General features: G+C 41.1%; 1 protein-coding gene and 1 pseudogene across 1 annotated transcript; both read left to right on the top strand.

The window, feature by feature from the left end:
- Window positions 1-15,150: 15,150 nt before the first annotated feature.
- LOC130888432 (voltage-dependent anion-selective channel protein 2-like) lies at window positions 15,151-15,988 on the top strand (annotated as a pseudogene).
- A 9,089-nt stretch (window positions 15,989-25,077) lies between these two features.
- Window positions 25,078-71,662, top strand: LOC130875244 (alpha-2-macroglobulin-like). The gene is made up of 36 exons (XM_057771000.1): window positions 25,078-25,427; window positions 27,317-27,500; window positions 28,542-28,698; window positions 28,848-28,900; window positions 30,680-30,700; window positions 30,942-31,110; window positions 31,950-32,034; window positions 33,727-33,847; window positions 34,531-34,645; window positions 34,792-34,901; window positions 38,564-38,725; window positions 39,860-40,087; window positions 40,507-40,570; window positions 41,752-41,894; window positions 42,469-42,618; window positions 45,247-45,414; window positions 45,812-45,890; window positions 47,487-47,613; window positions 50,827-51,055; window positions 51,975-52,101; window positions 52,581-52,702; window positions 53,148-53,199; window positions 58,105-58,188; window positions 58,972-59,148; window positions 59,442-59,529; window positions 60,646-60,802; window positions 61,079-61,153; window positions 62,054-62,234; window positions 63,996-64,219; window positions 66,700-66,918; window positions 67,075-67,202; window positions 68,015-68,105; window positions 68,918-68,986; window positions 70,416-70,518; window positions 70,948-70,989; window positions 71,315-71,662. Exons 1-36 carry the CDS (start codon window positions 25,330-25,332, stop codon window positions 71,329-71,331), a joined length of 4,419 nt encoding a protein of 1,472 aa, XP_057626983.1. The 5' UTR covers window positions 25,078-25,329; the 3' UTR covers window positions 71,332-71,662.
- Window positions 71,663-72,089: the final 427 nt, after the last annotated feature.

Here is a 72,089-nt window from a genome sequence, read left to right as displayed (position 1 = left end):
CCCTGAAGCACAAATGTTGAGCTGCTTCTGCAGTCTGCATTCTGTTTGCTTTGGAGCTAAGGTGCAGACTAAACATCTGACTGTTTTAAACTTTGGGACACAGAACTCATTTTAATTAAAATACTAACCCCTCTTTACTTAAGAAGGGGGAAGATCGGGGTTCTGACTGTTGCTCAGAGACTGGAACTGGTGGTATTGGATAACAACAATGTCTGTCAATGTGTGTACTCTTACTGGAATTGACTTAATGATATTTGTAACTGCTTATAGATGTTGGGAAAAGTTTCACACACCCTGTAAAATGTTTGGGTTTAATGCATATGTTAAGAATTTTAGATTTTGATCCTTTTACACTGCCCTAATTTTTGGCAGGCAGCACTCGTAATCTTATTGTGGAGTAGGCATTTAGGAAGGAGGATATACCTTAGGCCAGACTAAAGGTGAATACTGGGTTTGGAAAATGCCCTTTCTTCTTGTCTGGAAGATAGAGCTATTGGTGCCAAAATTATATCATTATATCTTTTATTTGAGGAGCTCCTCACAGTCTTTTAATTAATGATAGATGCAGGGGCCCAATGATGGGAGTTAGTGTGGACCCTCACCTGAACAGCACACCATACAGAGGTTGTAGAAACCGGCTCAACATGGCATGGTGCCAGGCACGAGGATCTCCCTCCACATGGCCTAAGACAGGGTGTCCTGTGGTCAAAGATCTGTTTACTTTAGGTCTTGCTAGATACCTTTTATTTGAGGACCTCCAAGGAACTAATGCTACTTATAAGGCACCCCTCTGTTCCCAGGAGAGAAAAATTGCTCCACCATTCGAGAGGAGGGTCCCTCCATGTCCCAGTCCCTTCTTGTTTAGATCTGACACCAGGGTTAGACTCTGACCTGGTGCCCTCCACTTGATAGATGCCTGCCTATATATAAGGAAGGGGGATATGTCAGGAGCCGTGTCCCCCCAAAATTATTATAAGAATCACCGCCGTGAGGATTTTTGCAGAGGGCCCCACTTCCCAATTGTATTGAGAATAGTCTTATTGACAAAGCCCATCCCACACCCAAATTAACTGTTAATAGAGAGCTATCTGTTAGCGGAACCCACCTCACACTCTAACTATCTAGAGAACTAGGTGTGTCAACTTGTGAACTCCTGGCAGAGGAATCGTGACCTGACCGATCGTAACCTCTTGGCCTACGTGACGGGCGTGGACCACGTGGCAAGATCCCATGCCCCAGCCCCCCAAGCTCCTCATCCAGGGGCTATATAAGCTGTAACCATGACTCTAATAAACGGAGGCTTTGACAAGAATTATGCTTGGCCGTCTTCCTCTTATCGGCCCATGTCTTTCAGGTGGTACCTCTCTGTGACCCTGGAATAACTGACCAGCCAGGCGGGTTACAGACCCTAGACAGAGTAACCCGTCAAGGCGGTCGACATTTGGATTCTGCATTGACAGGCTGAGAGTTAACGTGTGATATGGTTAGTAAATATAACAGCATCACTTTTTGGGTTGGTCATACAGTGCCTCCGTTTCCCCTAAGACTCAGCTTCCCCAAGTCATCAGTTCACTACTTTTCTTGGGACATCTCCTTTTGATGCATTTGTCATCTGCCCTCAGATGTTTTGTTTATCTAGTGATCTCTGAGTGTCCTGGTTGGATGCTTCAGATCAGGAGCCATCTGAGACTCTGTTCATTTAAAGACATATGCAGAGCCTGGCCTCCATGTTAACAGAATACGGGGTTCTTTCTTTTCATTTAGCATTTACTTTAGGTTCTGACTCCTTATGACAAAAATGCTTTTGGGCAGCATGTAGTGACAGAAGTGAATATAGCCTCTTATCCCCTATTTAATTCTTTAAAATTTGTTAATTAAGTATTAGATGGTGTTTTATAAAGGTTTTACCCTGCATACAGTAAGGGACTTTAGTAGCATGGTTGATATTAAAATTCCTTAAGTTATTTTGCTAACTTAAGCATAAGAACCCTTATTAACATTCAGTTGTAATGAGAGACCTAGGAAGAACATGCACAGAGTTAGTTGACAAAGTCAAATTTCAGGTGAGCTATAATGCTGTTCCCTGAAGCTCCCATGGCCTCATGCCATTCATGGGCATGTATTCTGTAGCTGACTAGTTAAGGAGAGGCATTGTGCATGCCTGTAGTGAGTTTTAGCACAGATTTCTACATACCTGATAGCATATAGTGTCCAAGGACACAGATGGCCATGGTTTCAGGAATCAAAGTCCATTCATTACTAATTCCACACTAGAAGCTTAGAATAAAATAATATCTTTATACTAATGAAAAATACCTTTAATAGGGATAGCCTTCTGTGAGCTTTCTTCAATTACCTCCCTGGCCAGTGTCTGATCATTTATCAGAACAAAGGCAAGTGTAAAATAAAAAACCCAAACAGAATATATTTAATTAACAATGGTATTAAATTTTTTAAAGATTTAAACTTAAGGCTATAAGATTTGAGATCTTTAAAATTCAGGGCAGTTTTAATTTTGGATTAAGACTCTCTCATTAGCTAACAGAATATTTAGAAGTACCTGGAAAATAATCACAGAAAGTCATGAAGGAGAAAATAATTAAATTGTTTTATGTGAGCATGAAAGTTTAAAACCAGTTGAAATTGTAAATGCAAATAAAAAACGTGAATAATATCCAAGCCTAGCAATTCCCTGGAGGAAGCACTCATCAGAGGACTTCAGTTTTTACTACATTTTATAAGCAGTATGATGTAACAGATTCTCTGGCTGTACCAAATTAATTTTAGGTTAAAAACAAACTTCAAAATAATCTGATTCTTACTATGTTTTTTATTGAATGCCCATTGGCCTCCAAGAGAATTTGAGGAACATGTAATTATATCTCTTCTTTGGTCATCATAATATTGAGAACAATCATGTTTAAAGAGTTCTTGATTTCAATTTACTCCTCGTTTGGTTTTTGAATCCATCCAAGTCTGTTTGCATTGTCGTTTTAAAATTTTTATTATGTTGTACAAAAATGTAAATTTAAAAATGAAGTTTAGTAATAAAAGACAAAATAAAATTTCTTATTTTGCTAAGGCTGCTAGCATATTATTGGATGGATGCATAATCTTACCAGGCAATCATCTACTAATTATACCTGATTTCAAACTTTGCTTTTATTCACCTGCCTTAGGCTTAACCTTGAAAATCTATATAGAAGGCCAAAGCTTGACTTTTTAAATTAATTATATTTGTATTTAGTATGACTACAAATTTAGTTTTGAGCACATTAAAAATTCTGATCACTTATAAGGTGACTAAACATTAATTTGCATTTTAAAATTATCTTTAACATCTTACAACAAGTTAGTAGTTTTTATAAATGTGGATTTTATTGTTTTAGACATGCATCTCTAAGTAAGATTTTGTTAACCTGAGTATACTTTTATAACCTTAGGAATTTACCACCACATACAAAAAAATTATAATCCAGAATTTCTTGAAGACTTAGCATTGTCTCCTTAGTCTAATAAACGTAAGATTCAATTGTTTGGTTGAAAGCATCACCTCAGCTCCCTGACACCCTTTATACAAAGAGTCTGGAATGTCTGACTGGGGCTTTACCCCAGCCCCCCCAAATCTATTTTAGAATGCTGGGTGGAAAGTTCCATTCCAAAGCTCCCTCCCCTGGGAGCTGCCTCAGTCCAAACTCTACCTCTGAGAAAGTCCACCAAATGGTGACCCCTCCCCAGGGAGGGTCAAAACAACTTCTACAGGATATTTAAACTGCCCCCTCCAAGAGAATGATCATGTGGTCTCCTGGTTTTCTGTGGTTGTTTGGTCCTCCTTTCCCCATCTCCATGTTTTCCTGGGGGTCACCTGGGAATTCTGACATTAGACCTGGGCCTTTTCTAATTTGGTCTGATTTGGTCTAATTTGGATTATCGTGTCAGTGGAGAGGCTTGTTGGTCAGAAAATACTTAAAAACAATAATAAACAGAAGCCTTAGTAAGACTAAGTTTTGAGAGTGTTGCCTTAGTTGGTTTAAACCATATGGAAATCTTAAGATGGTGGTGAATTACACAGCATTTGATTTGAGTAAAGATGACTCCAAGTCATATGGTCTTTTTTATCCTGATGATGACTAAGATGAAGATAAGCTGTGTGGTTATTTATCATTATCATTTTATATGTTATGATATAGCAGACCTAATTTTTAAAAACAAGAGTTGAATCTCTCTTACACACATGTATATAAAATGCTAATTAAAATTACTTATGTGTAGATCTAACAATTATCATTTTGTTGATGGTTTTTAGTTAAATTTCTGCTTCAGGTTTTATAGATTTTGTAAACTATATACAATGAATTTGTAAATCCTGAGATAAAGAGTTTATATAGAACAAAGATACCTCTGTCCTTTTTGTGCTAATTTATACATGAAGTCAGTTAATACTGAGCCTTAATCTTCCTTCAGGATACCCATTTTGGGTGAAGATGTGAAAACTGGGGATCCAAAGCTATTTATTATGACTATAAGATTGATTCTTCTTAGTTCAAAAAATGAACTATCACCTGAATTTAAATAAGTATCAGAGTCAGTTAAAATGTTCAATGGCTGAGAAACATCTGAGAAAAGATGAGTAATTACAGCAGGCTTAGACTTGAGCTATATCACCTGGGATGGGTACAATCTCCGAGGAACTTGTAGAATTTGTATATAAAATATATGCTCCTTGTTCTTTTAAACAGTCATCTACAAAAAAGCATTAAAAGCAATCTTTGTTAGATTTCAAAATCTATAAGATTTTTGGATAAACCTTTTGACAATACTCAAGGGATATTTTTAAAATTCTTAAGAGGAAAAATTTTGGATATATATCTGTAGATCCCTAGTAACATGCTAATGCAGCCTGCCAATTATTATCAGTGTGAAAAAATAATCATCCTGCATTTTACCTAGTGACACAATAATTTCTATAGGTTCTTTATCAGTGAGGGATTATTTCTGAGTTACCACTTTAGCAACCACATTACTTCATATATTTATAACCTACTCTGCTTTAGATGTTACATTTGTTGTAGAATTTAACCAAGAGTTTCCAAATCCCTAGAAGTGATAAACAGATAGTAGAGTATTCAATGATATGATACATTTGTTTAAGCATTAATTAGACGAACAGGAAAAAAGAACATCCTCTATAGAATGAATGACTAATACCTCTGGAAATTTAAACAGCATTGGCTTAGTGCTTTATGCCCCAATGGTAATCGTTTCTGTACTAGAAGTTGGGCTTGCTTTAGTTTTTTTCTCCCAAGAAGAGACCATTGATAATTGAGTTATTTTTACTATGAGGGAAAACAAAACAAAAAACTCATTTTCCACAAAGGAACCTTTAATAATGAATGATTCCCGCTTTGAGGAAAAAGCAAAAACATTTAAACAAATACCAAGCAACAAATAAAAGACTAAATTCTGAGGCAGCCCAGCCAGCTCATGTTGGAGCCATGGGGCTCCATGGGTTATTCCTTGGAACTCACTGTGTTCCACCAGGCCCTGGTGACCAAAAAAATCTGCAGGGTGGAGGGCTAGAGTTTCAGCCAGATCTCTCATGATGGTGAGAGCCTCATTATGGCTCTGTGACTGGGAAGCCTGAACCTCATTTGACCCACCCTGCCAAGACCTGCCAAGAATTCTCTCTCTCTCTCTCTCTCTCTCTCTCTCTCTCTCTCTCTCTCTCTCTCTCTCTCTCTCTCTCTCTCTCTCTGTTTTTCTCTTCCAAACAATACATTACTGTACTCTAGCTTGTAAAATAATTAACAGGGAGTTTATCTCCCTTTTCATGGGACATACTTACGAAGCTGCAGAACTGTAGCTCTGAACATTTCGCTCTTTTAGATCTTAACAAAGATCTCAATAATTGTACAGAATGCTTTGTCTCAAAGGACCAAGAAGAACCTGTGTTGATTTTCACTCCCTCACAGTTGCGAACCCTTGGGTGAGAAGTCTGAGTTTCCTAAACCCCTAATTTCTCTTTAAAGAAAATGTTTCTTACCTTTATCGAAGGTCATATGTCCCAGGTTGTGGCAACAGCTGTGGTGATTCCCTTGCAGGTGTAACAACAGGCAAGGAAAAGACAATCCATGAAGAGACAAGAATGAAACGGCTCAGCCCAGTTTTATTGTAACCTGCACTGGACCAAGGCTTTGAGTCCTGCCCAGATCATTTTACTTTAGCCATATTTAAGCATAGCACAATTTTGGGAAAAAGGTTTTAAGATAACAATTAACTCAGTTCCAAATGCACAACAATTTAAGACATGTTTGCATGGATATTCTTTACAAAGTTCATCTGGCTTCTTTCACAAGAATGGGTCTGTTGATAGTGCCCATGATTTAGGGTCTAGGGAGCTTGACTGAGGTAAACATAATGCCTGAGGGAGTCAGGGTTGGCCTGGTCCTAAGACAGCATAGAAGTTACTTAGGATGCTGTAAAACACAAGTGACATCCCTTCTAAGAATGGGTTTTATGGCCCAAAAGCTAGGCTCAAGATTTAGGAGGAAAGGATCTGAGATAAGGAAATTCTGTGAGATGAGGGCAGAGTCTGTTTCATCAGATGAAGAAGGAGGCTTAAAGGAAATCCCACACTAGCTCAGAATTGAGAAATAGATGATTATTTATTTAGGGGAAGACTCATAAATCAGAATCCTCTGCTGGAACGGAGATCAGAAACCAAATCCCACAGCTGGAAAAGAGACTGGTTGCATGCTCGACATTGGCATTAATAGTATAAGAGGCCATGCCTCACTGGGTGGGTGACTACTGGTTGTAGGCTTTCCTGTAGCACCTCCCCCTTTTGTTTAAATAAGAGAGTTCTAAGCCTATTACAAAATTATATACAATAAAGAACAAATATATTCAATAATTACCTTATCCTAACTAGTTTAAGTCTTGTACAATAAATAACTTGGCCAAGTCATGAGAGGAAAGTAACTACAACTGTCTAATCTTCAACCCCATCAAAGATTTGAGAATGGAAATAATATTACTTGAGTAAGCAGGAAGTGCAATCAAGCAACTTCCAAAATGTGCAACAAATGACAGAGACTCTGGCTACCTGGGCAATCACCCAAAGTCTCATTTGCAACAATTTTTAGCAACCAACTTTGGCTAAGGCCTAGAATAACTGACAGACCATTTTCAGAGGTGGGAAAATTTTCAAAACCATCTTACCCTGTCTTGACAAAATTTGACAGTCCTGCTTATCCATTTCCAGATACCATGTATCTTGTCAGTGGTTGAGGCATGGGCAGTTCCTTGCCCAAAGGCCAGTTTTGCCAAGATGAAAAAAAGCTCCAAGTGAAGTGTCTTCGGTGCTCAACATTCTCCTGGGAATAGATAGGAGCAATTGTATCTCACTTCAACAGAACCCTAAGTTATTTAAATGCCATATTCTACAGCTTTTTGAAGTAGTTGAAGATTACCTATCAACGCAGAATACAATCTCTATGTATCTAAAGAACCTTATTAGTCTAACTTAACTATGACAAACATAGATGACTATTGATCTATAATTCTTAATACCTATATAAATTTAAGACTCATATTAGAATATTATACAATAAATAACTGTGCAACAAGTGAAAACAATGATCTCAAAATGTAAACAATGCATAAATATCTTGATTAGAGGTAGAAATGTACATTGCAATATGATAAATATATATCAATATATAAAAATGTTTTAAGCAGAGATAGAAGCATGTATGCATACAATATTCAATATAATTTAACTTTGTATCAATATACAAGAATCTATACCAATGTAATTGCCTATAAATAATAACTCACAAGTATTCACTCTATTACTCACTATTATTATTAGTGTGAGTAAGCTCACACTAATCTCTTATCCCGTCCAATCTCCCTCCCTTTTTAAAAGAGATCCCTGAGCCTATAAAATTTCTCTACCAACCCCAACCCTATACCAATTATAATCAACTCATAAATGATGTCCCTAACCCTGAGGACAAACTTTGTTTGTCTTCTAGAATTACTTCCAGCTGTCATGGGGGTGATGTTCTTTCTATGGGATCCTGTGAAAGTAAAATGATGGCTAAGTTCCAAGATTACTGTCTGGTATAATTGAAAATAGTCTCTGAGTATTCGGTAGGGTTTTTCTGAGGTTTCTATTTTGAGGTCTGTCCAGAATGTTGTAAAATTGTGCACCATTTCAGCTAACCAAGTTTGAACCATCTTGAGCAGCTGGTACCCAAAACAGGCCTTATAGCAGCACTATCAACATTATGATGTCATATCAACCAATTGGAGTTGCCATTGTGGGGCCCCATCTTCTTCCTGGAAACTTCAAAGGTTACTGCAGGAAAAGTCATTGTTCATTGTGGAAAACTTAAACATTGTTTATACAGATATATATTCAATGACAGGTATAATAGAGACAAAAATAGGTATTATAAAAAGTAAATTTTTTTCTAAATTCTTTCTTCTTTCTGTCACATAACAGATAGCTCCTGATATGAGACAGAAACTCTAAATTTTTCTTTTAACATCATGCTGGATTTAGAGGACAGAGCTGTTGTCCAACTCCAAAGCCAGCTTTGATTTTGAAGTGAGTCATGACTATTATTATAGATGGAAGCATAAATATATATTTATGTTCAATGATTCTTACCCTCAGATGACCTGTCCTCATCAGTCATAATTCTCTTTGCTTGGTGATCCCATCAGAATAATTTATCTTTTCCTCTTTAGGCATCTAGATGTCCAGGGTCTCTTGACTTTTTGAAGATGAGTATTTTCCTGCAAAGACAAGAGCAGAACCCTGTCCCAACCCTTATGAGGTTTCCTTACCACCTGAATGGCTGTCACCTCTATAGATGAGCCGTCATTTCTCTTTCTCAAGAAGTTTCTCTTTTTCAAACCAAATCTTTATTAATTTTTCTTTTCCTGTGGAAACGAGAGTGAAACCCCTTCCCCAACATAGCACATCTCCTGGTTTCCATTGTGATGTAAACACATCCCTAAAATATACTGGCTTATTAATTCAGAAGATTTTTTCATTATCCAATGTCTCTCTGCTGCTGTTGTTCCTTTCTTATGAGCATTAAGAAAATTTAAGGTTATTAAAGCATTATGTAATCTATTTCTGGGGGTATTTCCATCCCTCTCTGTTTAACATATCCTTTATAATTTGATTTGATCTTTCTTTAACTGCCTGACCTGTAGGATTGTTTGATATACCTGTAATATGCTTTATATTATAAATAAGGGCCATTGGTGCCTTTAAAGGTTTGCTAGTTGCTTTGTGTTCTTGTACAGCCTGAATGACTGGTGATCTTTGTGTAGAGTACCTTATAATATCCTTCTCAGAAATATGAGCTTCTGGGATTGCAGGATTGTTACTCCTATTTGTATAGCCTTAGTTATTCTTTGTAAAAAGTCACTAAAGTGCTCTCTCTGACCCTGTGTAACCCTAATATATGATTATGCTTGTTTCTGTAGTCTCTGCTCGTTGACCTAGATTTTCCGTATCCAGCCGGTCCTCAGTTTGTGTTTTCTTCCTTGCTCCCATTTCAGTTTTCAATTCTTGAACTGTTTCCATTACCTGTTTGATTGATTTTTCTTGGGTATTTACTCATTTCTTCAAACTTTTTGTTATACTTCTCATCCATTTCTATAAGGGCATTTTTTACATGTTGTTTGAGGGACTCTATTGCTTTCATAAAGTCAATATTTTCCACTTCTTCTGTGCTAGGGTGTTCAAGTCCTTCTGTTGTAAGATCATTGGGTTCTGGTGTTTTCATGTTGTTTTTCAGATTGTTGGGTGAATTCTTGCCTTGGCGCCTGCCCATCTCCTCCTACCAATGCTATCTAGTGGGTCTTCTAAAACAGGATCAGGTTTCCCTGCTGGCCAGGGGCCCCGCATACAAAATGCCCCCGCTCCGTTTCCTGGGTCCGGCCTCAGACCAAGATCCCTCACACCACTCAGGAGGGTCTACAGGAACCTCGTCAACAAAAGGTCTACCACTCTGTAGGCCAGCCACCAAAACAAAGACACTCCCGCTGCCCTCTGCCCCGAAAACCCAACCCAGCGCCCAAACAGGCTGAACTGGGTGATCCCGTGGCCCTGCGGAATGGAGGGAGAAGGAAGGAGGCCTCTGGGGGCAAGCTGGGATGGACCAGGGAGAGAGAGGTCGCAGCAGAGGAGGAACTGCCCTAGCAGGCTGGCTGGGGAGTCAGGGTGGTAGGGGAATGCCCCCACTCCATTTCCTGGGTCCCACCGTGGGTCAAGAACACTCCCACCACTTAGGAGGGTCTTCTGGGGCAGGTCCAGGCTTCCTGTTCGTCTGGGACCTTGCCAAGAAAGGACCTCCTACTTTGCAGGCCAGCCACCAACACACCTACTTGAGTTAGTTGTAGTGGGATGATCTGCTCTCAGTGTGGGCTTCACTGATTCAAGCTTGGACCATCAGAAAATATAAGTTCCTGTCTGCCGCGCTGCCCGCGTCTGCGCCAGTCTGCCTTGAAATTACCTTATTTTTTTTTTTGTTTTTTTTTTTTTGTTTTTTTTTTTTTGTTTTTCGAGACAGGGTTTCTCTGTGGTTTTTGGAGCCTGTCCTGGAGCTAGCTCTGTAGACCAGGCTGGTCTCGAACTCACAGAGATCCGCCTGCCTCTGCCTCCCAAGTGCTGGGATTAAAGGCGTGCGCCACCACCGCCCGGCTGAAATTACCTTATTTTTGTCTACGTGGCTTGGCTTGTATTTTTCCACAGGTATGTAAGCGTCCCAGTAGCAGAGACTGGCATAGCTTTTGTGAAGTACAGAACAGAACTGGGTACACGGTGTGCATGAAGATGTTTGTGCACTAGCAGGGCAGCATCGTCGTCGGCTTTGATGGCAACAAACCTTCCAGGACCCGCAGAGCCTCATTTTTGTAGATTCTTGAAAGCTGACTGGGTGCGTGATCTACTTCAGCATCTTGAAATTCTGAATGGATACTCCTTACTGGGTATCTTCAAGGGGTATCCCCCAAATAATCCCAGATTCTGTACATTTGAGGGTCTTCCTCCTCAAATTGGCCATTAACAAGACCATGTATTCATTTCAGTTAGAACCCGGGCACATCTCTAAAACAGGAAAGAAAAATGCACATATATCTTATGAAGCTTTGAATTCATGAAGTAAAATGAGCCAGACAAAGTGCTAATCACAAATGTTTGTTATTTGGGTCAAATGACAGTGTCCACAAATATTAACTACCCCAGTTTTAACTTATTCTAAAACCAAAAAGAAAAGGAAAAAAAAGATCTCGTCTTTGAAGTCAGGATATGTTTTGTCACCAATATATGCTCATATATTTAGATGAGACTTTTCTTCTTTCAATAGAACATTAGATAATTGTGTCTTTTATGTTGATTTTATCTTAGGTGTTCCAGAATCATAATTTCTTCTCAAATATATTATTAATGCTGAAATGTTAGTAAGTCTTGTCAACTATATTAAAAGTTTGTATTTTTAGCCCCTTCATAATGGAGCTGTAGGTTTGAAGCACATTTTCTCACACCTGAACATACCTCGCTCCTCCATGGCCCTTCACTAACACATGTGCCATAGTCTTGCCAGAACAACCACGCTTTCCCCATGCACTGGTTACATAATTGCCTGCAAAATTATATCTGAATTCTGTCTTATGCAGTTCAGGCTCTGCTTCTCTCTTGCATTTTCTCCAGGCCCCAGTCAAGCTGAATCTCCTTTATTTGCATTTTATCTAACACCTCGTGTTATTTCATAATCCCATTCCTTTGCTCACATTGCCTTATCGCCAGAATATTTTACGTGTGTCTGAGAGTTAACCAGGAATTCCTCAGGCAGCAGACAACAGGAAAGCCACTGCTAGCTGCCTAAACAGACAGAGGTCCATAGGTTGATGCTTCAAGGCTGACAGGTTGAGGCAGTTGCTCAAGGGTGCTAAGAAGTCAGGCTGATGCTGTCTTTTGCCCGTGCTTAGCAAACAGAACTTTGTTCTCATGCTGCTGCTTGAAGTTTTCAAGACAGTTGCTGAATTACAGATAGACATTCGCTTGCCGTGGAGGAAGCATAAAGAAGGCCGACGTGCACACTGGGATTTATGTGTGTGTGTGTGTGTGTGTGTGTGTGTGTGTGTTTAGAAAGAATAAAGTCCCTGTCCATAAGCCCCACCTAGCAGTTTTCTGGTCCTTGTATTGGTCCTTGTGTTGAATAGTTTTATGTCAACATGACACAAGCTAGAGACATTTGGGAAGAGCAACTCTCAGTTGAGAAAATGTCCTCTGAAAACTGGCCTGAAGGCAGCTTGTGTAGTACATTTTATTATTTGATGATTGATGTGGAGGCACTCAGTTCATGGTGGGTGATGCTACTCCTGGGGTAGTAATTCTGGTTCTATAAGAGAGCAGGCTGAGAAAGCCATGGGTAAGCAAACCAGTAAGCAGCATCCTTCCATGACCTCTGCTTCACTTCCTGCCCCCCAGGCCCCTGCCTTGAGTTCCTGACCTGATGTTTCTGCATGATGGACTACAAGCAGCAAAATAAAATAAACGTTTTTCTTCCCAAGCTGTCTTTGGCCATAGTGTTTTATCACAGCAATAGACACCCTAAGACAAACCTCATTGGCTAGACTATATCAAATAGTCATAACTAGTTGGAAGGAGGCCAGAGAAAAGATTACTCTCTGAGCAGGATTATGGGGCATTGGGAAACAACTGAGAAAATGATTTGATGTAGGTGGGTCTTCTTTCTATGTGTTTCTTTCATTGGTTAATTAATAAAAAAACTGCTTGGCCTGATAGGTCAGAACATAGGTGGGTGGAGTAGACAGAACAGAATGCTGGGAGGAAGAAGGCAATGAGGCAGACACCATAGCTCTCCTCTCCGAGATGAACACAGGTTAGAATCTTCCTGGTAAGCCATCACCTCATGGTGCTACACACATTAATAGAAATGGGTTAATCAAGATGTGAGAGTTAGCCAATAAGAGGCTAGAGTTAATGGGCCAGTCAGTGTTTAAATAAATACAGTTTGTGTGTTATTATTTCCAGGGCTAAGCTAGCCGTGCGGGAGCAAGCGGGATGAAAAGCAGGCCTGCTCGCCTCACCACTACAATGGTTTTTTCATTTTTTGATATTCATATCAGAAGTTATATCTTAGAAATACATACTATATTTATAAACTATATATTTCCCTTTCATCATCACATGCATATTTAACAGGCACCTCATACACAATACATACCACTGAAGGATTTTCACTGAAGTCATAAGGAGAAGAACAAGAAGCGATTGTCTATACATGACTTATTAATTATAATGAAACTATTCACAATAATATATTCTTTTGAAGTAGATATTTTTATTACACGAGAACTTATCTTCAAAGCACATTTAAATAAAAACAGAGCAAACTGTACAATAAAATATTACTTTGAAGATAAAAATAAATTTAAAGTTTCATGTGGCATCTCAAGGGACCCTACACAGCCAATTTTGTTCTTTGGAAACAGCTCATACTTCTAACTTTGCATTATTACAGATGCAGTCATGTAAACAGAGCTATACTGGAATAAAGATGACTAAATAACTCAGTGGGTACAATATAGTCCAAAAATTCCACGATTGCCAAAGATGCTTTAAAAAGTTCCAAGACTACTAAATAGGGGCAGACTTTTCCACAAAAGGAATTTGAAAAAAATTTAAATATTTGAATTCGAAGAAATAGAGCTAGGCTGCTATACCAATTTAAAAATGGAATTAAAAAGTTAAATTTTTAAACAAGACCTAAATTTATGGAACTTGTAGATGATTTGTAGGGTAGAAATCAAAAGTCCAGGTGACAAGGTGACATCAAATGCAAAACGTTTACACTCTATTAAATACCTTTCTGCTGCTGTGGCAAAACACCAGGACCAAAGATAACTTCAGAAGTTTCAGAGAGAGGCTACAGTTTCAGAGAGAGGATCCACAATGGCAGAGAGGCATGGTGATTGGGGCCAGGGCAGAGCTGAGAGATTACATCAACAACCACAAGTATGAAGCAGAGAGAATGAACCATTAGCTGGGTGAGGTTGTAAACTCTAAAACCCGCCTGGCGGCACACTTCCTTCAGCAAGGCCGCACCTTTTAAAGATTTTATAACAACCCACAAACAGCACCCTCAACAAGATGCTAATTGCTCATATGCCTGAGCCTATTTGGTAACATTTCTCCTCCCAAACACCATACATTAAATTCAAAAGCAATCTGGAATATGAAAAAAAAAATACTTGCAATATCTAACAAGAGACTAGTATACACACTATATAAAGAATGCCTATAAATGTACAACAACAAAAAAACAGCCTGAGTTAATTAGTTGACAAGTGTCTCGGATGACACTTCCTCGAAAGATGAGGTCCATATAACTAGGAAGCCTGTGGACAGACCTTAACATTGCTACTCAACAGAGAAATGCAAACCATAACCACAGTGGGAAAACACACCGTATCTGGTGATGGTCAGAGTTTTAAAATGACACAGGAATTAAGAAAAGGGGATGAAAATGTAGAGAAATGACTCTTGTGCACTGTTTGTTGGGATTATAGAACTCAGTTCTTGAAAAGAAAATGAAATTTTCTAAAAGAAAAATAAAAATAATGCTGTGTTTCATCATTTCCACTTGTAGGTAGAACATTTTTCCTTAGTATCTGTGAGAGCATGATTTTAGGGCATCTTCACCTTCAGACACTACAGCCCACAGATGGTCAAGTCCTTTATGTAAAATGTAATAGTGTTTGTATATGATCTATGTACACTGTCCTGTACACTAAAATTCACTGTAAGATTACTTATATATAAAACCTAATAACAGAAGTTACTGAAGCAGAAGGCAGGTGGAGCTACTAGAAGTTATGGGGAGGGGAAGTAAAAGAATCATTGATTAATGAATATAATAATTTCAAATCTGAGTGTTAAGAATTAAGTTTGGACTCCCAGCTGTGGTGGCTGCAGCACTTACAACCTCCAGACAGTGAGTGGCTTCAGCTGAGAGGCGACCCACAGCGGCAGCACCTGGAGGGACACAAGCAGATTACCCCCGACACACACACACCACACGTGCGTGTAACTTCACCATGGTGGACTGTTGTGTATGCACTGCCCACAGCCAATGCATTTGCCTCCATCGTATGCTGACCTTGGCAAAGCTGCCAGAGATATTCTCAACAAGGGACTTGAATTTGGGTTTGGGTTGGTGAAGCCGGCTTTGACAACAATGTCATGCAGTTGTGTGGAACTGTCAACAACCACCAGTTCATCCAGTACAGATCTGGGAAAGTTCCTGAGACCTTGGAGACCAAATACAAATGATGTAAGTGTTGTCTGACTTTTATAGAAAAATGGAATGTTGGTAACACTCTGGGGACAGAGAGTGCGGCTGGAGACCAGGTTTGAGACTGACATGCGTTGTGATCTTTGCACCTAGCACACGTGCAAACCTTGGCTGTGATGTCGACTTTCATTTTGCTGGACCTGCAATCCCTGGTTCAGCTGTCTCTGGTTAGAGGGCCAGCATGGTGGGTACTAGCTGACCCATGACAGTACCGAGTCAAAGCTAACAAGGGGTGACTCTGCAGTAGGCTACAGGACCCGGAACTTCCAATTACACACTAATCAACAATGGTACAGAATTTGGAGAATGAGCTTATCAGACAGTATGTGAAGGTTTTCACACCAGTAAACTTTGCTTGGACATCAGGTGCTAACACAACTCGTTTTGGCATTGCTGCTAAAATCCCTTTGGCTCCTCCTGCTTCCATTGCTGTGAAGGTCAATAACTCCAGTCTAGTCAGAGTGAGCTATGCTCTGACTCCGAGGCTTGCTGTGAAACTTACATTGTCTGCTCTGGTAGACCGGAAGAGCTTTAATGCTGGAGGCCACAAATTTGGACTTGCCTTGGAATTGGAGGCTTAATCTAGCTGAAAGAACCTCTGGGAATGGATATCGGAAGGTAAGACCTCAGTATGTCCCATGTGTTCAGCAGGCTTCCCGGGCTACACCCTCCTAGAAGGTGATCAAACCAAAGGTTGTTTAAACAAGAGCTGTATTTAAAATATTTAGACAGGTCCCTATTGGCTGGTTATCTAGTTATCAATGCTGCGATCATGCAGCCACCACTACATTATTTAAATGTATTCAACTGTTAAATGTGCTACTTGGCAATAACAAAATAGACATTTATAAAAACTACGCAGAAAAATTAAACATTTCACAACAATGTTAAATATATGTCACACCACTGAACTCTGTACTTAAAATCATTATGAGTAGAGGAAAAAAAGAAAAATCCATATGTTCAACATATGTGTGATATTTATAGTTGGAAAATACTTGCGGTAAGTCATATCTTATGTTCTTTATATCATTTTCTGTACACTAGCATACATGACTTACTGTTATAACCTAATACATATTTGCAAAAGCTGAAAATATTTGAGTTCTTTTCTTCTCTCCTCAAATCTTAGCAGAATTAGGCATACATTTTCAGAAGATTTTTGAAAGGTGGCAGAAATACAAAAGAGCAACATATTCTATAAAGACAAAGAAAGATGAGAAGAAGGGCTAAGGGCAGGAGCTTATTGCGGCCGGAGTGGCCTCTGGCAGTGCCCCAGAACTGCCAGTCATGGTATTAGTTATTCTGACCTTTCAAAAGTCTAATGCCTTTTTCCAGCATTACATGTTGCTGATGAGAATGGCTGGACAAATAGGCACAGTAAATTAGGAAGCAGAAGTCCGAAGGACCGTATTAACAGGTTGCAAGGATCCACCAGCTGATAGACAAAGCATGGGGCTGTGTCTCATCCTGTGTTGCAGACATGAAGATGGAGCAGGCTGGTACTGATGGGGAATTCCCACATTAGAAGCACTGGGCAGTTTAACAGTCCAACATCCCGTTGAGTCAGGCTTTTTATGAAACTGACACAGCACTTCCCCAGGGGATCTGAATCACCAAGTGGGATTAACTCCATGCTTGGAAGTTAGATGGCCACTGGTAAGTTCCTTGTTCTTCGCAAAAATTAAGAAGCCTATACTTGGACTCCCATTTGGTTAAGAAAGGAGGAGCAAAAGAGGAACCAGTAGCAAGACTTGAATATCCTTCTCAGAATGTCCTGTCCCATGGGACTGCTCCACAGATTAGATTGTGTCTCAAATGTCAGCTCTAAAGCTATTAATGCTCTGAAATAGAGTCTCAGGAGAACATCATATTCTTACATAACATTTGAATGAAGTTTAGCGAACACTTACCAAGCCTGAACCTAAAGTGCTCACAAAATAAGATAGCAGTTCCCATTCTTGAAAATGGAACGAGTGAAATACTAGGAATGAGTGATTGTGTCCGACAGAATTCCAATCCTTTGAGACTTACACTAGAAGCCCAGCCTTTCTCTAAATTACTGTGCGGCTTTCACAACTCGTACACCAATTGTCTCATTGTAACTCTCATCTGTGTTAGTAATAAATGAACTGACTGAATAGAAACACAAACAAGGATCTCTGTCTTTATATAAAACCGAAGTCCAAAGTCTTAGGAAGGCTCAACAGAAAAAAGTCCTCTGAAAATGTTACTGGGGCAAGGGCCAGTGAAATGGCTCAGTGAGTAAAGGTACTTCCACCACACCTAATCCCAGGACCAACATGGTAGAAGGCAAGAACTGGCTCCTGCCTGCAACTTATCCTCTGACCTCCACACGAGCACTGGTATTATGTGCATACATGCACACACACACGTGCACGTGCACACACACATACACACACAGTGAAAATGTCATTAAAAATTTGTTGAAGTTATTCTATCATGTATGCACATTTTAAGTAATGTGCTTTAGACTATATATGTAACAGGAAGGCCACTTGTTTGTCCCAGCTACCCAGAACCGAAATAATCACACAGAAACCATATTCATCAAAACACTGCTTAGCCCATTAGCTCTAGCTTCTTATTGGCTAACTCTTATATTAATTCAACCCATTTCTATTAATCTGTATATCGCCATGTGGCAGTGGTTTACTGGGTAAAATTCCCAGCATCTGTCTCCTGTGGTTCCATAGCGTCTCCCTCCAATTCTGCCCTTCCTTCTCCCAGCATTCAGTTCTGTCTTCCCTGCCTACCTAAGTTCTGCTCTATCAACAGGCCAAGGCAGTTTCTTTATTCATTAACCAAGACAGAAGGACCTCCCACATCACATATATACAAATATATTATATACTGTACATATTAATTTATATTGTCAATTAATACTAAATTAGAGGGATCTGGAGACATGGCTCAGTAGTTAAGAGCACTTGCTGCTCTTGCAAAAGTCTCCATTCCCAGTACTCACATGATTTACAGGCATCTAACTCCAGTTCCAGGGCATCAGACACCCTCTTCTGGCCTCTGTGGAACCAAGCATACATGCAGCGTGCATATGTACAAGCAGGAAAAACACACATAAAATAAAATAAAATAAATGTCTTTAAAAATATTAAAGTTGGGCAGGGAGGCACATGCCCATAATTCAACCACATGGGAAGATGAGACAGGAAACTTAGTTTAAGACTAGCCTGGGCTATACAGTTAGACATTACCTAAAAATTATCCAACTTAGATGAATAAATGAATGAATAAAGTTGCCAAGTAGAGTCTTTAATAGTATATCAGGAATTGATGAATTTAAACATACTGAATGCATTTAAATGCATTGCACTTCTTCTCGTGGTTATGCTTTCAGTGTCTCATCTTTGCATGGTGTAAACCTCCAAAGCTGTCAGTGCAGTCATATTGGCACAATCCTAGTAATCATAGAAGCATCCTCTAGCATCATCCTTTGGCATACCCTTTAGCAGCATCCTTTAGGAGCATCTTCTCACACCATGCTCTAACATCATCCTTTGGCATACCCTTTAGCAGCATCCTTTAGGAGCATCTTCTCACACAATCCTCTAGCATCATCCTTTGGCATACCCTTTAGCAGCATCCTTTAGGAGCATCTTCTCACACAATCCTCTAGCATCATCCTTTGGCATACCCTTTAGCAGCATCCTTTAGGAGCATCTTCTCACACCATGCTCTAACATCATCCTTTGGCATACCCTTTAGCAGCATCCTTTAGGAGCATCTTCTCACACAATGCTCTAACATCATCCTTTGGCATACCCTTTAGCAGCATCCTTTAGGAGCATCTTCTCACACCATGCTCTAACATCATCCTTTGGCATACCCTTTAGCAGCATCCTTTAGGAGCATCTTCTCACACCATCCTCTAGCATCATCCTTTGGCATGCCCTTTAGCAGTGTTCTTTAACAGCATCCTGTTTATTTGGTAGAATATGGGGTTCATTTTTGCATTTCCTACAAAAAAATGCCCTTGAATTAGGCCTAGAATAAATAGCTACCCATTTTAAGACAAGGTGTAAAATATCTATGAAAAGTCTTTATTCCAGTTCCTGCACAGCAAGAAAAACTAAAGTTCTAGAAAATGTCACTGTATTGAGCGAGCATATGTTTCATATAAGAAAACACCATACCAGGCTAAATGATAGATAGAGCTTAAAAGCTATTATAAAGTTACAGGTTATGCCAACAAGAAACATTTAAATTATTTCCCCTAATAAAAATAAACATTTTCTCTTTAACACAAAAATTAAAATGCATTAACTTAAAAAAGACATTATAATGTTTAAGCAATTAATGGAATTATTTCTTATTATAGCCTCAGAGGATGATACATGGCATATGCCTCATGTTCTTCTGCTTTATAAATAACTTGTAATTTCCTTTCAAATGGCACCATGCTATTTCAAGTTTTATGAGCATACTTAATTATAATTTGCTATAAAAATACATGAAGTATGTGAATTATGCTATTTATTATTGACAGCTTCATCTTAACATACCCTTCGCCTCTGATTAGGAAGAAGGACTTTCTAATAAGAAAATAAAACCTAAGCCAAGCTAAGCCATAAGTGGGAGACAGGGCTCCTGGCAGTGGCAAAGATGCCAAGCAGCTCAGAGACCAGACTTCAAAGGGAAGAGTATGTGCCCTGTCCCCTCCATAAACTGGCTACATTTTAAAAGATTACTTGTCTTTTATATGGCTGACAGGAGATTATATTCTGAATAGATGACATGAAGTGTGTGTAAGATATTTTATAAGACTCTACTTTTAGCAAACATTATACAAACACATCAACTAAAATCTGTCCACTGGGACTGGAGAGATGACACAGTGGTTAAGATATCTGACTGCCCTTCCAAAGGTCCTAAGTTGATTTCCAGCTCCCACATGGCAGCTTAGAGCCATCTGAAATCCAATGCCAAGGGATCTGTTACCTTCCCTTAACCTCTGCAGGTACCAGGTGTGCAAATAGTGCACAGAAATACATGTGGGCCAAACATGCATACTCATAAAAGTAATAAAACAAATATAAAATCAGAGCAAAAACACATCCGCAAGACTTCCAAAATGTGTGTGTGTAGACTGGAGTGGAATTTATTGCTTGTATTAAATTGGTTTAGTCTGATCACTAATTCCTCCATATCTCAGTAGTGGTGTCTGGTTGTGGGTGCCGGTTGTCTTCAAAAACCTAAGGGAGCAAATAGAATTTAAGTGAGAAGGCAAAATGTATTAAACTTTTACTAACTTGGGGGCACCCGCAGCAAGGACTTTGTTATAAAAATGTCTGGGAACTGCTCTGCTTTTATCTCACTGAAGTTTGGGGAGGCCATGAGATCACACAAACAAAATGTGCTTAGTCCTGAGAGCCTCACCATGGACACACGCTGCCCTACCTCCTGGCTCCAGGCCTGCACAATTTCTAAACTGGCGAGTGTAGCTTGACACCTACTTAACGCCCTCATTTTGAAGGTGATTAATGTATAAACGGCTGAAATGTCCTCACCATCGCAGGGACAGAAGACATGCCTGTTTCCCACGTTCTCCTGTCTTGGGCATTGTTAGCTAGTGCACACCGAGCCCAATCACAAAACTTTCTAGTCCCTATTAAGTACTTTTGCAATGTGAGGGAAACTTTTTTCCTTACTAATTTTTATTAAGGCCTGTCTCTTAATCTTGCCTTTTTCCCTCTAACTATCAAATATACCCTTTGTGTTCTACACCCTTTCTTTCTGTTCCATGAACTGCCTTTCTTATTTTCTCTCTTTCTATCTGTAAACACTCACTACGTTCTTCCAAGATGTGTAAAACCCATCCAGGCTGTGTGCTCCCTTTTCCCATGAGGCAGTGTCTATTTAGGTAAATTTGTATTTTTTTTTTTCCTGGAAGTAGTGTTGGACACTGTTCCCATGGTGAAACCCACAAAAGATATAAACAATCTCTTTTCAAACATGAAGATTTAAAGTATAGAGATTAATTTTCACTAGTGTGATAAGGTTTGCAGTTTGAAGATGACAGAATCTGATCTACGATAGTCCCATGAGTCTGACAGCACAGATGGTGGGACTTCCAACTCACTGGCAAGACAGCTGAGGTGCAGAGCAGATACCCAGCTGGCCATGACCGACCACACGGTTCACTCAGAACCGAGGCTCCGGTGACCAGGAGACTAACTGCTCCACCCACTTGTCAGCTTTTTCTTCTCAAGTTCTTCACCCCAAGTGAAATGGGTTTGGAAAACGTTTCCTCTTTGTAAATGAACATGTGGCAATGGGATATGGGGAGAATGTCCTTCCACCAGGAGGTGACGAATCTCTCTATATAGCCTTCACTTTTTTAGTCAGTATTTCCACTCATGCACACAGTGTGCACAGATCAGTTCCAACTTCCTCTTGTCCTTCCCAGCTCTAGTATTCAGATTTCTACTTCCATTTGACTTCTGTTGTCTGCTTGTGTCTGGCTTGTTTCCCTTAGCGTAGTATTCTGGAGTTCCATCATCGACTGCAAATGGCAGCATTTCATTATAGTTTACAACTGAATGCTGTTCCATTGGGATGCATATTTACAGCACATTGGCTTGTCGTGTCCTCAGAGTATCCCTGTGAGATGATTCCTTCTCCACACAAGTGGAAGATTCTTAGCCTTGGCCATGGCAAAAGCAACTTAAAGGAGAACATTCATTCCGGCTCAAGGTTTAGGTGTACAACATGGTGGGAAATTCAAAGCAGTTGGATACATGATATCTACAGTCAAAGTCGACCATGAGTGTGAACTAAGCATGCAGACCAGTGTTCCGTTGGCTTCCTGCATTTCCACCCTGTCCAAGGAATTGTACTGCCCACAAGAGGTGGGTCTTCCAACCTCAGCCAAGGTGACCAAGATAATGGGGGATGTCCAGAGGCCCATGCCTTAGGTCATTCTAGATCCTGACAAGTTAACATTCACTGTAGCCATCAGACAGATGTTCCAGACCTCTGCTCTTCCTTTCCTTCTGCATCTCTAGCAGACATTCACTGTAGCCATCAGACAGATGTTCCAGACTCCTACCCCCCCCACACACTTCCTTTCCTTCTGCATCTCTAGCAGGCATTCACTGTAGCCATCAGACAGATGTTCCAGACTCCTACCCCCACACACTTCCTTTCCTTCTGCATCTCTAGCAGACATTCACTGTAGCCATCAGACAGATGTTCCAGCCTCCCCCCTTCCTTTCCTTCTGCACCTCTAGCAGACATACACTGTAGCCATCAGACAGATGTTCCAGATCCCTGCTCTTCCTTTCCTTCTGCATCTCTAGCAGATATTCACTGGCATTTTCTCCTTCTTAGATCAACTACAAATGTCTCTCCTGTTTAGCATGTTCCCTCCATGTCTGTGTGAAGTTTCTGCCCCACGCAAACATGGAGACAGATGGTTCTCAAGGCTGTCATCCCTAATCTAGATGAATAGTTGTCATTCTATAATTTAATGTCACAGTGACATAACTTGTCAGTAGTGACCTTCACTGTTTATCTTCAGAATTTACAGTGAGAGAGCAAGTAAATGTTATTAACTTTTGACCATCCTATCTTAAGAAATCATCCTTGAAAATGTTTGTTTCTAGCATCTAAAAAAAAAAGTTTCAAATTCTGTTACAGATTGAATCAAGGTATTATAAAGTAAGTCCTTTGCATTTTTAATTTTGAATGCTATTGTTACAGATGCCTTGGCATGAATTCACAATCACACTGATTTAGTAAATTACTTTTTTGGTAGAAGGGTCCTTTTCTTGAGACTCAGAGACTCTCTCACTCTCCTGAGATTCCTGACTTTTGCTCTGCCTCTCACTTAGACAAGTGTTTCTTGGGCCCTTGTCTTGGGCTCTTGACTTTTTCATCAGCATCTTCTCAGCATTGATATTTGTTTCTGTAGCCTGCACAAACAGATGAATCTAGGGACCTCGGGTATCCAGGCAGTTTAACTTTAGCGTAAGTGAGAAATAGTGTATATTTTCATGATGCTGCCCACAATGAAACAATATAATTCCAGTTTCGTATTATGACCCAGGACATGGACAGACAGGGATAGAGGTGATTGACATGTAAGTAATGGCACATAAGGATAGGGTACAGTCTCTAGAACAAAGAGACCAGGAACAGAAAGAATACTTGGATGCCACACCCGAACTGCCTAAAACTATGTGTTCTTTCAGCTCAACCCTCTGTCCTTGCCTCTGCTCCTGCCTGTCTGTTCTCTGTCTTACTCAGTCAAAGGCGGCTTAATTCACTCAGTGACTAGCTGGGAAATTAAAACAAACAAGGCTTTTTATTCCCTGTCATCTTATTTATCAAACATGCTGTCACTCGGCAACCTCTTTCCGGTTCCATCGTGAGTGTCCTGGTGTAGAACCCACTCCGCTCACTCCGCTCAGCCTGCCATCTTCTGGATTATTTCCTTGTCCGCTCCATATTTCCATAAGATTGAGCTTCTCAAGGAATAGATCTGAACTTCAGTGTTGCCAAGGTTCTTCTCTGATTTAAAGCCAACTCTTCGCCACCCTTCTAATCGGTCAGTCATTTCTTTCAGGACAAATACATTTATTTTGTTTTATCAAGAGCATCATTACTGTCTCTCCTCCTGAGCTCCTGTATATGTATGTCATTCTAAAGCTTAGGATGCTCCCTCCCCCACCCTTTCCTCGAGCTAACCACCACTCACTCTGCACAGCTTATTTTCAGACAAGTTTGCTTCCTCCCAAATTGTTTCCAGGAGCCCCAGCTGGACTTTGTGCCCTCGGGGAGTCTTCAGCTTCTCTAAAGATAATGATTGGCTACTCCATTTGTCTCGCTGGTAAAATCTATCCTATCCCCTGCCCCATGAGAACGTTAGAATTTTTGTTCATTCTTGCTTCTACTTGTCTGACATTCTATCGCTAGGTTCTGGCCAGGGAGGGCCAATAAATGGTTAGGAATAACCAAGGAGCTGCAAGAACGAGTGGATGGACATGCCAATTAATAAAATTGTCTCTAGGACATAGAGACTAGAGAAGCGAGTATCATACGCAAATGTTGGATGGCAAAGGCGATTAGGATCTTTGTTGGGAACAGTAGACGGGGGTCATTTGAAACTTGTGACTTTCCACATTCTTAGACTAGAAATGTATGTGTGTGAAGGCTCGGGTCAATGCTATGCTATATCGAGACTTAGAAATTTACTGTTTAGGCTAGACTGGCTGGCCAGCAAGCCGAGGACACTCCTGTCTCCTGTCCTCCAGCACTTGGACTACAGTTGAACATTAGGAAACGTAAAAACAACCATTTTTCCTGAACCTGACGCTTCCTTTGCAACCTAGTATATAATACCTCTAAAGTCAAAACCTACTTGCTAGTTTGGTTCAAAATCCTTTTCACAGAAGGCTGCTGAACGTGGGCCTCACATTAAAGACAGGCTTTATGTGGCCCGGAACTTGTTGGCACACTCATTTGGAGTGAACTATTCAAGCCTCCCTAGCTCTGCTTAAGCTGCGCCCTCCTTGCCAACTATCCAGGCAGGAGCCCAGAGCATCAAGAAAAAGCACTGTGGGAGGCTACGGGGGTGGAGAAGCCGATTGTCCGCTTTATTGGACAAACCAGAAAAAGTGAGCAGTAACTGAAAAGTGGTTAATCCTTCTGGGAATTTTGGCTAACCGACCAGGAATTAACCTTGGCAGTAATTAGGCCATCAATGACCTTTTCAGAGACTGTTCAAAGACCTCAGCTTTGTTTAGAGAGCTTCTGTGGGTGGAACCAGCTGTTTGCAGAAAGAACAGCGTAAAGCCCGGCTGCTCCACAGCAAGTTCAGGACCAGATCTCCTGCGGGTGCAGGGTGCAAGGCAGCCGGGTCTCCAGTCAGTCCTGTGGCATGGGGAAGCTCAGGCTCCCACACCCAAGCGTGACCGTGCTGCTGCCGCTGCTGGGGCTGCTTCTGCTACCCACGGATGTCGTCATATCACAAAAACCGTGAGTTCCACAGAACGCGAGAAGCTTGGTTTTTCGTTCCTTTCCTCTAACCATCTCCTTCTTTCTCACCTCTGAAGTTCCTCCCAGCTCCCAGAAGTCCCCAGTCCCGCTCATTCATTCGTCCTCCTTCACTCACCCTTAAACATTTCTGAGCTCTCTGGATTTGGGAACAGCAGATCCCCTAGTGATGCACCATCTTTCTGGATGCTTGAAGTAACAGTCAGTCTTCGGGACTGCGAGACCCTGTGGTCTTTACATGCCTCACCTTGTTTGATTCAATAAAGGCATACCTCTCCAGAGTGGCGCTTTGTCTGGAGAGTCACAAATCCTTAGGAATGGCTCACAGTGTGTATGTTGATGCTGAGAAAGTAAAGGACCCAGTGACAAGACAAGACTTTTGTGCAGATTAGCTAGTGATTAGGTCTGTGTTTCAAAGAAACAAGAGTAGACAGACAGACAGACAGACAAATATTTGGGAGCACTGGCTCTAGGTAATTAAGGGCAGATCATACAAGAGGATGTGCAAGAAACCATGACAAAGATATAACTGTTATCTGCCATTTACTTTCTCTTGTTGGAGACTGTTTTCCAAAGAAGAACGTTGTTTTCATGAGGAATATCCAACCACGCATCATCAATGTTCACTGGGGGGTAGGGGTAGGGGTGGCACAATTCTCAATAAAGATGTGCTTTTCAAGTATTTCTATTTTAAATCTATTGTATATGAATCATCATTTATATATTTTGGTAAGTTGTGTATTATAACTTCTGAAAATAATTCAGTCATAAGAAATTTTTGACACAAATTTTAGTCGCACATTTAAAACAAGAGTTACTGTTGTATTTTCATATCCATGAGTTGGGTATAGCCAACATCCATGTTGGATAGACCCCAGGCATATAAATTTCATGCATAAAAGTATAATGTGTATATACCTGTTAATAAAAATTATGTTGTTCATGAGATATTTTAAAGCATAAGGAAATCATAGTATAAACTTCTAGAGAGTTAGCAGCACAGAAATTAGAATTTTTGAGCATTACAAAAAGAACTTTCACATACATTTATTTATTTATTTACATACATACTTATTTACTTACTTATTTTGGACACAGGCTCTTGCTATGTAGGCCTGGCAGGCCTCTTGGTAATCCCCCTGGCTCAGCTTCCAAAGTCATGTGCCACCATAGCTCTCAATACAGATTTTTAAATAAGTGATAGTACTTATAAAATTTAAGATTCTATGGAGAAGTTGAAACCTAATTTAAGAGAAATTAAGTCTTATTTTAGAGTGTCAAAAAAGGTATGTTTGCTTGTGTTTAAAAATACAATGAAAATAGAAGTTAACTTGAGAGTGTGTAAGATGGGCATGGCATTTAAAAGCGGTCTTGAGAGTTGCTGCTTGAAACTGGAGTGTTTTTAGTCGTATGTTAGGGTATTGAGAAACTCTCTGCCTTTCTCCTGAGTTACCAGAGGATGGGCTGTGTTCGAATGGAGCTTTTCCCTTCTTTTGGAAAGGCAAATACATATGGTGCAAACAAGTTGTTGGTGTGTGAGTTTTACAAGCTTGCTGGATACATGCATATGCCTATCTATATGTCTGTCTATCTATCATCTATCTATCTATCTATCTATCTATCTATCTATCTATTTATCTATCCATCATCATTATCTATCATCATCTATCTATCTCTCAATAAAGATGGTCACTACAATGGCCTGGGAGCAAAGGGGGCAGTTAATTTTTACTCCATTCATGGCAGTTCGGTGTCTGTCTTCTCTTACTATATGGCTAAGGATGAGGGGTGGTAATGGCGGAACTGTGATGGGACATAGTGACACTGATGGCAACAACTCTCTCACTCTCCTCTAACTCCTCCATCCCCAGAATCTACATGATGTTGGTTCCCTCCCTGCTCCACACAGGCGTCCCTGAGAAGGGCTGCCTCCTCCTAAGCCACCTAAATGAGACGGTATCCGTGAGTGCTTTCATGGAGTCTGTCCAGGGAAACCAAAGCCTCTTCACTGACCTCGTGGTCGACAGGGACTTGTTCCAATGTGTCTCCTTCACCGTGAGTATAGCCACTTGGCTTACTTGACTCGGTTAGAGTAGGGATCTGGTGTTACCAAGGCAAAGCATTGAGAAACTAGGTGAAGGCAGTGGAGCTGGGTGCAGGGAGTGTCCAATAAAGAATCTGAAGTTAAAGCCGGGCGGTGGTGGCGCACGCCTTTAATCCCAGCACTCGGGAGGCAGAGGCAGGCGGATCTCTGTGAGTTCGAGGCCAGCCTGGTCTACAAGAGCTAGTTCCAGGACAGGAACCAAAAAAAAAAAAATCAAAAAAAAAAAAAAAAAAAGAATCTGAAGCTAGCAACCCAGTGTAGAGATCCAGTACCAACTCATCTGTTTCACCTACATATTATAGGCATATTGAAAGTAAGTTCAATGATCAAAGAACAATTCTATTAGTCTAAAAAAAAACAACAACAACAGCACGCAGTAGAGAAGAGGGAAATCATTTTTTAAAGTTTATAAAGCAAACTAGGTCAACGTTAATCATACTCTCCCAAGAGTAAAAAGCTACACAGAGAAACCCTGTCTCGAAAAACCTATAAGTAAATAAATAAATAAATAAATCTGTAGAAAGCACCCTGGGCATCTGTAGAAACCACCCTGGGCATCTGTAGAAGCCACCCTTGGCATGTGTCCAGAATCTCTTCAGGGCTGGATGCACAGGAGATACTTGCAATCTAGTACTAACAAAACACCTTCTTTTTCCCAGTGTTGAGACCCCGAATAGCAGTTCCTACAATGTCCTGTTAGTGGATAACTACTTGGCCAGATACAGGGTGTAACTGAGTCCAGACTTCACTGTATTTTCCATACAGATCCAGATGAGATCCTCAGTCCCGGCTTTTCTCATTAGTGTTCTTTCTCCACCTCATGTTCAGGTCTTCCCATTTGTAAAATGTCAGAATTCCGCCTCTGCCAACTTCCCGGATGAGAACGAGGGAGCGAAATTAAGTTAAAAGGGCAAGATCTCCATAGAGATGTAGAACAGGGAGAGGAGGAGGCTGGAGAGACTCACTGGGTTTCAGACTCTTCCATATTTCAGGTCCTACCGGCTTTGTTCAACGAGGTGATGTTCCTCACTGTGCAAGTAAAAGGACCAACTCATGAATTCAAGAAGAAGAGCACAGTGATGATTAAGAATAAAGAGAGTTTGATCTTTGTCCAGACTGACAAATTCATCTACAAACCAGGGCAGACAGGTATGGTGAGATCCACAGTCAGGACAGCATCCAAAAGGAAGCTCCTCTCCCTGACCCCCATAGTCCTTGTGATCCTTGGTTCCTTAATAGTTGTATTGCCCACCTATAGGACTGGTCAGGGGCTCACCAACATTTTTTTTTTATTGCAGTGAAATTTCGTGTTGTCTCATTGGATGAAAATCTCCACCCCCTTAATGAACTGGTAAGTCTCCTATTATTTGCATAAAACCATTGTCATTGGTATAAACTTGAGGGAGACAACACAGGACAGCACTAGCAGTGATTCCTCACGCTGCAGTAGCACAGGGTCCAGGTCAAACAGTAGGGACCATGTTCTGCCACTACTGTGACAGATCTGGCACTCAGTCGCTTGTTACATGATTAAACTTACTCTTCAGTTTCTAACTAGGAAGAAAATTAACAATGGACAGCCGTCCAAAAATCTAAGTTCAAGTATTTCTTAGAAATTTAAATCTTTTTCAAACACACCAAAATCTCGGCCGTGAAAGAAGTTGCGAGTATTAAGTTTATTCCTTTGTGAAGACTCACAACTCTTTCTACCGCAATGTGGACATCAGATCAACTCTCCATCCTCAGCTAGCTTTCTACTGTATCTTCTCCTCTTCAAAAGAATCGATGCTCTTTTAACCCCAAAGGCAAAAGGAAATGCCATGACCCTGGTTTCTCTGTCTCACACACCTATAGCTAGTTCATACAAAATCGTGTTGGTTAGAAAAATACTATTTCTTATTACCTGAATTGTTACAACTTGGCCAGTATCTGTAAACAAGACTGATGTGGGATTCTCTTCTGTATACTGTGAATATGTTTTATTACCAATGGTTAATAAAGAAGCTACTTTGGCCTATGGCAGGGCAGAATAGAGCTAGGCAGGAAAACTAATCTGAATGCAGAGAGAAAGAAGGTGGAGTCAGGTAGATAGCATGTAACTGCTGAAGGAGAAAGATGCTGGAACCTTACCAGTAGATTAATAGAAATGGGTTAATTTAGGTTGTAATTTAAGGCATAAGAGCTCACTAGAAATATGCCTGAGCCATCAGCCAAACAGTGTTGTAATTAATATAGTTTTGGGTTCATTATTTGGATCTGAGTGGCCAGGATACTAAAGCGCAGTAGTCATTTACACAAGACCCATCACAGTAACCTTGATATTTGTTCCTCAGCTTCTATTTTCACTCTACCTAAACTCAAATATGATACCCACCACTCTGTCAAGCTAACATGTATGAGCAATATATATGTCACAGGCATACACATACATCAAACCATATACATATATATATATAATACATATATATATATATGATGTCATCATGTGTGTGTGTTTTCTCTTTCTGTCCATCCTTTTAGAATGAGGACAGACAGACATATTGTTCTTTTCTATTCTCAGCATCTAGAATGACACACAACATATAAGTAGATGTGGAATAAATCTTAGTTTGTAAGTGAATAAACCTGGGAGGTAGAGGAGCTGTTCTCATCTTTTCTCTTTCTTAGCAACACCTAATGGTGCATATTAATAATTGGGTTCAAGAGTAGTTACTTCCAGAGGCAAGTATTTATTTTTCAGTCTGTAAAGTTGCATAACAAGGGAATGTTCTTGACTAGAATGCTACAAGCTTTTAGACACTATTTCAGTATTGGTAAACTCTATTCCTAACAATAGCACACACTATATATATAGATATAGATAGATAGATAGATAGATAGATAGATAGATAGATAGATAGATAGATCCATTATATATAGGTATATATATATATAATGATATATATATATATATATATCCATTACCCATGGCAACTAAGTTCTTACTATTACCTATTAATCACTTGAAATGAATTAATTAAACTTGAGTAAAATTTAATTTTGTAGAATATATATATGCGTGTGTGTGTGTATGTATGTTGAGTTATTCCATGTATTTGAGAACATTATACAATTCTCTCTTTTCTTTCAGATTCCTCTTCTGTACATTAAGGTAAGCAATGTGAATAGTTTACAATTGGGAGAAAAGCAGTCAGCAGTCATTTCATGGGAAATCTTCTGTGGGGACTTCTTACAATCATATGCCAGAGATTTTGGAGAGGGAAGAAGCTTCACCTGCCCTCTGAGCCCTTTTCATGCACCCTCTTTATAGATAACATAGAAGCTTCCATAGATTTCTTTCATAACCTCTGATGTTCTCTGCCCTTTTATGAATTATGGTTAATTTATTACAGGACCCCAAAGGAAATCACATTGCACAGTGGCCGAGTTTCAAGTTAGAGAGTGGCCTCAAACAGTTGTCCTTCCCTCTCTCCTCGGAGCCCCCTCATGGCTCCTACAAGGTGGTGATACGGACAGAAACAGGCAGGATCATAGAGCACTCCTTCTTCGTAGAGGAATTTGGTATGGATGGTAGAAAATCATAGACTGTTGTCCTTTATAGCTGAGACCTCTAGAGCTCATAGTTTGAGTATGTAGAGTCCTTTGGTTTCCTGTGGATGATTTTTGGCTTAGAGTTGTCAGAGGCTGCTTGTTTGATTCCCATCTGCCAAGACCCAAAATAATCACACAGAAACTATATTAATTAAATCTGTTTGGCTTATTAGCTTTAGTTTCTTATTGACTAGCTCTTACATCTTAAATTAAACCATTTCTATTATTTTATATTTTTCCACAAGGCTCATGGTTTATGGGCAAGGTTCCGTTATGCCTATCTCCTGTGGCAGCTACATGGCTTCTCCCTGACTCTGCCTACTTTCTCTCAACATTCAGTTTAGTTTTCCCCGACTAGCTCTATTCTGAATGATCACAGGCCAAAGCAGTTTCTTTATTCATTAACCAAAAAAAGCAACACATAAACAGAAGGTCTTTCCACAACATAGAGTAGAATCAATTACATCTAAGTCCAATGGGGCATCAGTGCTTTGTGAATGAAATTTAGTTTGCTTTTTGTAGCAATACTGAATGACCAAAATAAAATATTGTTTCAATAGTGAGAGGGGGAGGGAGGAAGAGAAAGTAAAAGGGGGGGGGGAGAGACTCTTCAATGTTATAGTGAACTGTCATAGTTCCTTAATCAAAATCTTTACTTGAGAATGAAGTTAAGTGTGGATAAATTGGAGAATGGAGTTACCTCTACAAAATACTGGAATATCGTTAAAGAATTATTACAAAGAAGTAGACAATATTAAAGTCTTCGACTCTGTAGCGTGACCACTAACCTCCTTTCTTGTGGTTCACAGTGCTGCCCAAGTTCGAAGTGAAGGTGGCAGTACCAGAGATGATCACCATTATGGAAGAAGAGATGAGCGTGTCGGTGTGTGGCGTGTGAGTTGATGAACACAACAGCGACAGCCCTTTGAGGCAGACTCACCATCTGAGATCCTTTGATTTCCTCAGGAGCAGGGGCAACATGAGAAACTTAAATACCTCAGGAGTATATACCATAGGCCATGCTTATCCTGCTCCTTTTTGTGTGTGTGTTTCCTTCTTATTTTCCTTTATATCATCTCTATCAACATTTCTATAACTATCATGAGGTGGGGACCGTTTATAAAAGGACATGAGGCTGGGATTGATGCTACAAGTGAGAAAACTGAACACACACACACTCGCATACACTCATGCGTGTATGCAAGTGTACTGAAGGATTCTGGTTTTCCCTTAGCCAAAAGTGATACCAATGCACTAAGGAGGGAGAAAAGTAATGCCCGCGCATAGAGGAATTTCAGTCAGTAACAGGTCACTTATTTGACCTTGCAATCAGTGGGTAAAGAAAGTAGATTCAGAATCCTAATCATCCTTAACTCATCAAGCTGTTTGAGCTATCACCTCCCTCTCTGCACTGCCATTTTCACAGAGAGACTAAGCATGCTCTTTCAGGGTAATCCCTTTGAATCCAGAAATGTCTGAAGGACCTTCGGCCCCTAAGAGACCTGCAGTGGCCCTAACAGACAAGAAAGCAAAAAGACGAGTGCTGCCTTGAGCTCATGCATGTGGCACACACACTAGCAGCTCCTTTGAGTCATGGCCACCGAGTCCCCTGTGACTACTGACCAATGTTTTTGCAAAGAGAGGAAGGGGATACTTCAGATTTCCAAACCGGGAAGGAAACAAAGCAACCACATGTGACATTAATGCCACAGCTCTACTTCTATAAAAAGTAAACAAACATATACACAGAGATGTATACCGAGAACACATTTTGGTAGTTTGGACTCTTGAGTCATTTTGAAAATGTTTGCTGTTTCTATTAAGTATATTTTGTGTCTGTAGGTACTACAGTTCTTTTAAGAATGTGAAGTCACACATCCTCTCTCACCTACAGACCCTAGCTTGTCACGCTCTTATGAGTGCGTACAAGTAGGGGTGGATATGGGTACACTCTGTGAGATCAGGAGACCATTGGAAGGGAAGAGAAGAGAAAGGTAGTATGTGTGGCCCCAAAGTGGAGAAGGGAGATGAAGGGACTGGACAAGAAGAGTCGGGGGAGAATCAAAAAAAAAATGCTTTTGAAAATGTCATAAACAAACCTAATACTGTGAGTCCTAATTTAGTTTTTTTGATAAAACAATCTATTTAGCCTTTGTAACAAAGCACCACTATTTATATTATACTGAGATTTAAAAGTTAAAAACTGAATATGGTGGTATATGCCTGTCATCTCAACACAACGGAAGCCAAGGCAGGAGGATGGTGAGTTCAAGGCTACCCCAGGCTCTAAAGCTGTCTCAAAAGAAATTAACTTATAATAATAATAATAATAATAATAACAATAACAATAATAATAATAATAACAAAACACCTGACAAAAGAAGAATGAGGTGAGTTCCAGCACGTGCCGTTGGGGATTTTCTGAGTCCAGTTGGTTTGTCAGCTTTTGGTGTGTGATGAGTGACCTCAGCACAAGGCAGAAGGAAACACTGCGGATAGATGTGCTGTAGCTGAAGGGGATCCGGGAAGAGAGCAACAGGGCTGTCCAGTGCTGCTTTGAATCATGTGGCTGCGTTCTCATGGCAGATACACCTACGGGAAGCCAGTTCCGGGACATGTGGCCGTGAGGATTTGCAGGAATTACAGTCATCCTTCTAACTGCTTTGGCGATGAGTCATTGGCTTTCTGTGAGAATTTCAGTGAACAGGTAGGCTCAGAGCTGCACCTTCTGGGAGCTACCAACAGACTCGTTGTTAGTTAGCAGTAACATGCTGTTAAGCTGGGGGACCATCTATAATACCTTTAAGAAACTTTTTAAAAAAATGACTTAGCTAAAAAATAATTACTTGTCTTTTGCGATTGCCCAATGTACATTTCCCAGAACAAGTCGAACCATCCAAAGCCGTCTCAGGTATCTTGTGTAAAAGAAGAAGACACGCCACATATCTTTTAAATCACTTTGATCCTGAACTGTGTCAGTTCTGTTTTCTTTCTAGAAGCAAGAATCGATTACAGTGTCCTATCTAGATGCCAGGGAGGTGAGATAGTCATCAGATAGATGACCAGTTACAAGCTGTCTGCCGTGGGGGCGGGGACCCAGCATTCAGAGAAGTGTTAGCTCGGTTGCAATTAGATAACCTAAACTATTAGCATATTTCTCAGTTATTCTTTCTAGCGAAGATCAGGCAGCGAGGAATTATATCTGTCAATTATACACAAGATACCCTTATAAAATTACCCATAAGTAGTCCCTGGATAGTGCATAATGTGTCATAATGTGATATAGTATGCCTAGATTGCTTTATCGTTCCCCCTAAATTCCGACCGATTAACTGATCCATCCAGTATAATCTGCATTATGATTTTGTGTTTTATTTTCTCCCTTATTAGCTAGACAACCAGGGCTGCTTCTCGCACGTATTGAAAACCAAGGCTTTCCAGCTAAAGAGGGAAGAGTATGAGATGCAGCTTGAAGTGAATGCCAAGATCCGAGAGCAAGGAACAGGTTGTGTGTCACGTGGGCGTGGGAGAAGAAAAGGGCATGGATTTCTTGCTTGGGCCAAATTAGGAACTATAAGAAAGAGGTAATGATGTAAGAAACTCATGGCCATCGGCCATCAGCCGTCAAAGAACATCTCCCCTCTGTTTCAGATGTGGAAGGAACTGGAAAAGGGACCATTAAAATCACGAGAACCTTGAGCAGCCTGTCATTTGTGAACGTGAACTCATACTTCAGACAAGGGATTCCATTTGTTGGACAGGTGGAGTAGTTTTCCATTCATCAAGCCATGTGCTATCAGAATTCACATCGCGGGTACAATGTCTGCTAAAACTGTGCCTTGCTGGTGCTCTCAATCGATGTAGCCAAGGAGGGGAACATATAACCAAATGTCTATTACCAAAAGTTATGATGTATAAAAATATACATGCTTTTGACTTAACGTTGAATCTGAACTCTCTAAAATTATCTAAAAGCTTATCAAGTTGGTAAGTTTTTATCATTTTTAGAAGAGCATTGTTTAAAATCAGTTAAGTCTTTTCATGGTCTACTTAGCAGATTTTATAATTTTATAATGACAAGTTACATTACCCTTCTAACAGCAACTCCATGTAAACATGGATATAGAGGTTGTTTTTCCTTTGTGCCTAGGGTTTTCATAAATATTACATTATCATTAGTTTTCTGTAAGAACAATTACATATTTTTTCTTTTGTCTTTTCTCTCCTCTCTCTCTCTCTCTCTCTCTCTCTCTCTCTCTCTCTCTCTCTCTCTCTCTCTCTCTCTCTCTCTCCCTGTATGTGTGTATGTGTGTCAGAGGGGGCAGAGATATTATTCCTCCTTGGGTGCTATCATTTTTTTAAATTGTTTTTATTGAGCTATATATATTTCTCTATTCCCCTCCCTTCCTGTCCTCTCCTTCTTCTGCCTTCCCCCATTATCCCCACACTCAATTTACTCAAAAGATCTTGATTTTTTTCCTGCTTCCCATGTAGATTAGATTCATCTATGTCTCTCTTAGGGTCCTCTTTGTTGTCTAGGTTCTCTGGGATTGTGAATTGTAGGCTGATTTTTATTTGCTGTATGTCTAAAAGCCACTTGTGAGTGAGTAATATTATATTTATTTTTCTGGATCTGGGCTACCTCACTCAATATGATGTTTTCTAGATCCATCCATTTGCCCACAAATTTCAAGATGTCATTATTTTTTCCACTGTATAGTACTCCATTGTATAAATGTACCACATCTTCTGTATCCATTTTTCGCTGGGGGGCAGCTACATAATTTTAGACAGCCCTAAATATAGAGATAAAGCGCTGTTTGAGGCTTCTACCCTTTCGCAAGGGCCCTTCTTGCAGACCTGTGACAACTTTCTGTTACGATTTTTCTAGTGTAAGCAGATGTACAAATGACCTTTGTGACTCCACAAGTCTGAGGAGACCGTTGTGTCCAGCTGAGTGTGTACTGTGTATTGTGCAGAACATATTCGGAAACTGTAACCATTTCCTAAAATCGAAGTGTAGTCCATTTACAACTTCTCAAAGGTCTAGTGCACTGTTTCTAATTTAATGCTGGGAAATCGCTATCTGTCACAAGACCCCTTAGCAAACGACAGAAGAGTGACGCTGTGTGTCATTCTTGTGCTTGCTCATGAAGCTACAGCTTCTTGATATACTTAGATCTTACTGGTAATTAGGAATACTGATACATGCCACCCTGTTTTGTTTTCCGCTACCAAATATATGAGGCAAGTGATATGCCCATTGTCTTGATCTCATCATTATACACTGTTTGCATATTATTGAAATTTCACATTGGATTTTATAAATAGATACTATGTGTTAATTAAAAATAAAAAACATTTCAAAGTGAGGCTGGAGAGACCATTCAGCTGTTAAAAGCTAGGCTCACAACAGCAACAAAAAATTCAAAGTAGCTTATAGTTTAAAAGAAGTCATCAACTTTATAATGTGGACTGGGTTGTTTCTTTATTATTATTATTATTAAATTTTTTTAATTAAAAATTTCCGCTTCCTCCCCACCTCGCTTTACCCTCCCCCTCCCCCCACTCCCCACACCCCACTCCTCTTCCCCCTCCCTCTCCAGTCCAAAGAGCAGTCAGGGTTCCCTGCCCTGTGGGCAGTCCAAGGTCCTCCCCCCTCCATCCAGGTCTAGGAAGGTGAGCATCCAAACCGGCTAGGCTCCCACAAAGCCAGTACATGCAGTAGGGTCAAAACTCAGTGCCATTGTCCTTGGCTTCTCAGCTGATAAACTCCTTTAGTGATGTGGCAGGATACAAGATCAACTCCAAAAAATCAGTTGCCCTCCTATACACTAAGGATAAGGATGCAGAGAGGGAATTCAGAGAAGCATCACCTTTCACGATAGCCACAAATAGCATAAAATACCTTGGGGTAACTTTGACCAAGGAAGTGAAAGATCTATTTGACAAGAACTTTAAGTTTTTGAAGAAAGAAATTGAAGAGGATACCAGAAAATGGAAGGATCTCCCTTGCTCTTGGATTGGGAGGATCAACATAGTAAAAATGGCAATTCTCCCAAAAGCAACCTATAGATTCAATGCAATCCCCATCAAAATCCCATCAAAATTCTTCACAGAGATTGAAAGGACATAATCAACTTTATATGGAAAAACAAAAAACCCAGGATAGCCAAAACAATCTTATACAACAAAGGAACGTCTGGAGGCATTACCATCCCTGACTTCAAACTCTATTACAGAGCTTCAGTATTGAAAACAGCTTGGTACTGGCATAAAAACAGAGAAGTAGATCAATGGAATCGAATAGAAGACCCGGATTTTAACCCACAAACCTATGAACACCTGATTTTTGATGAAGGAGCTAAAAGTATACAATGGAAGAAAGAGAGCATCTTCAACAAATGGTGCTGGCAGAACTGGTTGTCAACCTGTAGAAGAATGAAAATAGATCCATATCTATCACCATGCACAAAACTCAAGTCCAAATGGATTAAGGACCTCAATATCAGTCTGAACACACTGAAGCTGATAGAAGAGAAAGTGGGAAGTACTCTACAACACATGGGCACAGGAGACCACTTCCTACGTATAACCCCAGCAGCACAGACATTAAGGGCAACATTGAATAAATGGAACCTCCTGAAACTGAGAAGCTTCTGTAAAGCAAAGGGTTGTTTCTTTTATCTGTCTATCATCTATCTTTCTATCTTTCTATCTTTCTATCTTTCTATCTATCTATCTATCTATCTATCTATCTTTCTATCTATCTATCAATCATCTATCTATCTATCTATCTATCTATCTATCTATCTATCTATCTTTCTGAGTTCAGTATTAACAACAGCTAGGTTTTAAAACCTGATTTACTACTAAGTGTGCCGCCTCCGTTTTACTTTTTGTCCTATGGAAGCATACCCTCATGTCTGCCTGTTTTCCAGAAGGCTGACCATCTAGGATGAGAAGCAGGGGCATATGTAAGTCAACTGGAGAAACACTCGGGACCTGTATTAGGATTCTTTGCTTGCATACACAATGACACGCAGTGGCACTAAGCCGTAGGGAGTTATCCTGTCCTCCACAGGATGGGTATTTGAGGCTCAAATAACTTGACTACTGAACGAAATTTTCTACCCCATGTAACGCTTGCCTTCTAGGGCTCCCTGTGTGTTATGTGGTGCATACTCTGCGAATGAGCCTCAACACATCTGCTAAGCCACTCCTGTTTCTCCTTGTTGCTTCGTCTCTCCTCAGACTTTCACTTTACTTCCTGGGGTTAATTACTGTTCCCCACGTATGCATTAGTGGTGTATTTACCTAGCATCTGTCTCTTTTACCCCCTTGTCGCCCCTTGATGAGATCCACAACCCTGGGGCTGTGTGCATGTGACACCTAAGGATAGGCATTTGCTTTGAATCTGCAGGTGCTCTTGGTAGATGGGAAAGGCACCCCTCTTCCTTCTGAAATGGTCTTCATTGAGGCAAATGAAGCTAACCATCACTCAAATGCTACCACTGATAAGAATGGCCTGGCACGGTTCTCCATCAACACCGATGACATTCTGGGAACCTCCCTCTCTATCAGGGTGAGCATGGGAAAGGGGTTGCTAATGGCATGCCTAAGTCATGACAACAAAAGTGCAACCTAAAGAGATGAAATCTCCAAATTGTGGGGCGAAAACAACCCCAGAACTGGCAGACAATTTAAGAACAAGTTGCAATAGCTTTAATTAGGAAGCTATGATTAAGTATGGGTGCCTGCTTTGTCAGATGGTGCATACACTGTGGAAAAATATTATTCCAGTTTCTCGAAAAAAAGTACATTAAAGTCAAAACAACTGGGGGTATCTCTAAAATTTAGCACTCTCACTATTATGTACACTATTGTTCACCCTGCTGCCAGTTGCACAACCGTAGCTAATGATAATGTAATGCATATTTCAGAAAGCTAAAAGAAAGTATTTTAATGTTTTTACCATAAAAAATAATAAAATATTTCTTTTCTATTGTGTAGTCCTGGCTGTCCTGGAACTGACTCTGTCGAGCAGGCTGGCCTCAAACTCACAGAGATCCACCTGCCTCTGCCTCCCAAGTGCTGGTTTAGAAGTGTGCACTGCCACCACTCCACTTTCTTTTAACTATTTTTTAATGTTTATGTCAACAAATAGGATATTCAATCTGAATTAGATGCTGTGAAATTCAGAACTATAGACTGCATTCATCACACACCTGAGATAGGCCTGCGAAGGATATCGGCTAATTCTCCAACTCAGCTCTAGCCCATGTTTTTTGCAGTCATGTTTCTCAAATCCCTAAGGTTATGCTATTTCATTTACTCATAAACCCAGTTGGCACTGATTCCAAAGATGTGACGACTTTGAGAAGCAGCTACTGGTGTTTACTCTCCCTGGTGAGGTTTTGTAGCTCCAGGGTCAGTCCGCATGGCAAAGCAGCAAAGGGACCTGCAAGCCAGCTAGTTGCAAGACACATAGCCCTTGGTACTCTCTTTCGATACGTAAATATCAATCCCAGGGTGTTCTGTGGTGGAAAGTCACACCCGTGCCTCTGTACACAAGGCAGATAAAATAAGGGCTTCTCTGACTTCTACTCTAGAGGGAAAGACTTCTAGCTACGGTTAAGGAGGGTAGCAAACTTCCAGAGCATGGTGAGGACCATGGCATACCATCTGGTGGCATAACATTGTCTCTCTAATTCACTAGGCCAAGTACAAGGACAGCCTCATGTGCTATGGATTCGGATGGTTGGCAGGAGAGCATGTGGAGGCGTGGCACACGGCCAACGCAGTTTTCTCGCCAAGCAAAAGCTTTGTGCACCTGGGATCCGCGCCTGGTAAACTGTCCTGCGAGCAAACACTGAAGGTCCAGGCGCATTACACCCTCAATGGAGAGGGTGTGCAGGAGCTGAAGGAGCTGGTCTTCTGTTACCTGGTGAGAAGCGAGGTTACTGCGTTACTGCCTACAGACGAAGCTCTCTGTGGACATCACGGCTTTCCCTTCCTTTGAAAGCTTATTGTTTTCATGTATATGTGTACCCGTGACTGTACGCCATGTGTGTGGGAGTCTGTGGAGGCCAGAACAGAACATCCAGTCCCCTACAGCTGGAGTTACAGGCGGTAGTGAGCTGCCCAGCATGGTACTGGGAGTGGAATCTTGGTCCTTTAGAAGAAGCCACACAGCTTTTGACTGCTGAGCCGTCTTTCCAGCCCCTGGCTTCTTACTCTTGTTTCTTTCTAAAGTCTAACTTCTCATGGGGCTAATTACTTTCAGCAGGGTCAATAAGACAAGCCTGTACATTGGAAGCTAAGTTAAGGTCTCTGTTGGAAAAATGTTAATTTCCTGTTTTGCAGATAATGGCAAAGGGAGGCATTGCTCGATCGGGGACTCACACACTGCCCACGAACCAGGGAGACAGTGAGTATGGTATTATCTCCACAGTTCCGCTCCATGCTGACCACCCAGCCTCATTGCCTTTCAGGGATGCTCCCAAAGGGTCTCTCCCCCATCAAGTCACAACAAAGAGGAAGTCAGGGAGAAAGGCAATGTCCTTTTGTCATTCTTGATCGAATAGTTTCTTTTTTTCCAGTATATTTTGCTTGGGTTCCTTAAGCTGTTGACAGGGTCATGAGCATATTGTAGTTGTTTCAGAATTTGTAGCCACATTTGTGGGCTGTTATTTCAATGTGAAGGATATTTGAGAGTTGTATAAACTTCGAGTGCTTTCTACTTAGCAGGTTTTGTGCTAAACTCTCTCCCTCCCTCTCTCTCTCTCTCTCTCTCTCTCTCTCTCTCTCTCTCTCTCCCTCCCTCCACACCTCTCTTTCTGCCTCCCTCCCTCCCCGCCGTGTGTGTGTGTGTGTGTGTGTGTGTGTGTGTGTGTGTTTCTCCCCTGAACTTAGTTTACCAAAGTTTAGTTGGGCATTTCTAGCATGCAATGGGACTCTGCTCAGGAAAAATAGAATAATAAACATCTGAAGGCTCCCCTGTTCTGATGGGGTCTAAACGCTGATTTACTAGAAATCTATGAGCAAGCACCTTTTCCTCTTTTGGTGCCAAAGTGGAGGCGCTGCAGCTGACGGAAGAACGTTTAACGCAGACACGACAGCATCCAAAGGCATCAAAGCCGGCTTCGGCGGGAGTGCAGGCTTCCTCCGTCGGAGAACAGGACACCACTATATGTTCCACAGAGGGAAAGTCTACTACAGACATAAGTATAAATAGTGTGTTAACCTCTCAGCATCAGGCCTCGTGACTTCCTTTCTCTCCTAACAGGAGGAACCAAGAATAAATGATGGTGAAGGCGATACCTCTGCTCCCTTAGGTAGCATTTGAGGCTAGGGTCTGCCAGCTAAAGCTCAAAAGTGATAAGAAAAAATATATATGACTTATACAGGAGAGAGGATTTCATGGAACTACTTCTCCAGAGCCAGGGTTCTACGAGGTAGCCATGCATTTGTCATGTGGACTGTTCAGCATGTCCACTCATCTGAGCTGTCATTGGCTAGGCCAGGGGCTCAGACCAGCTCTGTGCGATGTCATTTTCACTCTGCATGTGTCTAACCCATGGTTGCCGCCTCTCATTCTCTCTGCTCCAGAGAAAGGCCATTTCTCCATACTAATCCCAGTGGAGTCAGACCTGGCTCCTATGGCTCGACTGCTCCTTTATATCGTTCTGCCTGGTGGCGAGGTCGTTGCAGATACTGTCAAATACGAGATTGGAAACTGTCTGGTCAATAAGGTGGGTGCTTCCTATAACCAAATTTCTACATTTAGGACTCGCAGTCCCTGTTGCTAGCCGCTCTTTCATACAAGTGTGGATTGTCCCAGCGACGTCCCACGAGGTCACAGCAGAGTCATATTAAGAAATGGTGTTATTGCCTCGGTTTCAAAATTCTCTGTGCGTATGCCCTGGCTCTCAATGCCTTCTTCCTCTCTCTGTGATGGGATATGAGGAAGCACGCAAGCAAGTTTAAAGGCCACATGAAGCCCGAACAAAAACGCTTAGAGCGTTTTGCAGGCCACAAATCCAGAGTTCATGAGCTTTCATTGTATATCTGAGATACAAGACTGACGCTTCAAACCTAACCGTTTAGAAGAATCTGTAGAGACCATCACAATGGTCTAATCAATCTTGAGAATCAGAGCAAATTCCAAGGCACGACAAAGCCTTTCTCATGTAGGGTAACACCAACCACTGGGAAAGCAAGCAAAGTTGTTACATGCTGGAGGCAAGGAACACCTGGGAAATGTAAGTGACCCCGGGTGGAATATACAGAAATTGGGTTTCCTGAACTTTCTTTCCTCTATGCCAGGTGGATTTGAGCTTCAGTCCAAGTAATGGCCTTCCGGCCTCTCGTACCCTCCTCAAAGTCAAAGCTTCTCCTCAGTCCCTCTGTGCCCTACGAGCTGTGGACCAAAGTGTGCTGCTCGTGAAACCCGAGGCTGAGCTCTCCGCATCCTCGGTGAGTCCTTGTCAGCCTTGCAGATGAGAGACAACCATATGGTGTGAGGGCCTTGAAGCAAGGGGAAATGCCCGAGCAATGTAAGACCTACTGAAGCTATGGTGAGGCTGAGGGAAGGGAAAGAATACGATCGAAATCTATTATAGGGAAGTCTCAAAGAGTAAATAAAAACATAAAGACAACTATAGTTCCCTGTAGGTTAATAGTTTTGAAGTCTTTGGCAGGCCCCTTGCTCAGTGAGGAAGATGCTTGTACACAATCTCTCCTACTTCCTGTTTCCTCATCACACCCCCAGCTTCTGCGAGTGGACCAAAAAACAAAAAACAAACCACAACAAAACAATGCAAGTGTTTTGCTCTGTATATTCAACCAGAAAACCAGTGTTTCGAAAATGTAAAGATAAAATGCAAATTAGCCACAAAGACACAAGATTCAAGTATCAAGAATCATTATCATGTCTTGCTCCGGATCACACGGCCATGTGAACCTAGCTGGGACGGTGTTGACACTGCACTCAACAGTGCTGGGGAGCGCACAAAGCAGGCTGCATAAGTTCTACAAGAGAGCTACAGATGTGTAAACTAAAAACGGATTACTTCTGACTGTAGAACCAGGAAGGTCATGATAAAGTATATTTGTGTAAAAAAAGAGCCGAGTGCCGAGAACCCATCTCTGCCAAATCAATGATATTTGTTTTCAAACTAGTTTTAGCACTGTGGGAAGCTTAATGAAGATGATCGCCTCATGAGGCGGGTCTGGGTGGTCTGTGTGCCTACACTGGGGCTGCGTAAATGCAATAATATTTCAGGTTTCTGTTTTTATAAGGATGGTGTTCACTAAAATACGGGATGTCACAAAGCGAACATCATTATTGAAAAATATGTATTGATGAATAAAAAACGGGAATATAAATCAGCGGATGATAAGAGACATTGGGAAATAAAATACTTGAAAGCAGGACGTAACGAAAGGGTGTGCCGTTGCCTAGAGCCACTCACCGAGTGTACAGTTGTAGTTGGCTCTACAGCAATATGTTCTTGCCGACTATTTATGGAAGCTTACAAAAGAAAATTATAGATTTTTACTTCAATAATAATGTAAGTATAGTGTTGAAAAGGCTCAGTGAGTAAAGGAACTTGCTGCCGGGTCTGACAATTTGTGTTCAATCCCCAAGCCCACAGAGTGGAAGGACAGAATCAAGCCTACAGGCTGCTCTCTGCCTTCCACGCAGACACAGATGCAGACAAACACGGACACACACACACACTTTAAAAAGGACCTTTAACCTCAGCACTCAGGAGACAGAGCCAGGAGGATCTCTGTGAGTTCAAGGTCAGCCTGGTCTACACAGCAAATTCCAGGACAACCAAGACTACATAGAGAGACCCTGTCCCAAACAAACAAGCAAACAAGATTTTAAAAAGGAAGTAGAAGTAGAAGAAAATATAACTTCTTGGTCTTTAATTTTTACTTTATGTCATTGCTGTATGTTTATGACATGTGTGGATTGTGAAGGCTACAGAGTGGAGCACAGGTCGAGAACAACTTTCAAGTGTCAACTCTGTCCTTGGGCAGTGTGCTCTGGGGACTGAACTCGGGTCCTCGGGCCTGTGTGGCAGACACACCCGCTGAACCATCTCATCAGTCCACGCTGCTTGGTCTTTTCAAGTGGTATTTTAATAGAAAGTGTTAAAATATATATTTAAAGGAACAATAATAAGCAGAACAATAGCCCTGGTTTGTGTATGTGTGGTGTGATTTTTGTGCTTGTCAGCTCTGAAAGGACAGCAGCACTGATGGACACAGAGTAGACAGCTAGTGCTTCTATAATCGTGAAGAGGGAGCGTTTGGGCCTTTGTAACCGGACATGAGCTCCTTTCAAGCCTCTGTCAGTATTTTACTAATAAAACAGTTTCACCTGGTGGTCGTTCACTGAGCATGCTCTCAACACCTACTGTGTTCTCGGGCTGTATAAGTGCTGGGACCTAGTTGGGAGCTATGAAAAGTCAGATATTTGTGTCCTATAGAATTTACATTCTCATAACTGAAATGAACCATCTATGTTTGGGAGAAAATCAAAGCAGGGGCAGAAAGTTGCAGAGGCGGGGCTGGGGAGGCGGGGCTTGTGAGGATGACCACACATTCCCAGTCCAGTCTTTCCTGGCCATGGTCTCTTCTCCTTGAAAGCACATCTGTGCATCTCGCAGCACTGGGTGTCTGTTTTACTCCTCTCCCCTGAATGCATTGAGGGTGTTGTGCCCAGAAGGTCAGATGTCAGCCCCAGAAGGTCAGAGGTCAGCTCGTAGGGGCTGCATGATGACCTGGAGCATTTTGTCTCTGTTCCCTCCCACACGAAGGATGTCTACAGTACTTGCTCTGTCTGAGACAGGTGCCCTTCGTTCTATGCAGAGTCTGTTGCTAACTGCAAGGTGGTGACAGAAATGTCACTTGGTTCTTTCTTCCCAAAATGTTGTGCCACCCACAGCACAACTGTGTCTCTCCATCATTAAGGCATATCTCAGGGCTCAAGGAAAAGTTGGTACTGATGCTCTTGGTTCTGTGTTTTGTTTTGTTTTGTTTTAATAAAAAGCCACATCAAGCTAGCCTCACCTGCTTGCGTTTCTGCAGATTTATGATCTGCTCCCAGTGAAAGACCTCACTGGCTACCCTGAGGGTGCGAATCTGGAGGAAGAAGACAGCAAAGACTGTATCAAGCATAGCAATGTCTACATTAATGGCATCCTGTATTCCCCGGTGTGGAATACTAATGAGGAGGACATGTATGGCTTCCTAAAGGTAAGCTCCTTACCTTAGACACAGCTCTGAAGGCTCTGGAAGTATCCTGTGTGGAAAAGTGTCTTCTTGTCACTGTTGGAACTGACAGAATATAGGAGCCAAGTGACATCTCCGAGCTCACCAGCAGGAGCAGAGCTGCCGAATGCAGCAACTTCAGGACCAATTTTAATGACTGTTTTCTTTTCTTGAAATTTATTGTTTTGTGATATTTCTAAGTATCATGTATAAGATCATGACTGTCGGGAAAGTTTAAGGGACAAAATTAACACCTCACGTGTGCTAACGTTCCCACAAGCGTGCTAATGTCCCTGCTTTAAATACACACACGGGAAGTTTAATTCAGATGGAAGGATGTGTGTATGGCTATGCACTGATCAGCTGATCGTCTCCTTTGTAGGACATGGGGTTGAAGGTATTCACCAACTCAGATATCCATAAACCCAAGATCTGTGGATGGTCCGGAAACAGCAGAGGAGGTTAGTGCCGAAAACACTGAACCAAACGACATAAATTTTTAAAAACAAAACGTGATCAGAATTAACAAAAGACTTGATTCGGATGTATGAAGTCCATTGCATAATGTTCAACGATGTAAGCTCAAGTCTGATACTGTCATCCCTCTGTCAAGCGCAGAGCACAAGAGGCCGACTGTCGCCAATGACCTAAGAGAAGTGCGGATCCAATGCAGGCACACAGTAAAGAAAGGAAGGGCTCTGAGGAGTCAGGAAATCTGTCTGTCTTTGCCGTTAGAGATGAGAGGACGCAAGGAAAAGGGATGGTGCCCAGGAGCTCAACTAAGCAGGCTGCCTTCTCCCAGTCAAGCAAAGACATTGCTCAATGGCCCTAAAGTATCAGTGAAGACTCTTTGCTGTACTGGGGGATGCCAGCTGGGTCTTTGCTGAGTCACAGTGGGAAGCATGAGTTTGGTATTATATTAATAACTAGTGACTGGCTGTGTTAAGTACGGAGTAAAGAAAAAGTCTAGGGAAACATTCCGTGAGAATTCCTTTTCTGTGTGACATTTACTACAGAGAATCGGATGTCTTTATTTATGAATTGTAGACTCCTTTATTAAGATTTATAGGCAATATAGATGTATGATCTGCCCGTGTATCTACTGTCTATCAGTATGTCCATCTACATACATTTCTCTGAAGGGAGTGGCTGTCATGTTCACAGTATGGGAGAGTTGACTGACATTCGGATTCACTATGGAGTACAGAGCTTTTCTATGCCCTGCTTCCTCCATTGCCATAAACTCTTTTGTAGTATGGAGCTGTGCCACTCTGTAGGAGCAGCGGGCCACCTTCCTGCCACCCAGCTCCCAGCTGCCTGGCGAGCTTATGCCCCAAAATAATTACACGGAAACTGTATTCTTTTAAACACTGCCTGGCCCATTAGTTCCAGCCTCTTATTATGGCTAATTCTCACATCTTGCTTTAACCCATATTTAGTAATCTGTGTAGCACCACAAGTTGGCTTACCAGGAAAGATCTTAACCTGTGTCTGTCTCGGGTGGGAGAATCATGGCGACTGCCTGACTTGGCTTCTTTCTCCCAGCATTCTGTTCTGTTTACTCCACCTACCTAATTTTTTGTCCTATTAAAGGGTCAAGGCAGTTTCTTTATTAACCAATGAAAGTAACACATAGACACCTGACCCTCCCCCATCACTCTTTCTCAAAACCACTACCATATCTTTTTAATTTGCTCCCACAGACAAACATGTTAATGGCAACTTAGGCTTCCGCCCTCCTCACCCCCCAGGCACCCCAGGTCTCTTCATGGGGCACAATGGGCAGTAGCTTCCTGGGATTCACAAGGCCCTCCCTTCCTTTTGTATACACTCCAAGACTTTCTGCTGTGCTTCTTTTATTCCGTGCTTGGGATTTTCTTCCCCTGGTTCAGTTTGTTCTAATGTCTCAGAATTCAGATGAAATGCCACTTCCTCCAAGAAGCCCCCCTGATTGTCCATGTGTCCTTCCTGGTCTTTCTGTGGTGGCGCTTTGGTAATACAACATCTCCTGACCTCACTCTTGGCATTTAATGCCCCTGTCTCCTCTCCTACCACAGTATCAGTTGCATACCTACTCTCAAGCCAAAGCCCCAAGGAGGATTTCCTAAAGGCTTCTGAGTCTCCCAAGGAGATTATACGGAAATACTTCCCTGAGACATGGATCTGGGACTTGGTGGTCGTGGAGTAAGTAACTTATTTTTATGTAAGATGCAGAAATAGAGTTCCATGACAGTATTTCAACTGTAGTGGGTTTTCCCTTCTTAATGTATCTATTGAGGATTGTATAACACGTGTCTCACTTTGACTGTGGCAGCATCCCTACGGTTGAGCGCTGTAGAAGCCTCCTAGGTTAAATTGATTTCTAAGTATTTATTTTATCATAAATGGGATCATTGTCTTTATTTATTTTCCAGATAGCTTGTTATTGGTCTAGAAGTGCAAACATACTTTCATATATTGATTTTGTACCGAACAGCATCGTTGAGTTTATTGATTAGTTTTTTTTTTTTTTTTAATGAACATTTGAGATTTTCTTCATTTGGGATCAGCTAATCTGTAAACAGGAATGATCTTCATTGTCTCCAGCTTGGATACTCTTGACTTCTCTTCCCCCTGTAATGGATTATTCTCGACAGAGCTTGGTTGAACAAGAGTGGGAATGGGCTCCTGGTCTTGTGCTGGGTATTATAGGCGGAGCTTTCAGGTTTGCTCCACTGGGCAGTGTCTGGGGTTCTCAGAAGCAGTCTGTGTTACCTGGAGAGAATTTCCTTCTGTACCATCAGGAAGGGATGTTGGCTTTTTGCTCTGTACCTGTTAAGATAATCACATGGGCTCTACTCTCTCATTAGCTAATGTGGTGTGCTGCACTGATGGCACTGTTTCTCACTCACTGAATCATCTCTTTAACGTCCCATCGGGCTCAGTCAGCTATTATTCTATTAGGGATTGTGTTATGGTTTTCTGTCTCTTTAAGAGACAAGCCACGCCCACTCCCCCCCCCCATCTGCTGAGGCAGGCTGATCTTCAGCTTCCGGCCTGAGCTCGCTCTCTTTTCCAACTTCCTCTCAGAGAGGCAGCTTCACTTCTGCCTCTCTCCCCACTTCTCTGTCTCTTTCTCCTCTTCTCTCTCTCTCTCTCTCTCTCTCTCTCTCTCTCTTTCTCCCTCCCTCCCTCCTTCTCCCTTCCCCCTTCATAACTCCCTGAATAAATATTCAGCCTCACTCTGCAAGTCGTGTCTATCCATGTCTCTGTCTTCTGCCCCCCCGCCATGTGTCTCCCTGCCTGGGACCAGCCACTACTCGGGGACTGGCAGTCGTCTCTGCCTGGGACTGGCTGCTTGCAGGGCCCATTGTCTGCTGCCACATGGCCCACTATCACCATTTGGGACCTACAGCATTTCTGCTGCCTACTGCCGTAGGGGATCTTGAAGCATTTTTTTAAAAAAATATAAAAGATTGTGTCTTGGTTTATTTAAGATATTGGCTTACAGACTGATTTTCTTGTGGGGGGTCTCATCCAGCTTGGCTATCTGATTGAGGTTGGTCTCTATTGCCATTTTTGAATGTCTTTAAAAGACTGATATTAATTCTTCCTTAAATTAGGGCAATTGAGGAATGAAGCAATCTCGTCAGAAAAGATACACAAAATTATTTTGTTCTTTTTAACATTGTTGAGACTTGTTTCTTGACCCAGCCTGTGACCTACCCTGGAGAGTACCCACTGTTTGCCTGTTATTTTCCCTGAAAGTTCTAGATAGGTCTGTTTGGTTGATTGTTTTTTTAAGTTTATTGTTGCTTCATGGGATCTGTCTGCACATTTGGCTTTGGTTGAATGTGAGATATTGGGATCTCCCAGTATTTAAGGGGCACCTCACAGTCAGCCAAGCCAGAGATTCTAGATGCTTCTCAGATCTTTGTGCTTGTTCGCACCACCTACTTGTCATTGTGGTCACCAGGAACTTAGCAGTTGCCAAGATCTGTCAGCTCCTCAAGACAGATGAGATGGAAACTGACCCGCTGAGTCATGGTTAGAAATCGTTTGCATGTTAACTGTTTGTACAAATCCTTTGTTCCTCTTGGAGAGCCCAGGAACTGGCTTCACACCGTGCAAAGCCGAGGAGAGGGTCTGTGACAATGGCTCCACTCTTGTTCGTATTGCACGTGTTTCTGTTCATCCTTTTAGTCTCTATGTCCAGGGGCCAACCTTGTCCTCTTACTTCCAGAGATAGGTGAGCTGTTTGGGACACTTTGCTCTATGTCTGGAGCCATCCAGAACAGCAGAAGGAGCAGTAGAAAAGGCCCATGTAGCTGTTTGGGTTCCCAGAAGACCATGAGTTCATTAAAGGCCTGACCCCTGGAGAAAACAGTGTCAATGAGTGTGGCTAAAGTTATTCCAGGTCACAACTAGGAGCTGGATGCTTGTCACCTGCTCGCTTTGTGCTGAGCCCTGGGAGAAAGGCACTGGTCAAAAGCACACATCCATGGCACATTTTCTCTTTGTTCTCCGTGGAGTCAGAGATCTTGAGAATGCAAGCACCACTCCTTTCCCGAGATGGGTGATTTAGGAGGCAGACCAGACCCGTAGAGAGAACTACAAAAGCTGAGATGCCCGATGCATTGACAGATTCCTTCCAGGAGAAGCCAGGAACTGATTTTGTCACCGAAGAAAAAGCCTGGGGAAGAGTGGTAGGAAATGCCCACCTTTCTATCCAGGCTTTTCTCAGTCTTCTGGGAGACCTCCTCTCCTCTACAGTGGACTAATGAGAAGTCCAACTCTCAGAGAGCAATGGGCTAAATGAGTCTCTTCTAGGAGAAACTAAAATTCTTACCTCATTTTTCAATTCCCACCTGTAAGTTCCATCCCTGTTTTGGGAAGAAGTTACCATGTTACCTATATCTTTTGAGTCAGAAGCAAGACTTTCTAGAAGATTTAAATTATAAGATTCTAAAAATATGAGCATAAAGATCAAATGTAAGCAAGTATCGCACATCTTAAAAAACAATCTGCTCCTTTACTGATAAGCAAGAAAAGTCAAGCTGAGAATATTTCTGGCCAAACAAACACAGTAGTGGCAGAAGTGAGATCTGTAGACCCACTCAAGTGGGATCAGGTTTTGTAACAGAAATTGAGAAAAATATCGATTCCATGCACAGTTTATAACTATGTTTTTCTGTAAGAGATTAGATCTAGTTATCAGGAGATAATTGTAAAATGGACTTAATTGAAGACAGAAGATAATCTCGCCATTTCCCCACAGGAAGTCTTGGCTTTGCTCTTCAATTACCAATATTTCTATTGAGCTCATTTAAGTTATGGCCACAGAATCATGTACAGGGCTCTCTTTCTAAATGGGGATTTATTTGGCTGCTCACCTCCTTAACACCCCTCCCCCCGCAGCTCAACAGGAAGAACTGAAAAGGAGCTGCCGGTGCCTGACACCATCACTGAGTGGAAGGCCGGAGCCCTCTGCCTGTCCAATGACACTGGACTTGGCCTCTCTCCTGTCGTGTCTTTCCAAGCCTTCCAGCCCTTCTTCGTGGAGCTCAAGATGCCCTACTCTGTGATCCGCGGAGAAGCCTTCACGCTCAAGGCCACCGTGCTGAACTACCTCCAAAAGTGCATCAGGGTAGAGATTTATTTTCTCAATTAAGCATAAGCAGATTAAAAGAAAGTTACATTCTTTTCGTTTGTTTTGTTTTGCTTTGCTTTGCTTTTGTTTGTTTTTGTTTTGTGTTTTGAGATAGGGTTTTACAGTGTTGCTTTGGTGCCTGTCCTGGAACTTGCTCTGTAAACTAGGTTGGCCTTGAACTCACAGAGATCCACTTGTCTCTGCCTCCCAAGTGCTGGGATTAAAGGCGTGTGCCACCTGGCTGAAAGTTGTATTCTTAGAAATACCAAAAAGTTTTTTTTTTTTTTTTAAAAAAAAAAAAAGTAAACCTATGTCTTATCTACAAATATGGTCAATAGAAAAAACTATCATGTACGTATTCAGAGGTTATGAAAATGGATATCTCTACGAATCAACCAACAAAGACAAGTTTCTGACATTGATCACAATCCTTTAAGGTCAAGTGGTTTGTACAGTAGAAAGATTTCTGACCCCAGCAAGCATCGCCCTTCCCTGCCTTGTGTTTTAGAGTTTGTGCATTCAGTTTCTGTCTTCTTACATGTTAGTTCTTAGTGTGCTTATTATACATAGTTTCATTTAAAAAGCTGTTTTGTACATTTTGCCTCTGCTTAAACCAGAACTACTTCAAGACTTTTATGTAGTGACTGAGCTGGGGAGTAGTCACGCATGAGTCCCAGAAAGAGCGCTCCCCCAGGCAATAGCCCTCCATTATCTTTCCTCTGGCTCCACCACTTATAAGACCAAGCAAGCCTCCAAGGGCTGAGGTTCATCTGTGAGGTGCTAATGAAGGCAGCACAGCCCCGTGTCTTTATCTGCCTCGTTGACGTCAGGCGACAAGAAGTCTAACCATCTCCAAGTATGCTTCGGTTTAAACTTGGTCTCCCTATCTTTAATTTTGCTTCTTGTGTGTTTCCAGGTTGCTGTGCAGCTGGAGGCATCTCCTGATTTCCTAACTGCCCCAATGGAGAAGGAGCAAAAGTCTCAATGCATCTGTTTGAACGAGCGTCACACTGTGTCCTGGGTAATAACTCCAAAGTCATTAGGTGAGCCAAGGAGTCCCAGAGGATAGGGAGTCACAGCGGAAGCCGGAAGCTGTGCTCCTTTTCCCAGACAAAGACCCCCAGGCAGAAGGACTGATTTTCTTTGACTTGCATTCCAGAATGCCAAACACTGCCAGGTTTACTGGGGCACACCTTCAGGCCAGCCCTTAGAAAGCTGAGACAGGGTCAACCATGAGTTCAAGGCCAACCAGGGTCAATCAGGAGTTCAAGGCCAGTCAGGGTCAATCATGAGTTCAAGGCCAGTTTTGCCCACACCACAAATAAAATAAAACACCAACCACAGCAAAAATAAGTCTTTTCTTGTAAGATAGGGGTGCAAGGGACCCTCAGTTCCTCACCTCTACCTCCAGTGTCACTGTTGCTTCCATTTCAGGTCCCGTGTTTTTACTAATCTGAGCTTGATAGCATGGAGAAAGGGGAAATGTACTCATCTCTACTTGGCTTTTTTTTTTTCCTGCAAGGAAATGTGAATTTCACTGTGAGTGCAGAGGCTCTCAACTCTCAGAAGCGTTGTGGGAATGAGGTACCAGTGGTCCCTGAACGTGGAAAGAAAGACACAATCATCAAGTCCCTGTTAGTTGAAGTAAGCAAACCTGCCTCCCTGAGAGAACAAACTGAGTCACAGAGAGTGGAATCAGTTAGGGGTCTGACTCTTTTTAGGGTTTCAGCTCTTCAACTCTTCAATTTCTTCTTCTAATGTTAAATAATGCACAATGCATAATAAGGTTCATAATACCATAAATATGTAGCTACTGTAATAACACTAATATATTTATGTTTCACAATATTTTCATTGCTCTATTCATCACCCATTCGTCTATCTATCTGTCTACTTATCATCTATCATCATAATTTTCTGTCTTTAATTAATTGCATTAATCTTCATTCATTTGTATTTATTTATTTATATATGTATATAATGCATAAATCCTTCCCTTAACTATAATGATCTCTGTCCTGAAACAACAACACACAGATCCCTAAGGTCAATGCATTTTATCTTAACTTTTCTTTTTTTTTACCTACAGCCTGAAGGTCTAGAGAATGAAGTGGCATTCAACAGTTTGCATTGTCCAACCGGTAAAGCCTCAACCATATAGTTAAGCTCACTTTGACTAAGACTTGTATGGCATTTGAAATTCAAAGATTTTTTTTTCACATTTTCCATGGGATAAAACCTGAAGTGTCATCAGTACGTGTGACAGATGAGCTAGAAAGTAGTTCCTAAAGAGGTCAGGGTGTGTTGGTACGCACCCGTAATCCCAGCACTTGGGATGCCAAGGCAGGGAATCCAAAACAAGCAAAAAAACAAAAACACCCATCCTAAACAAAGAATGCTTCCTAAAAGACAAGGAGGCAGTTCTTCTTGTGTTCAAACTACTATCTGGTTCTCTTGGCACTCATTTTTGAAGACTCTCCTTTTCTCACTCTATTCTTTGCTCTTCATTGAAAGTTGTCTATACACATGTGAATTCACTTCTCATATCTCTATACTTTTACAGCGGTCTCTCTATGTATATTTTAATGCAAATGTCATGTGATTTTAATAATGTCAGTTTTGTAATGTACTTACATACAGGGTAACGCCTTGAGTTCTGTTCTTTTTGCCTGTGATTACCTTTGCTATTTTTTTTCTGCTCCCACATCTATTTTAAGGTTGTCTTTTCAATTTCTATGAAATATGATCATGAAATTTTGAAAGAGTTGTATTAAATTTATAGATTGATTTGGGTCATACAAGCATTTTCACACTATTTTTCTAATCGATGAACATGGGGTATCTTTCTATTAATCTGTTTTATTTTTAATTTCTTTCAATTTTTCATACTTTCCAGCGTGTCTTTTTAAAAAAGTCTCTTATCTTAGTTAAATTTATTCCTACACATTTCCCCCAAAACAACTAAAAACAGGATTGTTATTTAGATTTCTTTTATATCCTGAGACCTTTTTTGATTTTATGTGTATGTGTGTGTGTTGCCTGAATGTGCGTCTGTGAACCACGTGTTTGCATGGTATTCATGAACATAAGAGGGCATTGAATCCCTAAGACTGGTGTTATGGATGGTTGTGGCTCAACTCCAGGTCCTCTGGAAGAGCAGCTACCACTGAGTCATCTCCCCAGTCCCTGATTCAATTTCTCTTACAGTAACAGTAATCTGCAAAGGTAAAAGTACTTTTTTTACAGATTTTTGTGTGTTCATTTTGTGCCCTGTTCATTTACTGCTTGCAATGACTTTAGAGTGGAGGTTTCCTGCAATCATCACACTAGAGTGACTGACATCTTTCTTTATGCTTTATGCTTTCTTTCTTCTTCTTCTTCTTCTTCTTCTTCTTCTTCTTCTTCTTCTTCTTCTTCTTCTTCTTCTTCTTCTTCTTCTTCTTCTTCTTCTTCTTCTTCTTCTTCTTCTTCCTTTGTCTGATTGTTCTTGGCAATTCCAGCCCTGTAAGTAGAAGTGAAAAAAGTAGGGTGTCCCATCTTGTTCCAGATCATAGAGAAAAGGTTTTCAAGTTTTCTCTGTTGAGTAAGTGTTGCCTTTGGTGTGTTAAGATACATTCCTCTGTACCTAATTTGGTGAGGGGTTTTATCAGCACAGTGTTTTGAATTTTGTTCAATTGTTTTTCTCCATGCAATGAAGCAGCAATGCTTTTCATCCCTCATTTTGTCACCATGGTATGTGACAGTGACTGGCCTGTGATGAACCACTCTTGTATCCAGAGGACTGATCCCAGTTGATCATGGTGTATGATTCATTACATGTGGCATTGAATTTAGCTTGCTGTCATATTGCTGGTTGTTGTTACATCTGTGTTTGTAAAGACACTGACCTGCAATTTTCTTTTCTTGTAATGCCTTTGCCAGGCAAGGCTAATCTCACAAAAATTATTTGGAAATATTCCTTCTTTAATGTTTCTGGAAGACTCAGAAAGATTGGTGTTATTTCTTTAGCTAGTTCATTGAATTCAACAGTACAGTCATTAGGTTCTAGATTTTTCTTTAAAGGAGATTTTAATACCAAGTCAGTATTCTGATTAATTTTTGGTATGTTAGGATTTACTATTTCTTTTTGATAAATTATTGATTGACTACAAACCTCCAGAAATGTGCCCATTCCTTCTAACTAATCTATTTGTTATTGCATAATTGTATCTTTCCTACCAGTTTGGGGTAGCTTGTCTTGGTCTAATTGCTCATGAGAAATGCTAGTCCTTTACTTGAGATCTTCCTGCTGTTTGGGTTGGACACTTAATACATTTTATCTCTTAGAACTGCATTGTCTGTGGCCTGTAGGTTTGGATATTTTATGTTTCCCTTTTCATTTGTCCCATAATGTTTTTAATTGGATCTCAATTTCTTCATCGATACACTGGTTCTTCAGGTACTGGCTGGCTACATAATTTCCATACTTTCATGATTTTTTCTGAGATTCTCCCTGTGTTATTTCATGATATACTGACAGAAGGTGATTTCATATTGTTTGATCCTGTAGCCTAACATATGATCTACCCCAAATAACATTTTGTGTGCTTCTGAAGAATGGGCAGTCAGGAAGAGCTAGGTCTCCCCAGAACAGAATTCTAGCTCCTCCTTCAGCTGCCTAGGCTCCTGCAGGTGGTCGGGTTTCCCTTTCTGCAGCTTCCCCGATGTGAGCCCCAGGAATGGTTGTTTTTGAAAGGTCTTTAGTGTTATTTACCTCTCCCATACTCCACACTCTATCCTACCATCCACTTCTGACCCAGTTTAACCCTTCCTCTTCCATTGTTCCTTTTACCCTTACCAGCGCAGCCTGTCTCCCCTCCCTTGGACAGCCTTCCTTGGGGCCCCTTGGTCATTTCTTGATGTCTATGGTTATTCCAAATGAAACATACATTATGAAGATTGAAAGCTAATGTCCTCAGATGAGAGGAAACATGTGTCATCTGTCTTGCTGGATCTTGATGGCCTCACTTGGAGTGACTGTTTCCAACTCCGGGCACCTAACTTTAGGATTTCATTATTTCATCTCAAACAGTTCAATAAGGTTGCACTGTGAACATGTACATATTTCATTATCCACTCTTCAGTTGGATATCTAGGCTGTTTCCATTTCCTGGATATCAGAGCATCAGTGAACATGGATGAGCAAGTATCTCTAGAGCAGGACTCTGTGGAGCCCTTTAAGTATACAAGCAAGATTGGCATAGCTGAGTCATATGAAAGACCTAGTTTTAGCTTTTTGAGGAACATCCACAGTGATTTCCATAGTGGTTGAACCAATTTGCCTTTCTAATGACAGTGGATAAATATTATCCTTTCTCCACATCCTTTTCAGCATTTGTCATTATTCATGTTTTTTTTTATCTTAGCGTTCTGAGTCAGGTGAGATAAAATCTCAAAGTAGACTTATTGTTGTGGTCATAGATCAATGTATTCCTCAACCCTCATCGGAGAAGATTCTATTTGCAGTAGATGGCAATTAACACAGAGACCCGTAACAGGTCAGTGTGCAGGGAATAAGAGACTGCAGAATACTCATCCCTAAAGGGAACATATATAGTTCACCACCCCCAGACTCTCCGAGATCATTGTGGAAGAGGGGACAGAAAAAGTGTAAGTGACAGAGGTGGCAGATGACTACATGGAAACAGTGTCACGGCAGAGCAGAGGACAAAGCAGGGCACCTGCATGTATGAACTCACAACAGACACAAAACCTGTGTAAGTCCACGCCAGACCAAAGCCCAGCACGGGAAAGGATGTCGGCACGTGAGTTCACCCCAGCCATCAAGCAAATGGCAGGTTTTAGCTGCTGAGAGAGGGAGAGACAGTTTTCTCTAGAGTCTAGCCCCCGGAAAGTCAATCACATTCTAGTGGAAGACCACAGATGCACACAAATATTTGAACAGACCAAACTGATATTGAAGGGGGCTAGGGGATGGGGGTGGAGGAAGGCTCCAAGTTAGAGTTGCGAGTGTGTGAATATGGTCAAAATATGTTGTACAAAGTGTTCAACTAATTTTTTAAAAACTAGCAAATGTTAGCAAATGTACATACATACACGCGCATGCACACACACACACACAATTTGGTGAAGGGAATTCTAGACAGGAACATGGGGTACAGCAAGGAATAAAGAAAAGTCTAGCTAAGAAAATCTGAGAAATATAGTTCATTTGATAATCAAAGCCCTCATATCTTGACCACATAAATATAATTTCTAAGCATTGCTCCCCACTCCATAAAGAAGAAATGTGTTCTGGCTCTCTATGGAATGTTCTGCAGTCATCTGTTAGGTCTCAGAGTGCGGTGTAAGTTCAGTGAGTTTCTACTTGTTGTCTCCCTGGATGACCTATCTACACTGTAAAGTGGGGTACTGAGGTCCCCCTCCATTACTGCGTTACAGCATGGATCCCACTGTTGTAGCTTTATGAAAAGGATACATAGGAAATAACTATTGCACTTCTCTATTTTATTTTTAATGAGTCAGGTACTATTCATTTTCTTACTCCTATTTTAGAAGGCTTCCATTAAAATATACTATATTCACATCTAAAAGAAAGAACACAACTTGTAGAATTTAGGACTATTTAGGGAGTTTTTCTTTGCTTATTTGTACACATGAATCTTTGCCGGATTTTCCCCTCTCATGATTGTTGAGAGAGAGTTGTGAAGGTGTGCGCTAAAATAGGTCCTGTTGTCCTGAGCACACTGTGCAGGCTGTGCAGTGACTGCAACAGAACCTCTGTTTCAGCCTCATTGACCAGGCGCCTTCTTTGGAAATGCTATTTCACATCGGGGGAGAACGGATGGTTTGGGATGAATTATGACAATCTCCAAATCCCAGAAACCCCTAATATCAGAACAAAAACTTGTTTCATTTTTAAAAAGGAACAACTCTTCCAAAGTAGCTTATGTGTAAGGCACAATTCTAGTTTCCCAGCCATCGACGTCACTGAAAGACGAAATGTGGAATGGACTTTCCTGGTGATGACGTGCTTCTTGCCCTAGGTACTGAGGTGTCTGAACAGATAACCCTGAAGCTGCCACCAGATGTAGTCAAGGACTCTGCCCGAGCCTCTGTCACTGTTTTGGGTGAGTTCACTTCTTAGGGAATTTGTATGTTAACTTCTGCTGAATTTCTTTTTCATTAATATATACATAAATAGATGATATGTGGAGATAGATAGATGGATAGATAGTAGAAATAGATGATAGATTAGATAGATAGATAGATAGATAGATAGATAGATAGATAGATAGATAGATAGATAGAAAGATAGATAGGAAGATAGAAACAGAAGTTATTTGTATTTACCCAGCAAAATTGTTGTACTTTATAATTTTTGACTTTTTAAATTAAAATATATTTACATCATTTTTTCCTTTGTCCCTTCCAAACCCTCTCAGGTACCCCCTTGCACTCTCTTCTAAATTATTACCCCTTAAAAAATTGTTGTTTTACACACACACTCCTAAATATATTAGTACAACTGCTCAGCCTATACAGTGTTACTTTTCTATAAATACTTTTTCAAAACAAGCAAAAACAACAACAACAACAATGTGATAAGGCACACCTACAATGCCAACACTTGAGAGCTTGAAGCAGAGAGATAGAGAGTTTGTGGCCAGCCTGGGTTTCACAGCAATGCTTTGTCTTAAATACATACATGCATACATACATACATACATGAAAATGTAACTTTCAGCATCTTCTCCTCTTTGAATTGTTTATTGTTTCTAGTAATTCTTCTGTCCCTGAAATGTACCCTTTGCAAAATTACTCACTTTTTAACGTGGCTAATTACTCATTTCTTTTCAGTATTTCAGATCTAATCTTACATTTCATTATTTCCCACCTCTGCCATTCTCTAGGAGATATATTGGGTTCTGCCATGCAAAACACACAGGATCTCCTTAGGATGCCCTATGGCTGCGGAGAACAGAATATGGTTCTGTTTGCTCCTAATATTTATGTCCTGGATTATCTGAATGAAACCCAGCAGCTGACCCAGAAGGTCAAGGACAAGGCCATTGATTATCTCAATATGGGTGAGTACTGAATGAGGGACTGAAAGTCGGCAGCATAGCGTCAGTTGGATTGAGTTAATTATCATTACGATCACATATTATCCCGCCGTCATGGCTACCATAATAGAAAACATTAGCGTGATTTATTTCAAAGGAACTATCTACTTTCCAAACTCCAATAAAATATTCCAAACTCAGAACATGCTATATATGGACAAAAAAAATGAAAAAAAGTCAGAAAAGATGGCAAACATTTTAATCGTCTTTCTGGCTTCCATGGGCATTCAACTTGCCATGTTGTTTTACTATTGCAGGGTACCAAAGACAGTTAAACTACAAGCACCAGGACGGCTCTTACAGCACCTTTGGGGATAAACCCGGCACTAACGGTGCCAGTACCTGGTAAGAAGCCAGTTTCCTGAGCTCTTGTTTTCAACCAGCTCTTTATATGTACTCCAGCTATAATAACAGCAACTCTGTCAAGTCATACATTGTTAGATCTAGAGTGAATTATGCTGCACAAATGCACCAGTATTAGCTAGTTTAATCCGATATCCAAGGACATGCATGCGAAATATGTTCCCAAAAGCCATCTTGGCCATGTTTACCAACATAGTCTCTTCTAAACCAGCTCCCCTAACCCAGAAAGAGATATCGTGAGCATATCACTTGACTTCTAGATAAGCCATATCAACTTCAGCTTCTATCATCTTTCTCAGGTCGTGAGAAAGGATGAATTCTCACAAATTCTCATGAATTACCATGAGAGAGGATGAATTCATTGGGGGAAAAGAATTAAGAATGGTGCAAAATCTTATTTTTACATTCCTAAGTAAAAACAGACCGAATGTTACTGCATAGGAGGGTAGGACATGAGAGGATTCTGCCATCTCTAGGAAGATACCTTTCAAGAGAAGGGTCTAGGACCATCTCATACTGTTTTCTCTTCAGACTATATAAACCTTTTGCCTTTTAAAAGGGCCTTCCTCGGTTTTGATCCTACTGCATGTACTGGCTTTGTGGGAGCCTAGGCAGTTTGGATGCTCACCTTACTAGACCTGGAAGGAGGTGGGAGGTCCTTGGACTTCCCACAGGGCAGGGAACCCTGACTGCTCTTCGGGCTGTTGAGGGAGGGGGACTTGATTGGGGGAGGGGGAGGGAAATGGGAGGCGGAGGCGGGGAGGAGGCAGAAATCTTTAATAAATAAATAAAATAAAATAAACATACATGCAGACAGACACTGTGTACATAATAAATAAATCTTTTAAAATATAAAAAATAAATAAATAAAAAACAAAAGGGCCTTCCTCAAAGAACTAAGAAAAACAATTTGGCAAGAAATCTCCAGATTCTTTACGGCTAAGGCAATTTCTAGGTCTAAAGTCTTCTCCCTGAAGCTAAAGGAGAGGGCGTCTCCAGCACACACATGATTGGATACTTCTTCATGAAGCATGCTGATGGGAAGTGGTTCTAAAGTCATGGTAATGTCAAATGTACAATCACTTCTCCCTCACCCAGGCTCACAGCCTTTGTGCTGAAGAGTTTTGCTCACGCTCGAAAATATATCTTCATCCATGAAACACATATCGCGCAAGCCCTCCTCTGGCTCTCCCATCAGCAGAAAGACAATGGCTGTTTCAGGAGCTCTGGGTCCCTGTTCAACAATGCGATAAAGGTGAGTCATTCCAGACCTAGTTTTGATTTATTTCTTATAAGATCTGCGAGGACAGAGAGAAGACGATATATGGTAGAAATTACCAAGAGATCCATCAGAGAACAAGAAGACCTAGACATTACCAAGAAAGAAAGGATAGAGTTCATACTTAATGTGACATAATGACTGGGGGATGGGTATTAAAAAGTTATAAGTTTCACAACACAACATCATAAGAATAACTAATTAATAGAATTCTTAGAACTACTCTGATCTCTTTCTCTTGCCCATTCACAGGGAGGAGTAGATGATGAAGTCACCTTGTCTGCCTACGTCACCATTGCTCTCCTGGAGATGTCTCTCCCTGTCACTGTGGGTACCACTTCATTCCCTGTGAAAAGGTGGCTCTGGATGCAGCAAAATCTTGGCCCATTGTCTGAGACTTGAGCTTCCTATCACCAAAGTCAGCTTCCCTTCTATGCAATACAAATGTTCCACAGATCCTCTTGCTCAATCAAAGAAGAAAGGTTTACGTTTTCTCAGGGAGGCTTCTGTGCTGTTTCTCCCCCATGACCATCTCCACTTCCCAAAAGATCCTAAAGATAGGATTGATACCAGACTAATGATTGATAATAGATTCCTTTTTCTTTCCTTTCGAGAAATTCATGTGTGTATGAAGTAACATGCAATCATACCCCCCTGTATTTCCTCCCTCCAAGTCCCCTCCATTTCCTCATCAACCCCTCCCTTCCCAACTTCATGTCTTTTTTGAAAAATACAACCCACTAAGTCCAGTTGGTGCTACTCCTGTGTTCATGAGTGTGTGGCCATCCCCAAAGCATGGGACTTCGACCAGGGATTGGGCTCTTGAAAATGCATGATCCTCTCTCCCTCCAGAAACTACTAAGTACCAAGAATGCCTCAGTAGGAGGTGTAATCTGGAGCGCACCTACCCCATCTATGCCAGAATTTTGTCTGGCTTGATCATGTGTAGGTCTTGTGCCTGTAGCCCTAGCTTCTGGAAGCTCACAGTCTGTTGGTCATGCCGTATTCAGAAGCAAGCATTTCACAGCACTCCTCCCTACCCTGACATCCTTTCTGTCTCCTCTTGTGTGATCCCCTGAGCCTGGGTTAGGTGTGATTCCTTCTATGTATAAGAATGAACTGGATACATGTCTTTATCTCTAGTGTCATGTTCTATTTTGTGTGCTTCCCTGGGAAGGCCATCACCTTTGTTCACATAGCTGTTTCCTTTCTGCCCGCTTTTCTCAGGACACTGTTGTCCGCAATGCCCTCTTTTGCCTGGACACAGCCTGGAAGTCAGCAAAGGAAGGAGCCCACGGCAGCTATGTCTACACTAAGGCGCTGTTGGCCTATGCATTTGCCCTTGCTGGGAACCAGGTCATGAGGACAGAGATTCTGAAATCACTTAGTGGGGAATCTGTGAAAGAAGGTAAGAGCAGGTCTGAGATCTTTCTCCTGCCAACATTCCGGGCACCAAAAAAATGCACGGTAGATTGTCCCTATCCTGCGTCTTGTGACCTCTGTCCTCTCCGCTACCTGCTGTCTATCATCTAGTTACCTACATATTCCATATAATTTTTAAAAAAAATCTATGATTTTAAAAATGAAATCACACATCAAAAAATAAGAAGCATCGAAGAATAAAAACAGCTTGAAGCTCAGCCTTGGAGACTCACTCCAAAGAAACTATTTGTGTGAAGCTGGGTGAGCTTCTTCTGTAAACAGGGATAAGGTTTGCCCTGCAGGGTTGTTGCATTAAGTGATTATTAAAATAAATGTAAACACTTAGTGTAAACACTGGGTGGCACATGGTAAATGTCATAGAAATACCAGCTGCCATTACTCATTACTAAGACTGCAGTCCTCAATCCACATCTGTCCCTTCCTTGGTGACCTCATGAGAAAGTTCTGGCATTTTGTCTTATTGCAGAATTCAGTCATGTTGACCAATCTTTTTGTTTTCATGTGGTAGTTTACATACATCACAGTTTATGTGAGAAGTTAACGAAAAAGAAAACACAATACACATACTCAATAACATTAACCATATCCTCTTTGGTAGTGTTATGAAATGTTCTTAATATGTTGAGAAATACTTCAGATAATGCAAAAAGAATAAAGAATAGTTAGAAAATACTGGGTAACTCATTCCCAGAATAAGAAATAAAGTATTCCCAAGGCACACAAAAAATTCCATGTTTCATTTCCATCTTCAGAGGTTAACATTATCTTGAGTTCATTATTACAATACATACAAGTGTATTTGTTGCATTTGTCCATAAGTAATACATTAATTTTATAAAGTTTTCATCTTTGCATCTGCAGTAGCATATATGTTGATATTCCTTCAGCTTCTTTTCTGTTTAATTTTTAAGTTTAAGATTATGCAAATAAACTTCCCTATCAACACCTGTGGCTTTAGCTTGTTAATTGTCACTCCTATTTATTATTGAGACAAAATCTTGCTAGGTAGCCTAAGTTAGCCTCAAACTCACAATCTCCTGCTTCTGTCTCCCAAGTCCTGAAGTGACAGATGTGTGCCGCTATGTCAGATCCCTTGTTGAACAACCACAGTGGCTACACAGGTGCCTGTCTCTCTGCACATGTCAGCTTCTCCAAGCTATCCTTCTAGAACCGTAATGACTCACTATAGACCTAACACTTTTTGCTTTGCTGAATGTTGCCAAGTTGCTCGCCAGCATAAGCTCACTTTCCACAGCAATCCTTGCCAGTTCCATCCCTTAGACAGGCACGTCTGCTTTGGGTATTTTAAAGACGAAAAGAGCTCTTGCAATCTAATGAGTATAAGCTTCTGTTATTTCATATGCTCTGTGACATTCACAGGAGACTTCTCAGGAAAGGTTTTATTAGGTATCCACTACAGTCTAGTTAAGCTCAAGATCACATCATAAGCAGACTACCCACGGCTAGTGAGAAAACTTTCTCCCAGGGTACAACCGCAGTGGCTGTTTTAAGTCACAAGTAGTTAAGGGTCCTGTGACTCTACCAACAGCCCCTGTCTTGATGGGAGTGAAACATCCAGTTCACATTTATACCAAAGGGAACATAATTCTCTAAGGTTTGAAAGATTACATCTGAAGTGCAGTCCTCACTTTAGCTCTGCCCTGGTTACTTTCAAACAACAATATAAATATTTAGTCACTGATGGATATCTTTTCTTCACCTCCAGACATCTCCATCCACTGGGCCAGTCCTCAGAAACCCATGGTGCCAGAGGGTATTTGGTACCAAGCTCAGGCTCCCTCTGCTGAGGTAGAGATGAGTGCCTACGTGCTCCTGGCCTATCTCACGGCCCAGCCTGCTCCCACCCAAGAGGACCTGACTGCTGCGACGCTCATTGTCAAGTGGCTCACGAAGCAGCAGAATTCGCACGGTGGCTTCTCCTCCACTCAGGTCAGATATTGGTCAGAACCTTTTACTTCGCCTTTAAATGGCGAAAGACTTGCTAACTATAAACACACACAAGAACAAAAGAGTGCCGGTGACCTGAAGGATTATAATAGACAAAGATAGTGGGGAGAAATTCAAAGACAGCTAAAAAGTGTTCTTAGCCGACGACACCCCACCCCGTCCCAGATTCCCATAGTCTCCTGGTTTCAATAACAAATCCACATACCTACAACAGTCCTAGGGCAACAGAAGGAAGGGAAAATTACCTGTCATTCTTCTTGCAGGCAGAGGCTCTCTTTTGAACTGTTAGTGGGAACCCTAACTCAACATTCTCTCCTTACAGATGTGTTTATGTTTAAACTAGACAGTTTTGATGTTCCCCAGACACCTCTTGGTACACAAAAATATGTGTACTAGGAACATAATGGACTGTCTTTACTCACCCAGTCTCTCAAGCAAAACTATGTATTCCTGCATCTAACAATTCATCAGCACACGCCCAGCAAGAAGCTTCATTTTCAGAGAAAGTAGATGTTAGCATACATCTTTTCTCAGAGAAAAGAGAATGTGGAGAAATACAATCTTGCCCTTTTCTATTCCATTAAAAATAAGATTATTTTTTTCCCACAAAAATGAAAAAACAGTTATTTGATTAAAAATCATTTTCACTGATTTCTTAGAAATGTATCATTTAAATGTACCCTCCCAGCTCAGTATCAATGGCATTGAGAATATAACATGGCCAGGAGGAAGTGAACACAGGTGGTATTCTGACAAAAAGGGAGAGTAAGAAGAGCACCACAGCAGGGGGGGATGTTCCTAAGCTCCCTGATTCCTGTGGAGAAACTGAGGCCTGACTCTGAGCAGGTATAAAGACTTTGGCTCCTCATCTGCACAGGAGAAGTTTAATTTGGAAAGGAAACCAGACAACGCTCTGACTGGGTCACAGCAGATAGGATCATAATGGTTCAAAGGGCCTCCGTAAGTAATTAGCTGATGCTAATAAGGATTCCCATTTACATATGTTTTCTACATCCCATACCACACACGTTTATATAGGGAGACAGAGAGAGATCAGTTTACTGTAGGGCACACAACCCAAGGCATGTTGTGATGTTATTATCCCATTATCCACCCGGAAGTTGTGATCATTCTTTAAAGCTTAAACAAATGAAGAGAATACAAAACTAGGAAACCTAAAACCCTGTGACTGCTACCAGAACTTTGGGAAATCAGAGTTTTCCTATCTATATTAGCACTTCTTTCATTCCATAACAAAATATCAGAGAATAATCCTGCAAAGGACGGAGGCTGATTTAGCTTCCAGGTTTTGATACTGAAAGCCCAGAGGACAGGCAAACACATGAAATAAGGCTCTGGAACAGGCTGCCCTGCCTGTAGAAGGATCAGCGGGCCGCGTTCCTGACCTCCCTGCACAGCTAGCTTTATACCCGAAGTAACAACACACAAACTGTATTCTTCTAAATACTGCCTGGCCCATTAGTTTCAGCCTCTTATTGGCTAATTCTCACATCTTTCTTTAACCCATATTTATTAATCTGTGTAGCACCACAAGGTGGTGGCTTATCGGGAAGAATCTTAACCTGCGTCCATCTCGGAGGAGAGCTATAGCGTCTGTCTCACTGCCTTCTTCCTCCCAGCATTCTGTTCTGTCTACTCCGCCTATCTAAGTTCTGCCCTATCAGGCCAAGCAGTTTTCTTTATTAATTAACCAATGAAAGCAACAGATAGATAGAAAACCCACCTACATCACCTGCCTGCCAGCTTCCTCTCCTTGCGGAGAATCAAGAATCGCAGTTGAGGAAACATATGTGGAAAGATGATACTCTGTTTTGAAACAGGAAGCCAGAGACCTGTATAGGCCAGAGTTGTTCTTTTTATAGCAACGAACTAGCAAGAACTCTCTTGGATTCCCACCAGAACATAATCCCTCCCAGGAGCAATGCGGCCAGTGCGTTAAGGTCCTCTGTATTAGTTATGATCCTGTTGCTATGATATAGCACTATTATCAAGGAGACTGAGAGAAGGAAGGGTTTATTTGGTTTATGGTCCCAGACGAATAAGAATCTGTCATGGCAAAGAAGTCTGGCAGCAAGGGGCGGACATGGTGGCAGGAACCTGACACAGAGAGCTCACTCTTAATGTCAAGCTTGGACTAGGGAGCAATGTGGTAACAATGCAAGACTTTTAGCTCTCAAAATCCACCCCAGTGGCATTCTTTCCTCCAACAAGGCCACACCAACAGTAAAACTCCCCCCAAACAGTGTCACCAACAGGGGAACAGACACATGTTCAAATATGGGAGCCTCTGTGGGACATTTTCGTTCAAACCAGAACAGCCTCCTACTTGCTTTGGTCCCCCTCCAATAGCACCATTATAGGGAGTAAGCTTCAGACTTGGAAGCAACAGATAGATTCCAAACATAACAATTTTTGAGTGAGTGGTGCCATTCCTCTTTCAGGACACAGTGGTAGCTCTCCATGCTTTGTCCAAATTTGGAGCAGCTACTTTCACAAGAGCTAAGAAAAATGCACAAGTGACCATCTTTTCTTCAAATTTATTTTCTACAAAATTCCAAGTGAACAATGACAACCAATTATTACTGCAGACGGTCAAGTTGCCGACCGTGCCTGGGGATTACACTGCAACAGTGAAAGGAGAAGGATGTGTGTACCTCCAGGTGAGACTTGGGCCGAAGAGAAGGGTCCCCGGAATTGTTCTCCCTGCAAAATCATAACCCAGCAAGCAAATGACCAAGTCAGAGAAAGAGTCAAGGCAGCTGAGGGGAATTTTGAGAAAAGGACAAAAACCGATTCCTTTCTTAAATGTTCTGTAGACATCCTTGAAATACAATGTCCTCCCGGGAGAGAAGAAGTCCCCGTTTGCTTTACGGGTGCAGACTCTACCTCAGAAGAGTGATGATTGCAAAGTTTACACCAGCTTCCAGATCATACTTAGCGTCAGGTAAGACTCGTTTTCATAATTCAAGGTCGGGGGAACAACCCATCTTCTCACTGGAACGTCTCACTCAGAAGAACTCTTGGATAGTAAATAGTTGGATCTGTTTTAAAAATAACATATTCTTTTAAGTTGGTAAAACTGAGTTTCTCAGCAATGAAGCTTATGTTGCCTGTTCTCTACTTTCCGAAGTTAATTCCCTCAAAGAATTACTTACTCCTGATAATAAATAAATAAACAATATCACCTTTGTCTATTACTTGAATTCCTTCTATATGATGAAATTTTAGAGTAACCTTGGTCTTCATGGAAGAAAAAAATTGTTAGAAGGTTTAAATAAAAGGAAGTAATGACTCTTCCATTGTAATTCCGCTGTCAATAAGTAAATCCAGTCATATATAGTACAATGTTTGGAAAACAGCATACATATCCACAGCAATAGTCAAGTGACCACAGGACTTACAAAAACTATCCATGGGACACTTGTGAGTTGACTGACTGCTCTGCTTAGGGAACTGTGGAGGTAAAGTGTGACTAACGAAATCCCAGTATAGATTGGGGCCTCAAGGGCATGTCACCTGCCAAACTTCCTTAAAACACAGGGCAGGTGAGTTCACAAACTTGAAGTTCCCATTCCAGACCTGGTCTCTATGAATTTACTAAGTTCTAAACAAATTCTAACACAAAGCAGGCTTTTCAGGGTCCTTGGAAAATCTTATGTATACTTTGTAGAACCATGGAATAGTCAACATATAGACATAGAAAAAGAATATTAAATAATACAGGAAAACCTAAGTCTTCTTTCCCTGGATCTTCAGCTACACTGGCAGCCGTTCTGACTCCAATATGGCAATTGTTGATGTGAAGATGGTGTCTGGCTTCGTCCCCTTGAAACCAGCAGCGGAGATGGTATGTTCACGATAAGCCCAAGATAGCTATTTTGCATCTGCAGACCGAGATAACATTTACTAAAATACTATTACATTAAGTCTTAAAGAATTATGCCTTCTCCAAATGAAGTGTGTTTGTGCATGTTGTATGTGTTTAGACATCATGGCTACCAGGGAAACTTGCATTCATGTTATCTTTTTCCCCTCTTTATTTTTTCATTTTAATTCAAATATAGTTACGTCTTTTTTCTTTCTGTTCTTTCTTCCAACCTCCCCACATTTCCTTTACTCTCTCTCAAATTCACGGCTTCTTTTTCTTTGTATCCGTGCATACATGTGTCTATATGTGGTATATAAGCAGTTATGGGGCTCACCCCTGAGAAAGATCTATTGTCCTTTTCAACTGTTGTCTAATTGCACAGATCTTAGCATCTTAAGGGGACAAAGCCTAAGAAGATCAGCTGGTCAAATAATAAGAAAATGACTGATCATAAACTTCTGTGTCACAGAAGTTTAGTGAAAATGAGATTGTTTGAGGTTAGAAGGAAAAAACAAGGGAAAAATCTCCTTTATGAATATTACTTGAACCTTGAAAAATGAGTAACTCTCCTTTCTTCAGATACTTCAGCTCTACAAGTACACCATATGCCATACTAATAGCGTGCCCTCCATCCAAGTTACCTTTCATTTTTACTTTTACTTTTTTGTTTATATGGGACGTTTGAAGAACTTCTACCCTCAGGGTATTTTGATGAAAAGCAATTCATTTTCCCTGGAGTCTCCAGGGCTCACATCTATTTATTAACATTTGTGGCACCTCTAATTCTTCAGGTTGAGAGCTCTGTGAATGTGAGCCGGACAGAAGTCAGTAATAACCACGTCTTGATTTACTTGGATAAGGTGAGTGCCCTGACTGATGCAAAACACATAGAAAAATAACCCTGAAGGAACTGTCTGGAAAGTGAGCATTTGTATTTTAGAGTCATCGCCTCAATGCTAGAGACGTGTGACTTCTAACATTACAGTGACTGCCGTCTCCTTGGATATATTTTACCCGAGATTATGAGAAGAAATGCCACACTAGACTACTGGGGTATGAATACTTCCAGGCACCTGTAACACATTCTCCATAACAGTTTTCATTATGTCAGCCGGTGAGCTTGGAGATGCTGAATAATACGGGGAAGTGGTTATTGTGATCAATCAGTCATCATCATCTTCATCAACAGAGTAGAGGAGAAGATACCATCAATCTCAGCTGGCACTTGAACCACACAATAGTAAAACACCAGTGATGTAGAAGGTCCTTCTGTCTATGTGTTGCTTTCATTGGTTGAATAAAGAAACTGCCTTGGCCTGATAGGGCAGAACTTAGGTAGGTGGAGAAGACACAACTAAATTCTGGGAGAAAGAAAGCAGGGTCAGAGAGAGCTGCCATGGAGATGCCAGGTCAGACATGCTAAATCTTTTCCAGTAAGCCACAACCTTGTGGTGAACACAGGTTAATAGAAATGGGTTAAATCAAGATGTGAGAGTTAGCCAATAGGAGGTTAGAACTAATGGGCCAGGCAGTGTTTAAATGAATACAATTTCTGTGTAGTTATTTCGGGTATAAGCTAGCTGGGCAGCCAGGACAAAGGAACCCTCTCTCCATCAACACACCAGTCCACCCACGGACTAATAATTGAAAAGACAGGTGCAACAGCATAGCTTTGCAGATCTCTATTGATAGGAATTTCAGTTGACGAAGCAGCAGTGGCTCATCCTTTATAGACTTCTTTGGGTCTCTATTTGCATTTTTATAGGATGGAAAGACAAAACTGTACTAAACCTCTGAAATTTAAAAGATGATGTAACAGGTATTCAACAGAAAAGGGGTACACACCACAAACAGAGCCATGCAGTGGCATTGATTAATGTAGGGGTTCTCAACTTGTGGGTCACAACCCCTTTGGGGGTCACATATCAGATATCCTGCATATCAGATATTTACATTATGGCTTATAACAGTAGCAAAATTACAGTAATGAAGTAACAATGGAATAATTGTGTGTTTTGGGGTCACTATAAACTGAAGAACTGTATTAAAGAGTTACAACGTTAAAAAGGTTGAGAGTCACTGGACTGAGGCCTGTGTAGTGATGAAGTTAAGTTGAATATATAAGAAGTAATTTTTCTCATTTACTCTGAGGGCTTTCTACACCATACACCATGCTGTTAGCAGATAAAGCCTCCACCCCCCACCCCAAACCCCAATTAACACTTATCTGTCTAGTCAAAGGGAGAAGAAAGCTTCCAGGAAAGTCATTGATCTCTTTTTGATTTCCAGGTGTCAAATCAGAACATAAACTTGTCGTTCACCGTTCAGCAAGATATTCTAATAAAAGACCTAAAGCCTGCCGTAGTGAAAGTCTACGATTACTATGAGAAAGGTGAGTGTGAGCCGCCCGAGCAGACATCCAACTCCCGATCACAGAACTTAGGAAGGCGTTAGGTGACCCGTTAGCACTGGAATCTCATCACTTAGTGCTGTCTCTATCAGGCTGGATTCTTGACTTTCCATCTCCTTACTTCTATGGGAGAAAACACATTTTAAGTGTATCAACCAGCAAAACAAAATAGATGCACAGTTAACTGTCTGTCAGAAAAACCAATTGTAGGGCAATATGAGATTTAAGGGTTACGACAACAGCCTGTCAAGAATCCGGAGTAAGAGAAAAATGTGGCTCACTGTCCCCAGAAGGATGCTCCAGGCAGCAAGCAGGGTATCAGGGGAATGACCTGGGCACTTGTGATGCAATCGCAGATGTGCATCGTGACGTCACATAATGGTGTTTGTTTCCATTTTCCCTTTCTCTCAGATGAGTTTGCAGTCACTCAGTACAGTGCTCCTTGCAGCAAAGGTAACTAGTTTACACTCCTTTACAGAATTGTCTCCCAAATTTCATTCTCCAAAAAGTTCTATGTAAACATTCTTCTTAGGAATCATTTTGCTTATATCAAATATTATTATAGAAAAACATGTGTGTTGGAGAGGCCTGATGCCTCTTCAACCCTCAGCTAGTTTGTAGCACTGCCTGCTGGGAAATTATCTACAATGGATCTCATTTTCTACTGTATTCATTGCACTGTCTTGGACACTATGCTGTTTGTATTTACAGGCAGGGGCATAGTTTGCTTATGGAAACCCAAGCCCATCTCAATTTTCTTTTCTTTTTACTGCTACAGGTAATGAAAATGCTTGAGTATCCGTGAATAAAAAATGTTCTACTGGAGCCCTGTTCTTAGGACTTCATAAGAAAAGCAGTGGTTTTGTATTTCTAGATATTTGATAAATAAAACATTTTTCCTATCTATTAGTCACCATTCTTTCAGTCATCATTTTTTAAATTTTCATGCTTCCAGATCTAATACGCAATAAAAACTGATGAAAATCAAGAATGGAAGGAATTCAGAATACCGAACAGTGATACAGTGATGTTGGTTTGAATAGGCTTCATGGGGTGGGGATGGCACAAAAAGTATCAGATCAATGTTAGGAGAAAGTAAACCATGTTTGGTTGTGGGAATGCCTTAAGGAAGAGCCAAAGAGTATATTTTTATGAGCTAATAAAAGATTCACTTGATCGGAAATACAAAATTGGATATGTTTTATTGGAAAATAGCTTCACTGCTTGGGATTTATGTGTTCCATGAAAGGATAAATTATGCCAAAGGGTAGTGAGAGTGGATGACTTCTAAGACTAAAGCTGTGATCCGTGCAGATGCGAGTATCTCAGAAGGAAGACTGTCTGTGACTCGAATCCAGTTGGAGAGAGATGATATGCTGGAGCGCCTGCAGCCCCTGGGTCATCAAGTCAGGGTAAAAGAACGGAGACAGCATCAAGGGGGCGTTAGACGCAGAAAGCAGATCCTTCACGTGATCTAGTCTCCCATGACCCACTCCTTCCTTTCCTTATTTTATTTTTCTTGCATTCGATATTTAAATCACCCTTTATGTGAT

Source organism: Chionomys nivalis, chromosome 1 (assembly GCF_950005125.1).
Source record: "Chionomys nivalis chromosome 1, mChiNiv1.1, whole genome shotgun sequence".
NCBI lineage: Eukaryota > Metazoa > Chordata > Mammalia > Rodentia > Cricetidae > Chionomys > Chionomys nivalis.
This window is presented reverse-complemented; position numbering and strand designations above follow the sequence as displayed.

Excerpts from the sequence above, each read along its gene's own strand:
- LOC130875244 (XM_057771000.1), top strand. The coding sequence starts at position 25,330 with ATGGGGAAGCTCAGGCTCCCACACCCAAGCGTGACCGTGCTGCTGCCG. Across the intron at positions 52,102-52,580 it reads AATAACTCCAAAGTCATTAG|GAAATGTGAATTTCACTGTG; the intron begins GTGAGCCAAGGA and ends TTTTCCTGCAAG. Across the intron at positions 62,235-63,995 it reads TGGGGAATCTGTGAAAGAAG|ACATCTCCATCCACTGGGCC; the intron begins GTAAGAGCAGGT and ends CTTCACCTCCAG.